The sequence below is a fragment of the Lissotriton helveticus genome, chromosome 8 (assembly GCF_964261635.1).
Source record: "Lissotriton helveticus chromosome 8, aLisHel1.1, whole genome shotgun sequence".
NCBI lineage: Eukaryota > Metazoa > Chordata > Amphibia > Caudata > Salamandridae > Lissotriton > Lissotriton helveticus.
The window spans coordinates 591,388,547-591,460,635 of NC_136069.1; positions in this window are offsets into that span (position 1 = coordinate 591,388,547).

The following is a 72,089-nucleotide window of genomic DNA, read 5'->3' on the forward strand; positions in this document are numbered from 1 at the left end:
ACCCCCACCCGCCAGCTGCGTTCGTCCAACCAAGCCCTCGCCGCTGTTCCACGCATCCACAAAGCCACCTTGGGGGGAAGATCCTTCTCCTACTTAGCAGCCAAAACCTGGAATTCCCTTCCCATCCACCTCCGCCTTACTCAAAACCACCTAGCCTTCAGAAAACAGCTTAAAACCTGGATATTCGATAAGTAAACCTCCCCCCCTTCCTCAAGCACCCTGAGACCCTCTGGGTATGTAGTGCGCTATATAAATTCTGACTTGACTTGACCTGAGTTAATTGAATAACCTATCAATCACGGAATGATTTTAAAAGCTCTAGAAAAGGGGGAAAAATAAATATGGCAGCTAGTTTTAAAATGCTCAAGCGGTGTCCATATATGCCTAGCGGAGGGGGACGGTGGCCACTAGAGTTTTTATTACATAGAAATGGCAAGGCCGGCCGGCGAGGGAATTGCTGCCTTCTCTTTCCCCAGCACTTTAGCAGCTCTGATGACAAATTTGGTGAACCGAATGTTCAGCTTTGTATTTTCTTGGTTCATAGCTGCTATTATGGCCTGACACCATGTGCGAGCTCCTAGTTTGTTTCACTCTGCTCGCAATAGAGGCCTTCTGTTTTTTAGCAGAGCTAGACATGTGCAGGCTATGTGCTCCAAGCTTTTGGAGTGGTAGCTGCATTCCCTGCATTCGATATTGAAACTGAGGTGCCACCATTGTGGCAAATACTTTAAAAAGGGCCACTTGCTTAGCCTTAGGGCCATGAGCGTAACCTTCCAAAAGAGGGAGTATGTGCTTGATAAGTAGGATGACTCAACCCCCGGTTTATAATCATAGACAACGGTCCAGGCATATTTTCTTCTGGATAATTTTGCCCTGTCAAAGTGAAAAGACCAGAGCCGAACGCTTCGCTTAATTACGGTCTTCAGTGCCTGTTGTGGTGGATTTGGTCCACAATATTCCGTGACTCTGAGTATCTGTAGGGAGAGGGCCAAGTGGTGCCGGTATTTTTGGCTAAATACGCTGGTCGATATTTCATTCCAGAGTTTAGACTCAAGACTGCCATCCCAGAAGATGCGTAGTCTGTTGCAGAACCTGATAAAAGCACCAGCCTCAACGCCATTGTGATCTAACAAGCCACGTTCTAATATGACTTTTGCCAGAGATGAAGACCTCGGCAGGCGCCATACTCGCTTAAAGATTCTGGTGGTTGATTAATCTAAATTGATGTTTGTTGAGCCCATCATAATCTCATGCCCATATGGTGATCTTGGCCTCCATCACGTAGACTGGTGTAGTTTGCAAGGCTGTGGGGCTGGGTCATGAGGTGTAATCAAAACCTATGATTTCTTAACCATTACCACTGGCCTGGGTACACAATATTTGTTAATGTTGTGCTTTATGGTAATGTGATAGTGGGAAAGTGGAATACCTATGAACAGCCTTCATATATGTTTCTGTCATTTTTGATGTGGGAGGGATCGCTTGGATCATGAATACTTTGAGTAAGTATGCATACAACGGGGCAAGTTAATTCCTATGACTGGTACATATATGTTCATGTTGTTCATTTGCTAATGGGAGAGTTTGACAATGGCAAATGTGTATGTAATACAAAGACCAATGTAGAATCTTTGTGTAGTGTAATCAGCGTGTTGCGAGGGCTGTGCTGTGCCAATACTTTACATTTTGACCCTGAGGATAAGCTTGACTGGTCTGTGCCAAGCTACCAAAAGGATGAGCACATGTTATTGGACAAGTGTTTCTTAGTTATCCTATCTAGTAACGGGGATTCAGTTGGGATTCAGTGCGTCCCAGCTAGCCAGAAACCGCTGGGTTTCACAGCCATACATAAAGGTACCATGCTGTTGCATTTTACTGAGTTAATGCTGAAGGAGAAGATAAACCAGGTGTCGTAAAGTGCAAATTGAAATTTAGAAAGAAGAAAAAATTAACTTACCTTAACCATTAAAGAGAGTCACTGTACTGTTGTACATGCTGAAATGGCTCAACGAGATGTGCCCAAGGTTAGGCTTACTAAGCCCTCCATACCTGAAGTGGCCAGCGACCAAAACTGCTGAGTGGGGCTCGGAATAACTTCACAGGCTTTTGAAGAATAAAGAGCTTAGAGCAACTTTGAATTAGTTAAATGTTTCAGATGGCAGTAAAGAAAGTCACATTTCCAACTATCATTAAAGATAATCGAAAGGTCAGCACATTGCAAGGTCTCACAGATGAGTTGCATAAACCAAGTCACTGGAAGCAGGTCCCAGACATGCTCCCATCATTGCAAGGCACCACAAGTCCCTCTGATGCTGATGCATTTCACTCCCTGCTGAGCTCTCCAGTCTGCCTGGTAGCATTGCACTGATTGCTCTTTAATACTGGCATAGTGAATTAACATTATATTTGTTTGTAGTGCTGTTAGCTTTTTTCCTGGTTTTGTGCTGATTCAATTTAATTTAATTATGTGCCATTTTACTTTATTATTCCGGAGCCAGCCCACCTCGCTGCTCACTCCTGTTTCCTGCAGATTACGCTCCCATGCTTCCTGACAATCAGAGCTCCTTCCCCCTCCCAGGACCTACATAATGGAAGCCGCAGTGCGGCGGCACAGTTGGCATGCCACCGGTGCATTAGAAGGTAGCCTGTCTGTGCTTGGACCATGCACAGCACCAGGAATACTGGCCCTCCTGTCACCCACAGGTACTCCATCACAGAAATCTGAGCCCTGGGCCCCGAGCACAGCAACAACTGCGGCCTCATATTTCCTTCTTCTTCACCTGCCATCAATGTCTCTGCAGATGCAACTGAGGACCTTCTGCCCTCACAGAACCCGCATCACTCCCATTTCCCCAACCGAGACCAGCCCCAAACCACTCTGATGCCTCCTGCTCAATGCCAAATCTCTCCACAAACATGCCAGCGAAGTCTGGGACAACATACCCACCCTCGCGCCTGATGTGATCTTCAGCACAGAGACCTGGCTCAACCCTTCCTCTGCCCCTGATAGTCCCACCATAATGCCCAGAGGCTACAAGGAACTGCTCCAGGACCACACCAAAAACACAGAGGAGGCATCACCATTATCCAGAAAGAAACCTCTGCACCACCACCGAAGACAATACCACACCTATCATGGAACACCTCAATTTCGAACTCTACACCGATAACAGAACAATTATCAAATACACCCTCACCTACAGATTGCCAGGACCAGACACTGGCCTCTGCATTGCCATCACAGACTTCATTGCCCCACTTGCCATTGAATCCAAGCACTATGTCTTCCTTGGAATCCTCAATTTCCACCTGGACTGCCTCACAGACACTAACTCTGCCAACCTCCTGGAATGCATGGACAACATTGGCCTCACACAGCTGGTTACAGATTCCACACACAGAGCTGGACACCCACTAGACCCAATATTCATATCCAGTGACAGAGTCAAATAAAGCCATGCCATGGAACTCACCTGGACCAAGCACTCCATTGTCCACTTAGCCATTGCAGGAACACTACGCACTTCCACCAACCCCCAATACCTCCTTCCACAGCTGAAACAAAGTGACACTGATGCAATGGATAGACACCTCACCACTACCCAGCCAGACTCCTCAGCCAACCTCGAACTAGTCAACCCCATCAAACTGGTCAAGACCTGCAGATCCACAAAACAAGCCAGCTACACACACCAGAACTCAGGACAGTGAAACACAGCAGCAAACTGCTGGCAACAAGATGGCACACTGGCAGAGATGCTACAGAAAGACCTCAAAAGTCTTGCTGGTGCTGGTTTAAAAGAAGTCATAAGGAACATGCTGCGAATTGACAAAAATCACATACTGTCAGATCAAAGAAATTTTGAATCTCAAGTTGAATCCAATGCCCAATGTCGATTACAAAAGATATATTGTCATTTAGGAATGACAAAAAGTTGGTGAAACCACTGTTGAATTTGTGTAGAGACTTGACACACTTATGAAATACTGTAAGTTCAGTTATTTAATGATGAAGACTTTATACATCTTAGAGTTATTGATGGATGCTTAGTCTGGTGTGAGTGATAATGGCTCCTAGAGCTGAAGAGCAGGTCGATAGATTAGCTGCTGACATGGAGGCTGGAGATGCTCAGTGAGTCATGAGTGTGAAAAGTATTGTAATGCAAAGGACTGAAGGACATAAGGTGATGTCTACACGTAAAAAGTTATGTGATAGATGTGGATTTTTGTTTCCACTCGAAGGCAAATCTTACACCATTGTCCAGATATGTAAAAGCAAAGGAACAAGCAAGTGCATTATGGCGTAAAGACAAAATAGCCACTGCAACATTCCAGAAGCAACGTTTAATGTGCATCCTCAAGGTGAAGAGGAGACATGAGTTAGGACAGATTGACACTGAACGAAGTTGATTATCATCTAAATCATTGTCAAACAGTTCTTCTATATCAGCATCAAGTGAAAATGGAGGTCATGGCTGTGCCATGTCAATGTTTACCTCAGAAAATAGTTAGGATGTCGGAATGGGCGCCTGTGAAGAAAAATGTCAGTCAAAGAAAAGTTGACATGCCAAAGCACCAACGTCATTCAAATACTGTCCTAAGATTGCACTGAGAGTCAATGTTTTTTTTAATACCTTTCATCATCAACAGTGGTGCATTGATAAACATTATACATGAAGAGAAATATAATGCATTTTCTCCATTACCGCAACTTACGCCATCGAAAAACAAAGTGTATACCTGGGCTGCATCAACACATTTAAAAAGTCAAGGTTCATTTGCAGCGATAATGAAACACAAGAACATGAAGGTGCAAGCACCCATCCATGTGCTTCAAGCTACAGCATCAAGTTCCTGTCTACACAGTTTCAGCACAGCTGCTGATATGGAACTGATTACCGTAAACTTCAACATGAATACTCATCAAAAAACAGTAAGTCAATTCCCTTCATTGTTTCAAGGTTTAGGAAAGCTTAAGACTATGAAAGTAAAACAGCATAATAATGAAGACATTTCTCCTGTTGCTCAAAGACATAGACACATTTCTTTTAATTTACAAGATGCTGTTGAAAAGGAACCTGAATTGTAATTTAAGCTTGATATCATTGAGTGTTCTACTTGTTAAATGCTATGGTTTTCTCCCATTGTGGTAGTGGCCAAAAAGGACAGTGAAAGAGTGATACACATATGTGTTGACATGCATTAGCCAAGCAAGGCAATTGAACGAGAACAACATCTTGGTAAATACATTGTTGACATGATAACGCAATGAAATGGTGCAAAGGTCTTCTTTCGCCTTGTTTTGAATAAAGGTTATCATCAGTCAGAATGTGAAGAAAAGGACAGGTACAATACAACTTTTTGTACATATGTTGATCTGTTTCAATACAAACGACTACGTTTTGGTGTGTCATTGGCTGCATTACTTTTTCAAGACATCATTTTATATATCATACAGCCTGTCATGAATGCATATTGGTTTTCGGAGCTAGACAAAAAGAGCACTATAAAGCTCTCACACAAGTATGTTGTTTACTGGCTGATGCAGGTTTGACTTTGAAAGCAGGTAAATGTGAGTTCCATAATACAAATCTAAAATTATTTGGCCATATCCTTTTTGATGGGAGTATAACAACTGATCCATCAAAAATACAAGCACTGTCAAATGCTGATCTCCCACAAGATGTTTCAATCGTGTGTTCATTTCTTGGCATGGCCAGCTACTGTTCCAGTTATATAAGAGACTTTGCCACTGTAAGTGCTCCATTGAGAGTTTTGATGAAAATGAAGGTTTCATTCTATTGGTCACATAAATGTGAGAAAAGTTATATGAAAATCTAACAAGTGATTGAAAATGCTACTGAAATGGCTCATTCTATTCCGAAACGTCATACAGGGGTTGTTGTTGGCGCTAGCCCAGTCAGGTTAGGTGCTACCCTTGCACAACACAGCAAACACCCGAATACCTGAAGCCATATTGTGGCACAGGAGTGTGTCGCAAACAGAACATGTTTGCTCACATCTGGAAATGGAAATTTGAGCCATGGTATGGGCTGTGAACATATCCATGAATTCCTGTGAGGTAAGCCTTTTATGCTAGTAACTGATTATCAAGCGTTACTGACTATATTTGGCAACCCAAAGGCAAAGATGCCTCTTCACATTGAAAGTTGGGGACTACGATTAAAAGAGTGCAAATATAACATTGTTCATCATCTAGGGAAAGATCAGAACCCTACTGACTACTTTTCCAGAGTGCGTATACAAGGCCATGGTACATCCAAGTCAACCAAAGCCTATTTAAATTTCATTGCAAAATCAAACACACCAGCTGCCATTTCATTAGCCCAGGATATCACTGCTGCAAGCCATGATAGCAACATGCTAAATTTGAATGATATATTTATACATCAGTCATGAAGTCAGCACCTTCGACCTCTAACCAATGATGGTAAATATCAAAAATAAAAATATATCAAAGATGAACTGTTCATAATTCCGATGGGAGGTATATTGCAAGGGTCAAGAATTCTGATTCCCGAGGGTCAGCTGCAAGAAATGATTGAAGTGGCCCAAAAAGGACACCATGGGATCGCTGCTGGAAAATGAGCTCTCAGACACAGAGTCTGGTTTCCGTATCTCTGTGAGTGGGTTCAAAAGGAACTAAAGGCCTGTCATCTATGCAACTGCCTTTCTACAAAAGTTACTCAACACACCTTAAACATGTCATAGCTCCCTAATCATGCCTGGGAGAGAGTAACTATTGCCTTTTTCGGTCCACCTGACAATGTACATCACCTGATGGTGATTGTGAAGGCATAGTCATAATTTCAGTTTATTGAGGATCCATAATCTACCACTGAAGACCGAATCATTGTGAGAATAGATGGCATATTTGTGACATGATTGTTGCAGCTGCATTGAAGACTGACAATGACCTGCCTTTTAACAGTTTGTAGTTTAAAGATTTCTTAGAGCATCTGAATATACAGCATCAGAAGAGCACACCTCTGTGGCCACAGGCCAGCAGACTGGATGGGCATTTTATGAGTATGCTAAAGAATGCAGTGCAGAATGCTATAGAGAAGCTTGATTCAAAAATACTCTACCTTGAGAGCTTAGCGTTCAATGCCTCACTTGACCACAGATGAAAGTCTTGCGATATTGATGTTAGGGAGAGCAATGACAACCAAGAATTCACCTTGTGGGAAGAACTTGGTTCATAAACAAAAGATGAAAGTGTATACTGACAAAGATGAAATGCGAAGAACATCGTCTTTAAAAGAGATCGAGTGCTCGCCCGCCAGATGGATGTGGAAAAGAAAATGTGATGCTCTATTTAATGCAGAACCTTTTAAAATGATGTCTACTTAAAAACACATGGTAATTGCTCAGTGACCTGGGAAGTCTAGTACCAGAGGCTCTTCTTATTTTGGGAGTTTTACTGATAGTTCATAAGCTTTACATGTTAAGTGAGAAACTGATCCTGAAGCACCAGTGACTGCGGTTGCCTCTCCAATGGCACTGCGGATCCTGGACATTGATGGTGGCAGTTCTCAATTTCCAATGACCAAGTCCTGTTTAACAATTACAGCGCCAAAGAGATTCAAGATATTTAGGTGTATGTATATAAGTGAATATCAAATGTGTATAGTTGTCAAAATTGCAACTTCTCATTTAAGAGAATGGGAGATGTAGTGTCTGAAAGTTAGAGATGACAGAACCCTTGCGGCCCCTGATGGACTCTGTACGGCTGTGACGTAAGTGTTAGAGCGGAATGCAATGAAGGGTGATTTAGAATGTTGAGTTCGTAGTTATACACAGACATATAAAAACGTGTAATACCATGCTCCGTGTGTGGCATAGTCATTGGTGCATAACCAGACTGGGGAGAAGCTACATGCTGTATTGATTATGGTCAAACATTTAGTGCTCATTTTTTTCTTTTTTTGGGCAGATCCTCATTTGTTTCACGTTAATCTGGTTGCAGGTACGAATTTCTCACAACTGGGTGTGTAATGCTGCAATGCGTCTACAATAAGGCAAACAATGGGTTTGACTTAACTACGCTGAACTGTAATATTAGTACTATTAGTACTGCACCAAGATGGTAAAAATTAAGTTATATCAGGCACATGCATCAAAGGATTTTGGGATCGCAAACGGTGCGAATCGCAAAAATCGGCCGTTTGCGATCGCAAAATCTGCTTTTAGAATGCATGAAGGGTGAAGGCCCTCGCAATTTGAGAATTCGCAAATATTTGCAAATTCTCAAATTGCGTTTGCTTTTAAGGAATCGCATTTTGCGATTCCTTAAATGCAATGCATGAAAAAATTGCGATTTCGCAATTAGGGGAAGCAAATTACCATGAGGTTGAACCTCATGGTAATTTGCGAAAACTTTGAAAAATGCACTTTTGTGCATTTTTCAAAGTTTCATGTTGTGCACACACATGCCCTTAGGGCATGTGTGTGCACAACATATGTGCACAGATTGATTTCAGGGGTGCAACAGGGTGTCCTTTGGACACCCCTGCACCCTTGAATTCGCATTCTCAATTTGCGATTCTCAAATTGCTAATCGCAAATTGAGAATGTCTTCCCATTCATTCCAATGGGCCTACTTCCTATTCATTCCTATGGGCCTTAAGGCCCATAGGAATGAATGGGGAGGTATTCCTTAATTGCGAGTCGCAATTAAGGAATAGTGGCCCACATGCATCAAAGGTTGTGATTGCGATTTCTTATTTGCGAATTTTAAGGAATCGCAAATAAGAAATCGCAATTGTCAATGCATGAATATTTTCGCTATTTCTTAGCGATTCGCAAAAAATCGCAATTTTATGCGAATCGCACATATTTCCTTAGATTGCGAATTCTCAAATTGCGAATTCGCATTTTGCGAATTCGCAAATTGCGAAAAAACCACGGTTGATGAATTGAAACACTCTGATTATAAGAAAGCCAGGAAGGCAATCAGGTACACCTGAGAACTCCTTTGAATGAAGCTCTGGCAGTTGGTCTCAGAGCCTGTTGTAGAAGGTTGCTGGTGCTGCAGTCTGTGCTCTTCACTGGGAAGGATTCAGAGATGGAAAACCAAGAGGCAGAGGGGCCCTCAAGGAAAAGGAAAGTGAAATTTTCTGAAAAAGAGCTGGAAATCCTCATTGAAGAGGTGACTGACAGGCATGATCAGCTGTTTGGCAAGTTGTCTCATAAGGTGCCTGATGCTGTGAAAAGAAATGTGTGGCTAAACATACAGTCCAAGGTAAATGCAGTTGGTGTGGCGCACCGGGAAATCCGCAATTTACAGAAGAGGTGGTATGACTTGCGTAGTCGCGCTAAGGAGAAGATTGCGTCAAGAGTGAAATCTGCAACAAAACAGGAGGTGGACCCCCCAAGGACATACCCACAACCCCTTTGGAAGACCTTGTTGAAGGGACACTTTTGACTGAGGCAGTTGTGGGTGTCATGAACATAGACACGTCTGATCTTATTACTCCTTCTGAAGGTAAGTGGACATGTATTTGGTTTTGCAAGTGTTTTGTGTAAATACATGGATTATTTTGAGAAAGGCAAGTCATGAGAAGGAAGTTTCTCACCACACCAAATAACAGGTCCATTACATTCACTGCAGTTGCCAGCCTCATTAAAGTGAACTGAACATGCTTAAAACAATGTATTATGGGTACTGTAGTTCCAACTTGTCATTTGTAGAGAAAAAGTCAAATGTTCAAAAATTGGAAACACAGACTCAAAGTATTTGAAAAGAAGCAATGTTTATTAAGAAATTAACCATCAGTTTCATTAATTTTATTTGAAATTTATAACAAAACAGTCTCCACAGTAAATATATGTTTCCACTTTTCAAACAGAATTGCTTCAAGAATTAATTGAACAAGACTTGCGAGATTTCAGTAACCTAGACATTCATGTAAATGAAGATGCCAATATTCCAAGTACTTCCACTGCAAATGTGACATTGAATGAAAGGCAAAGAGTACGCCAATTACTGCAAAGTGATTCAGAGGAGGAAAACAGTCCAACTTATCCAGTTTCAAGAACAGACCCAACACCAACAGTCACCAGTGCCAGGCCTAGTAGGCGAAGGAGGCAAAGTCAATTTTATAGACGCCGTCCTAGAACATCAAACTTGTCCATATTTGAGGAGGGATCCACCACTGGCAGTGTGGTTGAGGACAAAATATTGAAGATACAGCGCCTGCAAGGCAAAGACATTAGAATTATCAAAGGCAAAATGGTATATATGTGCAAAGAAGTTGCTGGCATTCACAGCACTATGAATAGGATCTTAGAGGCCTTTGAACAGAGCCATGAGGCAAATGCTGATAAACTTGACAGAATTGCTAAGTCTTTAGAATCAATGTGCAGAGTAATGAAAATGCAACATAAGGAAAGTGTAAATAGGCACCTTAGGCTACTGACCAGCTCACATGGCCTAAACAGACAGTTGTCAAGAATTTCAAATAGTGCCTCAAAAATATGCAAACAAAATGTTACCATGCATGAAAATGTAAAAGATGTTTTTGGTCAAATTGCAAGGGGAATGGTGAAAGGGAATGAATTAGGACATGCTTCTAACATTGCTGACCCATCTGGGATTTCTTTTTCAAAGGGAGACAGTGCTGTGGGTGGTCAAAATGTAAACCTACCAGATGTTACCACTGCTGGGTCTAGACGGAGTATTAGAAATATGAAAGAAGGTGGCAAAATGTTGTTAAAGAAAGGACAACATGGTGCAAAGGCTTTGGGTGTGCGTGGGCGAAAAAAATGAAATGTCAGCAATGTTTTCTTTAAATGCTGGACTTGCAGAAAAAAATGGAACATTTGTTTAAATTTACATTGAAAAAGTAAATCTACTTTGACACATGTCATTTATGTTTTTCAGTTATTGATTAAAAAAACATTTACAAAGCACTTCATTCTTTAAAAAATAAAATGCTTTAACATGCTTAAGGCACAAACATAAATAAAGCCTGGTACCTTTCTCAGAAATAATTCTGTGTAATCTCTGCTCTTCTAATCCTTCCTTCTGCTGCCTCTGGTCCATGTTGTCTTGCTGGGGGTTGCTGTGGATCATTGTCATTTGGTGGCAAAAGATCTTCTTCCTCCAAAGGTATGCCTCTCTCTGTTGCCATGTTGTGTAGCATTGCGCAGGCTGCTACAATTTTACAGCATACTTTGGGATTGTACTGCAAAGTACCACCAGTTTTATGCAGTATGCGGAACCTTGATTTAAGTACTCCAAAAGTCCTCTCAATGACATTACGAGTGGATTTGTGAGATTGGTTGTAATGTTGCTCCTTTCTACTGGCTGGGTTTAAGTATGGAGTCAATATGTACGACCTAACACCATAGGCGCTGTCACCTTTTAAAAAATGTAGACACAGAAATAAGATAATCACAATTTGAATGTCTGAAAAGGTGCATTACTGTGATAGAGAAAAATATAACCATATATACCTAGTAAATACCCATCTCCAAACTCTCCAGCCAGAAGTCTTCCATGTATTGCACTGTGCTTAAAGATGTAAGAATCATGGGCACTGCCAGGGTAACTAGCAACTATGTCAGTAATTATGGTCTTAGAGTTACATATCACTTGAATATTCAGTGAGTGAAAACTTTTCCTGTTACGGAATATGTACTCATTTTCTGAGGGAGGACAAATAGGTACATGTGTCCCATCCACACATCCAATCACATGTGGAAATTGTGCCATACTATAAAAGTCAACTTTTGTTTTCTGCAAATCTTGTAGTGTAGATGGAAACTTTATATAATTACCTATTCTAAACAACATCGCATCCAAAAATGAATTAAAAAATCTGGACAGTGAGCTCTGGGATACACCGCCAGCAATAGCTACTACTCCCTGGAAAGAACCAGAAGCAAGTAGGTGTAGACAACACAGGACTTGAACATGAGTAGGGATAGCATTTGTCCTGCGAGTCTCCCTTTGCAAAATGGGATCCAAATCATTAATTAAATCAATTATTAAATTACCAGTAAGCCTGTACCGATCATAAATCTGGTCATCTGTTTGTCCAAGCAAGGTGATCCTAACTCTAAAAATTCTCTCTTGTATCTGCCTTCCCCTCCAACCTGCACCTAACCTCAATCTGTGGCGGCGCGCCAAGAAGAAAAGTCCTGCCATTGTGCTAAACTCCTGGTTATTCTCTGAAAGCCAGCAACAGTGGTAAAAAAAAAACCCAGCCTTATATACCATAGCGGCCAATCAGCAAGGCCTTCACAACATCTGATGTGCCCTAAATAGCAGTGCAGGTGGGTCACTGAGTGAAAACTAACTGCAATCTCTCATTTTCAAGACAAAGAGCATTAAAAGTGTTAACAGCACAATTTTTAAACATATAAATGTTTTTAAAAGAAAAACCACTTGTAAAATTAAATGTGCACGCTTGGCAGCAACCTTCATTACAAAAATCTGTGTGTGCTACGGATGTTTTTTTTTTAAAAATACCTCCAGTTTCATATAACATTAATAAAAGGTCAGAGGTCATACATCCTCAGACCCTGACACGACATGTCACATCATTTTGAATAATTAGAAGTGAAAACGACCATTTATTATGGCTTCCACAACTTCCAAAAGGCCCACAGTGCAAGTTTCCAATGCCTGCGAAAAATTACCACCATCTCTGAGTTCTTCTTGAATTAAGAAATGCAAATTGGGAATTCCACAGATTTCGCAAGCTCAAAACAATGATGCATTGGCACTTTCCATTACAAAAAACGAATCGCACCCATTGCGACTGTTTTAAGAATTCGCACATGTCCATGCGATTTCTTAAACAAGGAAAAACCAAAGAAAAAATCATGCATCTCAAAAAGGTGGATTGCATTCGCAATCAGGCTAATTCTGCGAATCATGCCGATTGCGAATGCAATCTACTTTGATGCATGTGGGCCAGTAAGAAATCACAATTTATTTAGTGATTTCTTGATGCATTGCATTTTGCAATTCCTTAATTGCGATTCCTTATTTTTCGTAATTAAGGAATCGCAAAAAGCAATATTGATGCATGTACCTGTAAGTCCCTGAATACAAAAAACACCAACTATGTAATTGCTGCTCACTCTGACGTGGGAGAGCTTGAGTTTCCTGCATGTTATATGTTGCTTAAGACTTTAGATCGTGAAAACTATTGTTTCAATGTAACCATGGTAGGTATTAGTTTTAATGTAAAATATTAAATCACTTAGTTTAAACCTTGATTGAGTTTTCATGATAGCGAAACAATAATAAATCACACACGATATCAATGTTTGAATGCAAATAACATCTCACTAGATTTATTGCCGACATCTCACAAGTCCTCTTTAGTCAACGTTATCCTCTTACGCAGACATTCAAATCTAAGTTTTACCTTTTTAAAAATTTAGCAGATCTAAGTGCCCATAAATCAGCGATGACAATCATTGTTAGAGCGATCGATAGTGAGGAATATACATTAATTCAAACGCTATTGATAACCTCATGTAGCAGCATCGGTCTTCGGTGAAATAAGAAAAATGAGACATCCTACAAAAAATCAATGATTTCCCTTTTCATGTCATGCATTTGAAGGACATTAATAATACATTAGTTCGGGCCGCATGTGTCTGTGGTCGTACTGTTGGGCGGCTCTAATGGCCGCATGTTGAGAAAGCCGGAGGGCAGAAAACGCACAGAAAAGACGACTGTCAAATGCTCGAGTTTCATATTACACTTCACTATCATTTGATGTTAAATATGTACATTTAGTAGACACAGGGATTTGTAATATATCTTAATTCATTCCTTGATATCAGATGTACTGTTCAGCCTTATCGTGCTGGAATTACACAGGGTTACGAATTAGGCAGTGCGAACGAGACTTTATATCATTCAAATGGAAATATGTGCAGGTGTTACAGGAAAAAGTAGCGAAAAATACTAGATTCAGATTCGCCACGTCTATTCGTCAAAAAAAGATGCATTTTAATTGGTTATTGGTGGAAAAGTGTCTACTTGACAGCCTGTTTCTCACTTTTCACATAAGTGCTTTGCAGTTCGGATGCCTAATCTTGTTTAGAATAGGGAAAGTAATTTGACATTAAAGTACCTATGTGACTACCGAAAATTAATTGCCAATTAAAAAAGAAAAATGTGTGCGCTACTCTATAAACAAGCCGATATATAAAGCTTTCAGTCTTTTGGCCTTATTTATGTCTTTGCAGATTTGCTTTCAAGCTATTTGCATACAATTTCCAAATTCATATTATAATTCTTCAGTATATTTACGATTGGAAAGTTGCAGATATTTCACCCTCTATCAGAAATATTTATTTTCTGTATGCTCCTGTTGCTTATTACTTAACAAACATTGCATTAATTTTCTCGTGTTATCTTTGTTAGAATAAAATACGTTTCCTAGAAAGAGAAATGCATTCCATCAACAAAATAATGTACAAACAAATATATGCTCTGTCTCCTTCATTTCCATTGCCCATGTAATGCAGCTGGATCTTGTGTGCGGCACAGACAATTTGAAAATATGCAAATATGAAGGGGATGACAAGGACAAAATGACTCTTCTCCTAGTTGATGTTTAGCATGTACAGCAGTAAATGAAGGAGTGATTTATGTCAATATTACCTTTTTTTATTTCACAAACTAATTGTTGGTATCTGCTAATACAACATAGCCGCTGTGCAATCGACTAAGTAAAGGCACTATCATATTAAAAATCAGATTTAGATACACGTATGTTGCACATTTAGGTTGCTTCTTTTAAGTACGTGTGTGTGCATATATATATATATATATATATACAACAAATTGCCACAATTCTGCCGAACTCCTTAGGTGACGGGTGCCTCCTTCGTGCAAGTGGCATGCACGTAGTAAATGAACCAACAACAAGGTCCCTCTTTTTCTTAGGAACACATGGAGCACTCACTGGATTTGTCATCTTTCTTTAATTTCACCCAGCATGATGCGTTTCGTCTGGCACGACTTTCTCATATACTTCTCAGTGGTCAAGAACGTCTCTGGCGTTCAGATGTTTAAAAAGCCTCATTAGGCTCCTCCTGCACAGTGTTTCAGCAAGGGAGGACTATATGTGCCACACAGCCCCCCTGATTTACATAGCCGCCATCTTGGAATTTGTGACCCTTCTGTTACGTTCTGTAGTAGTATTTTTTAAAATAAGCATTCTTCGTCGTAAGCTTCCATTCAATGATGAGAAACAGGGTCCATGTATGATCTATCGCACTGTTTCACTTCCTTTGCTGAAACACTGTGCAGGAGGAGCCTAATGAAGCTTTTTCACCTCCTCAGGGCTTTAAACAGTTGGGAGGGGAGCCCTCATGGAGTCCTAGATGGCCCTGGGGACCGCCACACCCAGAGCCAGCTCCTGCAATGTCCTGGGGTGCCCACCCCCAGGACATTGCTGTTTGCTTTGACAGGGCAGAAGCACGGCTCCCGCCCTGTCATAGCGAACACTGCTTTGCTTCTTGGAAGCAAGAGCAGGAAACCTGCTCCCGCATCCAAGAAACAAAGCAGATTGCTTTTGGATAAAGGGAGCTGCATGTTAGCATCTCCCCTTGTCTAAAAGCAATGCCGGCTCCCGCGGGAGGCGGGGAGCCGACTGGGACCATGGGGGCATTGGGGCTCCCACTGCAGTCCCCAACATGAGGCCAGGCCCTGGGTGATGGGCCCAGGAGGGGGCCCCCCGCCCCCCTTCCTTTTATTAAAAAACAAAAATAAATGGCAAATCCATGCGGGATGGGGTCCCCCGGGCTGAAAATGACCCAGTAGGGGGGTAGCTTGGCCCCCTCCCTTTATTTAAAAAATAAAAGCAATGGCCAAGCCCCGAGGGATGGGGTCCCCAGGGGAGGGGGCCGAGTGGTTCTCCCCCCTTTTTTATGTAAAAATAATCAAATGGCCAGGCCCTGGGGTTGGGGTCCCTGGAGCAAAAAAGGCCCCTCCCTGCACGACTCTGCAAATGCATCTCCTGGCATGCTCTGGGTTGGGGTATCGAGTCCTCGTCGCTACTGAGGGTCCCTGGGGGCCAATAAGGCCACCAGGGACCTCTAGTAAGCCCCACTCAGTGGGATTGCCGAGAAGTGGTACGAGGACACAACATTTTTTACACCACTCTGCAAACGCGCCTCTTGGCGCACTGCTGTTGGGGTCCCCTTGTGTCCTGAGAACCTCAGGACTAAAGTCCACTTTATCCCCCAGGCAGTAGTGCACCAGGATGCGCGTTTGCAGAGTGGTGTAAAAAAGGGGCATGGCCTCTGGCCACTCTCAGCAACCCACATGTGTGGGGCTTTTTAGAGGTAACAAGAGGGTTAGTTGGCCCCAGGAACCCTCAGGAGGCAAGGGCACTTCATCCCCCCAACCAAGATTGTGCAAGGAGACACGTTTGCACATGGGTGGAGAAAAGGGATGTGGCCTGTGTCCACCTCTTCACAATCCCACTGTGTGGGGCTTACTGGAGGTAACAGGTTAGGCTAGTTGATCCCTAAGAACCCCCAGCAGCAAAGGGGAACTCCCTCCCCATCCTAGAGCATTCCAGGGAGCGTGTTTGCAGAGTGGTGGGCAAAGGGGGCGTGGGCTGCTATGATAACTTAGCAATCCTGCTTTGTGGGAGTTACTGGAGGTAATAGGAGGGGTAGATGGCTTCCAATGTTGTCCCAGGTGGCAACCACCCCTTCTGTTACCTCCAATAAGTCTCAAACAGTGGGATTGCCAAGAGGTCTCCGGAGGCTATGCTCCCCTTTGTCCACCACTCTACAAACCCCTGTCATGGTACACTACAGGTTAGGGGGTGAAGTCCACTTTACTCGTGAGAGACTGTGGGGGCCAAGAAGCCCTCCTGGTACCTCCTGTAAGTCCTACGCAGAAGAAATCTTAAGCGCTGGTCGGAGGACCAGCCCCCTTTCTCCACCACTCTGCAAATGTGACTATTAGTTAAAGAAGCACAGTAATAGATCTCGCATTTGCGAGAGTTGAGCTATTGGCGTTGTACATTTTCTACTAATGTTTTTGGTAGTGGAGTGGATGTATGGTGTATGTAGTGAAGTTATGTGGTATGTTGTGCAGTGAAATTTTGTGGATTGAAAGTATGTGATATTTAGTGTATAGGAATTATGTAGAGTGGGATTATGTGTTATGGAGAGTAATTATGTGGTATGGTAGTCTGTGTTTTGGAGTGGTAAACTCAGGTTTAGTGGCTCACGGTGAACAGTAGCATCCGCCCAGGAGGTGTTTCTTCCCCACTTCCTTTATTTGGAAGATATGAGTGCATCCTGAGGTGAGGGCTCGTCCTTGCTGGCGCGGGCTCGTGGAAAACATAGGAAACGTAGAGCTTGCCAAAGACTTTCTGTACTTAAGAAAAGTACAGCAGAAGGACGGAAGATGGCGGCGGCGCTGTGCTCGATTGATTGAGCTGCGGCGCGGACGGCAGTGCTCTAGAGGCCCGGAGGGCCAGCTCGAAGTAACTGCCAACACCCACCTCAAAGGAAAGTGAATCCGATCCAGCGGAGACCACGCCAGTAACAGGAGAGGCGGTGAGTGGAGGGCGGGAGTGCGGAGAGGGGAGATCCGGCCAGCAAGTTCAAAATCAAGCCCCTGGGGAAGCCTGAAGCGAGGCCTCACCGAGGAGTTGGCACCCCTCCCCCTTGCCCTCTCTACGAGCCCTCGACGGAAACAACAGGGCACAAATCAGGCATAAATAAGGCAGTACAGACATAATAATAAGGGCACAATAACGCAGACACAGGAGGTCCCGAGACCGTTAGAGCAGGAGATTGACAACGGGTGACTCTGTGCCCGAATTTGCCTGACCCCAAGATGGCGGCCCTCACCGCATCGTAATTAAAATCGAAAGCTTTTCGGACATAGAGTGGGGCCCCATGTACAATCCATAATTATCCTCCTTGCCTAATCCTCTCAAGCCCTTTCACCTCTCCAGCCTCAGTCCTGCCTTCAGAGGCCTGTCCTTAATATGGCGGACCTACCTGCAATTGACCACTACCAAATTTGGCCTTTACCCACCCCCTACTCCCTCCACAGGACAGCAGCAAAGAGAGAAGCCCCTCTAACCCACACCCTTCTCCCTCCACAGGACTACAGCAAAGAGAGAAGCCCTTCAACCATGCCAGACTACATGGACTGGCTCGGTGAGCTCACACCAGCGATGCTAGGGATGCTCTCCCACCATCCTCCGCCAATCGGATCACCCATCATGACAATGATTTTGTGACTCATCTATTTTCTCTAAATGTTTTATTAGTAACTGTTGTCTTTTTTTAATCAATGTTAATTTTGTAATGTTTTTGGAACCTCATGTACAGCGCTCGGATACCTTCGGGTCTAGCCAACTCTACACCAATCTCATAACCCTAACACCCACCTACCTTTCAACTAACAGCTCCTCAAGATCTGTTGTCATGTTTGTCGTGGCTAATTTGTCGTTAATTGGAAAGTGAAAGGGATATACTTTGGGCTGATTTTTCCCTTCGTCTTTCTGTTTAATCTCCCCCTACCCTGTTACCCCACCCCTTACCCCTCTACGTTTCCTCTGACCTCGTCCAAAGATCTCTATATGCTCTCCCTGCAGCCGATGTAACCTATAACTGATGTAATCTTGGAACAAGAAGGATATTATGTAAAAAGCTTTGATGTTTTCGGGTCTAAGCTATTTTAATCCTGAATGCTGAGACCTGAGCAACATGGCTGATGCCCGGTGGAGCTGCTAGACAGCTAATGGGGAGATTAGCCCTGGTTTCCCCCTTGACCATCAACTACCTAGCCGGACATTAGGCACAGTTCTTACTCATCTCCCTGCTATGGTCCCCTCCTCCCCTCTTCTCCTATAAATCCTTTCAACCTCATTGTTTGTTTATTGTACCTTACCACGTTACTACCCTATGGTAACTGTTGTAACTGGTAACACAAGGTTCCTCTGGTAAAGCGCTCTGATACCTCTGGGTCTTGTCAGCGCTTTATATAATCTTTCTAGATTTACCTTGTAATGCAACAATCCTCTGGTTACGCGCTCTGATACCACTGGGTCTAGCCAGGGCTATATAAACTTATCAGATCAAATAAACTCAAAACTGGTTCCCCTGATCGATGAGACCTGAGCAACTTGGCTGATGTCCGGTGGAGCTGCTAGACAGCTATTGAGGAGATGGACCCTGGTTTCCCCCTGACCGTCACCTACCCAGCCAGACATTGGGCACAGTTCCTCCTCTTCTGCCCGCTAATGACTCCTTCCTTCCCTTCCTCCTACAAATTCTTGCAACATCATTTTTGTGTACTTGTACCTTTCTATGCTCTTGTAACTGATGTAACTTTTATTGTAACGATCCTAAATGTAAAGCGCTCTGATACCCTCTTGGGTCAAGTTTGCGCTATATAAAACTTTATAAAAAAAATAGAAGTACAACTATAAACTCAATTAGACACAAGAAAAGGAAGGAACCACTGAGGAGCACTTCCGGACCTAGTCAGAGGTATGAGCAGGGCCACTGGATTTATGTGACTGTTTGGATGCACAGACTTGCGCATAATCGATCATCTGCTGCAAAATCTGCATAGCTGAACAAAAAACTTTTGTTTGTAGCTCAAATGGCTCACACATTACCAAAAATGCAGCAACAAGTGTTATAGCATGGTGGAAGGTCCTTTGCAGACCTAGAATGGTCACCTCTTATTTATTGCTAAATGTTGGTGTTAAATTGGTACTGAGAAAGGCTTTGCCAAAACACGTAGTTTGTGGGCACAATAAACTATTTTGTGTTGTCCTCTGGTGTGCCGCTGCCTTCTTTTTGGGATTGCCTGGAAAAGGTTCCCTTTGAACACATATATATATATATATTCACTGAAAAAAACATAGGTTATAAACCATATATAGTTAGGAATTAGCATTTACAAAACCTTGAAAATTCACTGAAAAAACCATAGGTTATAGACCATATATAGTTAGGAATTAGCATTTAAAAAACCTTATTTTACTCACACAAAACCAATGAAATTCCATATATAGTTAGTTGTACTAACTATATATCACGCACCCGCAATCCACTGCTGATGATGTCACATATTACATCATTCATGACATGGTCAGTGACATCACTGATGACATCACTGATGACATCTCAAATGACATCACTGATGACATCACTGATGACATCTCAAATGACATCACTGATGACATCACTGATGACATCTCAAATGACATCACTGATGACAACATCCAGTGACTGTATTTTTCTGTAAAGTTAAAATATGTCTTACATATTTAAGAATGAGTGGATGTATAAGTGTCTGGATGAAGGATTTAGTAGGTGCATGACTGACTGTATGAGTGAGTGGTTACATGTGTCTCACTGAGTGCATGGGTTAGTGACTAAACTGTCTTATTTTGTGCATCATTATGTCTGTTGTTCTGTAAACTGCTGCATGTGTTGATCAGTAGCTATATGAGTAACTATATGGGTTATTGATTGGTTGCCCAAGCATTTGTATGGGAGACTGAGTGTGTGTGTGGGTGGCTGGGAGGTGTATGACTCTGTGCATAGATGCATGGGTTCAAAAGTGCATGTGGAAACAGCTGTATGGGCGGTTGACTGTGTGCATGACTGTATTGGTGAGTGAATGGATATCTCAGTGCTACATGTCAAAGTAAGTACATATGTAAAACACAGTACATGTGAGAGTTGACATATATAAATAACTGTGCATAAGAGCCAGTGAATGTGTGAGTGGCTGTATGGATCATTGTGCTCTTGTATCCAGGATTGTATAAGTGAGTAAATATGTTTTAGTATATGTTTGAATAAGTAAGGTGTGTATAACTGTTTAGTTGTGAAAATGGAGCTGTGATTGATTCTTTGCATGACTGACTAGGTGTGTAAGTAACTCCATGGATGAGTGACAGTCTGTGAGTGTCTGTTTACACTGAGTGTATCTAAGGTTATATTAGAGTCTGAAGAGGTTCATCGTATTATCACATGAATGATGTCATCAGTGATGTGATCAGTAATGTCAAATGAGATGTCATCAGTGATGTCATCAGTGATGTCATTTGAGATGTCATCAGTGATGTCATCAGTGATGTCATTTGAGATGATGTCATTTGAGATGTCATCAGTGATGTCATCAGTGATGTCACTGACCATGTCATGAATGATGTAATATGTGACATCATCAGCAGTGGATTGCGGGTGCGTGATATATAGTTAGTACAACTAACTATATATGGAATTTCATTGGTTTTGTGTGAGTAAAATAAGGTTTTTTAAATGCTAATTCCTAACTATATATGGTCTATAACCTATGGTTTTTTCAGTGAATTTTCAAGGTTTTGTAAATGCTAATTCCTAACTATATATGGTTTATAACCTATGGTTTTTTCAGTGAATTTCAATGGTTTTTTAATAGCAAATATCTATAGCTGTAAAATGTATTCTTATTTAAATCCAAAAATATATTTTATATGTTTATTAATACATTTTTTTAAATATTTTTTTTGTTTCGCTCCCGGTCCGCGAACCGGGAAGCTTCCCGTTAGCTCAATTTAAAGCCGCGACCCGGTCCGCGAACCGGTAAAAAATCAACATAGTGACGGTATCGCGTTGCCGCGTAATGCGTCTTATGACGTACTGCGTTAGCGCACCTGGAAGTGCCCCGGGGCGCGGACCGAGGCGCGAAACGCAGCTCCCCGGAAGCGATCCGCGGCGCGTCGCGAAAGCGCGACGTATCGCGTTGCCGCGTAATGCGTCTTGTGACGTACCGCGTTAGCGCACCCGGAAGTGTCCCGGGGCGCGGACCGAGGCGCGAAGCTTAGCGACCCGGAAGCTAACCGGGGCGCGTTCCGCAGCGCGTAACATGAGCGTGAGAGGTCATGTGACTTGTTAATAAAACTTTTCATTGGTTCATTTCACTTTTGGTTTCATAATGATGTAAGGCTAGGTCAGGTGACCTAAAAATAACACTTTTCATTGGTTGAGAAGTATTGTTTTTCCCAAATGATGAAAACCCCTCCTTCTTTCCTCACTCTGACTTTCATCATTGTGAGAGGAAGACCTATTTTGCTTGTTGGAAAATGGCTTCATTGGTAGCTTCAGCTGGTGGACCCCCACCACCACCACCACCTCCTCATGGGAAGAGAGGACCACCTCCCCAGGTCATTACCAACACTGAGGAGGAAGATGAAGAAATGGATGAGGAGGGAGAAGAAACACAGTTCTTGGAAGAGGTGCCCCGGGTTTCCAGAAAGAAAGCCAGTTTCATCTGGCAGTTTTATTCGATCCCTCGTGGCCAAAAAAAAGTCAATGCGAGGTATGTCACCTGCCGCATATGCAAAGAACAATTGTCCAGAGGGACGGACAAGAAATATAGCTATGGAAATCACACAATGCACAGGCACATGACAAGGAAGCATCCACTAAATTACAGCCGGGCGGAAATAAGGGATATGCAGGACAATCCAAGACCAACTCCTGTGGCCAGACCAACAATACCGATTTCTCTAACACCAGAAGAGGCACGGGAAACTGTGCCAAATATTCAAGAAAATTTAGGGCACATGATTCACTTATGTATGCACTGTCGTGCATTATTAGCTTGTGGCAACATGAGCATCAATGCACTCAACCTGGCGTATGAACACCATGATTGCCCTAACCGCCCCCAGTAATTTTTTTTTGCTCCTGTTGAGCCCTTTTCAACGCCTGTTTTTTGTTGTTTCCCCCCCCCCAAAAAAAAACCCAAAAAATATAAAATCGTTCAAAAAATACAAAAAAAACAAAAAATGTTAAAAAAAATAAATATATAAAACAACAAAAATATAAAAAAAAAAGTTCTTTTCAGAACTACCTTCCCTTTCAAAAAAAATTGCTAGAATGTTTAGCACTCTGGCAAGCTCTATTTCTTTTGGTTCGCTCCCGGGTTAGCTTCCCGGTACGCGGACCGGGAGCTAACCAAAAAAAAAAAAAAAAAAAAAAGTGTAAGTATAAGGAAAGTAAACAGAGAGTGATGTTAAAAGAAAGACAGCTATAGGGAGTAAAGAAGAGATACTGTTTAATAGATCTATTTACCGAAGAAAAGACAGAAGAGGGTATAATTGTGAAAAACAAAATAGATAACGAAGTGAAAGAAAAAAAAAGAGAGTATAACATTAACAAAGAAGAGTTTCTTGGAGAATGTGAGTGAATGTTCAAAATAAGATTAAAACATGAGGAATAACAGAGAGAAAAAATAGAAAACAGAAAACAAAAAATAACAGAAAAAGATTAATTGAAACAGCAAAGAAATGTAAGTAACATAGAGCCATATCATCAACATATGCAATAAAAGTTTTGCAGCTTTTATTGGCAGAAATGTGTCGCTAAAGCTGCTTTTGTGGCAGAAAACTGCCGCTAAAACCACTTTTGCACCAGTTTTCTGCCAATAAAAAGAGCAATAATTTTATTGGCTGTGTTCATAATATTCCCCTTAGTGTGCTTCAACTACACAGAGAAAGCATTATGAACAAGTAGTGATAGAGTGATCAGTCAAAGACACTAAGAGTAATAGAGACGGAGTGAGTGAACAAGAGTGAGGAACTATGAGAAGAGAGGGACTGAGAAAAAGAGTGGAAGGAGTTGAGTAAGTAGGTAATAGAGAAAGGAATGAGGGAAGTAGCAAAGGCAGGAAACTGAGGGTTAAAGAAATGAAGCAGTGGAACTAATAGTAGTTAAATGTGATAGAAATGTAACGAAAAGAGTACAAAATATTTACCTTATAATTGTCGTTAAATTACTCACTTTTTGTTTTTATACTTTCAATCTGTGAAAGAGAGAACAAACATTTGAAAAATATTAAAACATGTATTTAAAAATTAGAAAAGATAAGGGAAAAGATTGAAGGACAAACAGTTTTTCAACAACTTTGACACTTACAGACGCTTCTGCTTCTCCAGGCCCCCTACACAGTCCTAAAGATATACATTTTAAACTAACAGTATCTTGATGCAGATGAAGTGAGGCCTATCTTAAAACATGGTGCATCTTTTGCATTGCTGTTGTTTCAGAAAAGTGTCGCAAGACACTAAAATTTTAAATAATTGCTTCAGGATGCCAATAAGATGTCTACTATCCAGAGGTTTGTTTGAGGTGAGGCCTACTCAGGGTTGCAGATGAGATTTACACTTGTTGAAGAGTACAGAGGAGATAATACATGTGAAGGTCTACCAATGAAGTGAGTCATGTCCACTGCACTCTTCAACAAAGTCCAAACCTCCTATGTTTCCCTGGACAGACCTAAACTTGATCTGCACAATGTGATTCGTAATGATAGGAAACACAGGTGATGTAATTGAAATACGTGCAATTTATTTTGCTCATTTCACAATCACATCACTTGTGTTTCCTTTGCTTAGGTATCTCATTGTGCAGATGTAGTCTAGCATATGAAAGAATACGCAGAAGTGCAGCACTGCATGCAACAACTTTGACACTTACAGAAGCCTCACCTTCTCCATGCCTCCTACACAGTTCTACATATACATCATAAATGCAAACAGTACAGAATTAATTATACATGTTAAATGGTTTATTTTTGCTGTTCTCAGAATGTATCAAAATTCACTAAAAACAGTGACTTGAAGGTATTCATCATATAACAGCGGGGAAAAAAAACACAATCAAAATGATTGTGTTTAAAAAACCCATACAACATAAGAAATCAAAATTCAGAACTCCTTAAAGTTAACTTACTTTCCATGACGTCCAAGGATGTCCTATGAACAGCTTACACTCTTTTGTGCTGTTATTACTTTCAGCCCGCCACTTTCTGAAAGAAAATCTCCATCGTTTTTAAAAACACGTTACATGCAATAAATGACTTCTTGCTCTCTACCACAAGTTTCCACAAGGCCAAATCTGGTCAGAGCCATTTATAACTCTTGGATTTCTTGTAAGCCAATCCCGTAATTTGGCATTTCCGCAACTTTCAGAATTAAAATGTTGAAGATCATTTTCACAATCCTGGAATAGTAATATCTTCCCCTTCTTGCTCAGTCATGTTCTACATTTCCTATGACACTGATACTGCTTACTATGAAGCAGACTTACACTACCTCTATGACTACTACAATTATTTAATTCTCTACATCACTTTTAATCACAAAGCAATGTAAAACAGTAGACAGCATTGCAGACTTACATTCCCTCTACTCCATGTTTTGATTGGCTGCCATAATTAGCTTATAAAAAGAAACAGTTTTTCTGAACTCATTCAAAGTGCACGTATTTCTCCATGACGTCCAGTCCTATGGTTAGAAGTTATGTCTCTGAACTACACTTATCCTCAAGGCCAAATTGTGTAGGAGCCATTAGAACTTCTTGAAATTCCACAGAGCACATCCCGAGATTATTTCCCTAAAATTTTGGTTTTAAAAACACCAGGTAAGAGTTTTTAAGGTCATACGGCAATTTTTTTTTGAAAATTAAAACAGAATCATTGCAGAATGACCAGCCATTTCTAGACTTTAAATAAGCTGTTAATGTCCTGATGTTATTGAAGGGCCGTCATGATATATAATTGCTGCAGTTACAAAAGTCCTTCCTGATATTGACAACTGCGAAGCTACAAAATTTTTAATTAAAGTTGTCAATTTTGTTCCATCAGGCCTACATCGTTGGAACATTAAAATGACATACTGGCCATATGTTCGTATAAATAATGTGGACATCATTTCAGATTTACATTGGCTACACTCCATGTTGTGATCAGCTGCTTTTACTAGCTTATTAAAGGAGACTGATTTACTGTCTGGCAAACTTAAATATATAAATCTTTCTGAGTCTACACTAGTAGTACTTGATACCATACAGTTCTCGCAGTCATGCTGCCATTGATAAGAAAGCCCAAACAGCTGATCTACATCTACACCTTCAGCATGTAATACATCAAGCATATACATTAAAAACTCCTGACAATCTTGCTGAATATTTTGAGAGAATTGTGTTTGGCCTGAACATCTGTCTAACAGATTTCGAATTTCAGACACACTTTCTATGTTTCTTCTATCAGTGCTACATTTCTCTAACACAGAATTTAACAAACTGCAAAATCTTTGATCAGAATTGACCACAATCTCTTCTTTTACATTTTCTAGAGAAAACAAAACATTAACCACTACATTAGCATAGCAGTTGACACCAGAACTGTTTTCAAATTGAAAACCAACAACATCTTCAACAGAATCCTTTTTGTTTCTGCTTGTAATTTTAGGTTCATCGACTTTTCGTCTTTTTGCTACAACCTCCCCAGTATTGGTCACATTTCTTCGTTTCCGGCCTACCACACGTTTCTCAAACAAAGGATACTGAGGCAAATGTGGCGCATACTCTCTTCTTAACCTATTGTATTCCTTAACACAATCTAGATCAGCACAAATGTTTGTGACATCACACTCAATCAAGTACAATCCCGATAAAGTTCTAACTCGTGACAATGCCACATATGCCATACCCTCCTTGAACACAGAACTGCCAATATTCACCAATGCACTGTCTACACTTAAACCTTGCGATTTATGGATTGTCACCGCATATGCCAAGCAAACAGGAAACTGCTTACGGCGAACATATAAGTCTTTTACAAGCAAAAATCTAGCAGAACAACGAGCAATTAGCTGTACTTCCTCAATGCCATCAAATTTAATTTTTAAAAATTCAATTCCATCTCTATTTCTGTATTTCACAAAATAAACAACATTACCCATTGATCCATTTACCAGACCTCTTTCAACATGTAAATTCCTTCTTAAAATTATACGGCAGTTCAAGCACACATTCAGAGTCTTTTCAAAACCTGCAGTTTTAGATATACTCTTCTCTAATGAATCCAATTTTGTTTTCAGATTCTCAGACAAAATAATTGTTGATCCCATATGCTCTACTCTGTCAATAGCTTCCAGTTTCACAATCTCTTGCTTTTCTAAATGCAACATTTTGTTGTTAAATTTGGCACATTCTGCAAGAGTTGGCATCAAACATATTCCAGATTTCTTCTCAGTAATTTTCTGAAAAATATTCTCAGGCACAACATCTTGTTCTGGATATAAATTTGACAGTAATCGTGCATGTAAAGCTTCTTTCCCATGCTCGGTCACTTTTCCAATTCTAACATCTTGTAGAATAGTCTTGTAAACTTCATCCTTCGCCTGACGCATATTTTCCTGCAGTTCAGCATAATTGAAGTTTAACCATATATTGACGTTGCCAATGCTGCCTAGGCACTTCCTGGTATCTTCATGCGTGAGCATTTTGAACACAGGTTGCCCTTTCACTGGTGTCAGCTGCAGAAGATCTCCAAAAACAATGATGTGTTTGCCACCAAATAACACATCATACTCTGTTTTGAGAACTTCTTGCATTCTCAAATGCCCAAAGGCAAGCATGACATTGGAAACCATGCTTACTTCGTCAATGATAAGAAGTTTCATTTTTCTCAAGATTCTTGAAACTTCAAAACAAGCATCTCCAGATAGCTTGTGATATTGTAATTTGTTGTCATGCTCCACTGGCAGCATCAGTAAACGATGTAAAGTAATCCCTTTAATATTATGTGCTGCCAGTCCAGTTGGAGCAGTGACAACACAAGACAGCGATGACTCTGTCCTTTCCTGCAAATAGCATGAGATTGCTTTAATGAGGAAACTTTTTCCAGTTCCCGCTTCTCCACTCACGTACAGTCGGACAGGCTTCAACGACGTACATGAGCACTCTTTCTTATCATGACTTAATCCATGATCAATTTGCATGGTAACTTCGTCATATATTTTCCTCTGCTCAACGTTGAGTTGTCTTTCCAACTCTTCTAAGTTAACCGCATCCTCCTGAGCATGTGCCATGGCTCTTTCCACTTCATTCATAGCAGTGGCAGCTTCATTTTCGATAACAGGTCCTCCTAGTGGATCCTGACTCAATGAATCAGAACTCTGACTGTCCTGAGAACTGTCTCTGGCAATCTCGGCTGCAATCGTTGCTTCCTGCTCAATTTCCGCATTCAACATTTCTACATATTTGGGAAAAGCAGGACATTCTATGGTCTCCTTGGCGGCATTGAAAGAGTCTTCGTAACAGAGAAAATCTCCAAGCAGTTCCTCTTCTGCACGCCAAGGCTTGAAAAGTTGCAAAAGTGCTAAATAGAAAAACTCCTTTTTTTCAGGAGATTCGCCACTCAATTTTTGATGGTTTACCAAGTGGCATTTTCTTTGCTTGACCAGACATCCCTCACTTCCTATTACAGCATACACTCCTTTCTCAGTATCTTCTTTGATGTTCCTCTTGAATATGTAATTTTGAAGAACCTCATACAGACAAACATTCTCAAGGTGAATGCTTCGATTTGGATAATATGTATCCAACATGTTGGTCTTCAAAATGTCGGTACTGTTTGGCTCCTTTTCCGCCAAATACTCAATTTCCCGGACAGGTTTGAGAACTCGATTACGCGTTGCAGCAAGACCAAGACTCGCCCAAACGATACTCCTGGACTTGGCATAGAGACTTGCTGAAGACAACCGGTCAGAACATTCGTACGCTCCGATTTCTCGATGCGACAACATCTTCAGACTGAAACTGTACAACTTCTTGCTGAGGCTCTTTTCATGGGAAATGTCCTCCCACATATCCTTCAATTCTGTCTTCTCTTTTTTGGTGATGTAAGACGTCACATACCGAGCCACAGCCATACAATTATCAGCCACAAACTGTATATCCATGTTAGCATTCCACATGGACAAAATCACCGGGTTGTAGTCATTGATGTACTTGGACTCTTCGTTCCTCTTCAAATTGTATGTGTTTTTAGGTGATTTCTTCATGACATTGTGTCGCAGCGAAGACATCAAACTGTTTACTCTTCCTTTAGAAATCACCGGTCGTGGAAAGCCGAAACGACATTTGGTGTAGAACTTGTCCTTGTTTCGGAATTTACGACGGCAGTACTTTCCACAACGATGGCTTTGGAAACACAGAACTTTTTCTCTTAGGCTTTTCTTCTCCTTTGCGTTTGGAACAGCACACGTAGAATACTGTTGGATGAAACTCATCACTGAGTCTTCTGGATCCGTTCCAAATTTATTTGCATCCTTGATCCACAGCAACATATGTATATGAGGAGCACCTCTTGCTTGGTACTCCTTTCTCCAGAAGAAATCCAACACCTCTCCAAGAGGTGGATTCTTCTTATTCATGATGAAAGACATCATAGCTTCAAATCTATGATTGAAGTACCTACATACATTGACTGGATCCAAAGAGCACAGTTCTCCGGGTGTCTTGAATTCGATGTTATCTACGTTAGCATTTGCCTCTCGTAGAAATTCAAGTAAGTCTTCCCAGCCATACTCGGCACAGCTCAGAGTGAGGAACCATGTGGGAGTACCTAAGTTCCTCAGCATACATTTTAAATCACCATGACGACGGTACCAGTACTCATTAGTACCACGCTGACACGCCATGAGATTAATCAGGTGAGAATCCAAAATACTGTCTTGGACATTGACTTTATCCATAAAGTCACTTGCCGAGATGTTTTGCATGTGTATACCACTTTTCAAGATGTGGTTCACTGCATATGACAGTCCAGACAGATCGCTTTCAAACAGGAGATGAAACAAATAAGGAATGCATTGTCGAAACCTAGCATCTCCTGCATACAATCGCAAAGTCCGGTATTCAGAAGCAGGAATTTGATGAGGTCGCTCATCATATCTTCCTCCCTGACCTGTTGGAAAAAGCTGTGGGAAACACCGAGCTTCCAAACTTTCCTCCCAAACACTAATGGGACTCCCTTTGGCTTGTTTCATTTGAAACAACTCAATAGCATTCCCCATGACTTCCTTGGAATGCAAAGGATGAACACTATAATGTTCATATATTTCTTCACTAGTAGAGGGTTCTACTTTCTCAATTTGACCAGCACACAAATCGCTATCCTCTTCCTCACTTACTTCCTCTTCTGCAACATATACATTCTTATAGTATTTATTATTTTTTTTCAAATACAATGTTGCCTTTTTAACTTTCCTAACATCTACTAAATCTTGCCATATTTTCTTATTCTTTGTCGGAACCCCATTAACTAAGATAACCAGAGGTTCCTCTTCCACTTTTTCTACTCCAATTGTGTTAATGTTTTTCTTCAAATCTAGAGGCAAATAAACAACTCTTCCCTTTAATCCTCTCTGTAAATCTGATGGAGGCAATTTCCCTGTCTTTGGCTCCATTCTTACAATAGCCTGAAAGGGATGGATACTTTGAATCAAAATAGATTCATATGTATTTAAATCCTTCAATTCAGAAGGAATCTCAACCAATTCCAGATTATTATGAACTGCTCTAGCAGGCATCTGGTTTTGATTTAATTTGCAACAACAATAAGTACACACACGTTGATCCAATCCCAAATCAAAACAATTTTCTACCATCAAGTATGTTGCGAAATCCTTCCATTCACTATTATTTTCCCTTTCACTTTTTGCATATAAATCCACTAACTTAGTCTGATTCTTATATTAAGTGCGTCGACAACACACACAAGTGAAATTTGGCCTCTCACTTGATTTCACCTCAAACGTGGCAATTTTCCTCTGGAAATTATCTGTACTGGAAACCTGTACACTATCTTCCACATTACCCTCTTCTTCTTGGTCAATTTCAACATTCTCCTCTTTACTTCCAAAGTAACAAAACTCAATTTCTTCACAAATATTCTTCACATCTACTTCAGAACCATGCAAAAGAGCAGCGCATAATTGTTTAAGCATAATTGCTGGACTCTTAGCATAATACAACATTCTAACTAATTTCCTCACTTTATTATGATGCACTGCTAGCATCCTGAAATGATGAAAAACACTCTGGCATACTCTCCTGGAAAGACAAGCCAGTGAATGACCATGCAAACCTGTCACTTCTCTCACTCTGCAAGGATCTAATTCTTGCAACAACCTTATTTTCTGCTTCAAACTTTTCTTATTAAATGACCGTACAAAATCACAAAGCAAATTGATGGAATCCTGTCGCACACTACAAATACTACTACACTTCCAGGTGTAGACAGGACCCTTAGCACGTCTTCCTAAAACCTCATTACCTAACACCTCTTCTGTCTCTGTTGTCACAAGTTTTTCTTTTTCAACTGGACAACCATCTTTCACTTCATAAGCACGACCACTGGTGTCAACTGCATGCACCAAATCATTATCCTGGAAATAACTCTCCTCATTAAAAAATGCCTCACAGCTTGAACTATGCATCCATTCTCCAGAAAAAACTTCACAAAAATTACTACGATTAACTATTCTCTTCCATCTACTATTTCTTTTGAAATCATAAATTGCCTTGTTTAGCTTCCTAATTCTATTGATTATCAAAATAAATAACTTACGTTTAATTTCAAATGCCTGATCAATAACTTTCTCAACTTTTTTTTTTCTCTTATAAAAACCCAGTTTCTGTTGACCTTTCTTAATATTTTTTAACAAATTGCCAATTATCCTGTTGCGGAACATTCGTTTACGAATCTCCCTAAACTGTTGTTTCCTTCTACTATCATGCACAGAGTTATCTCTTGCTCTAGCAGTAACATTTTTGATTGGCCTTTCCTTTCCATTTGAATTCCTTCTCGTTTTATGGACTGAAACATTTTCTGTAGTAATATTTTTTTTACTACACATATTTCTTATGAAATATTTTGTGCTCTTACCCGGTGCTTTCTTCGTGACTTGACAAATCTTTTTGTTAGAGGACTGCTGCTTATTTTCTTTCACCTGCTGTCCTTGACGTTTTGCAGCCTTTCTCTGTCTTTCTATTGTTGGCATGGTGAAATCTTGAAATGATCTGCAGTTGAATCTGTGGTAAAATATAATAAAAAATGTTATTAACCATTATTACCAAACAGTAAATCAATAACAGTGATCAAAAACTTAACACACTACTTGACATTTTAATTAGAAGATTTTTTAGTCGTTGGCAAATTTACAATACAGAAATAGCAGAAAAGAAATGACATTTATATTTATGTTACCTGTGCTATTTTATATGTGAATCTGATCTAATTTTATGAGCATATTTTAATATTTTATTGAAGACACTACACATAACCTGTTTTTGAAGGTGTCTTTATTTTTAAATTAAACGGTTTACATTTTTACTTTTTATTAATTATAAATTTTAAAAATAAATGTTTATATTTCCATAGGCTCAAGCAGGTCAGCTTCCCCCCCTATGTCATATAATTCGGACAAATCTGCATCCTCATCACGCTCTTCTTCATCCTCAGGATTTAAATCATCCAAAGGATCAACATCCACTGATGTTTCAATTACAAGTTCAATGATGAGGTCAAAATCAACTGATTGCAGATTGTCGCTCATGTTGATGTTGTCTTTATCTTTAAAGAAAGATAACAACAATGAGATGTTGCAGAGTAAGAGACAAATCTCAGAGATTATAATAGTAAAATTGTTTAACAAGAGTAATATTTTGCAGCTATTATTTAGCCATGTCCAGCAATGCTGAGCAGGTGAAGACTATGTCTAAATTTTCAGTGAACAGGACTCATCTCGTCTTAACCTTGGATAAGCCTCACCGACTCTGTGTGTCCTGCACATACTTAAATGTAAAGGGGCAGATTTATGTTAAATGGCACATCCCCAGGCATGCACCAGTTAACGTGCACCACTACTCTGCCACCCATGTTGTGCCGTATTTACAATTAGATAGGAGAAAGCTTCGTCAAAACCCTGCGCCTGCTTTAAGCAGGCATAGGTCTTGACGCAACATTGTGGAGATGGGGCACCCCTGAGCCTTGCTTGAGCTGCATCGCACTTGCGATACAACTCCAGCAATCACTACCTTTACAGCACAGATACGTCACGCATCTGTGCCATTTTTGCCCCATGATGCCCCGCATTGTAAATGCAGCACACCATGGGTGGCGGAACAGCGGCGCAGGATGACTGACACATCCCTGGTGATGCACCAGTCATCATAAATCTATCCCTAAGCTTCTTATCTTGTTGGAGATGAACCGCCATATGTATCATCAACGTTTTTTCCATTTCCTAAATAGCGAACTTTAAGGAATAAATAGCGATTCATTACCATTCCTAGTTTGCGATGACCTATTTGCTAATTACAAATGACCCATTCATTTCCATGCAGCAGGAGGCCCATAGGAATGAAGCTGCAATTTGCGATTAGCAATTTGCTCATCGCAAATTAGGAATTTTTCCAAGGGTGCAGGGGTGTCTCAAGAACACCCTGCTGCACCCCCTGAAAAAGAAATTTGGGGGCATATGGCGCACATACATGCCCTAAGGGCATGTATGGGCGTCATATGGGACCTTTTGTTTTTTGGAAAAAAAGCTTTTTGAAAAGAATTCACAAATTACCACCAACTAGAAGTTGGTGGTAGTTTCCAAATCCTTAATGTCATTTTTTTACATATTTTTTGTTTGATACATTGCATTTAAGTAATCACAAAATTTGCAAATCCTTCAGTGCAATTGCAAAATAAGGAATAGCACATTTTGCTACTCCTTATTTTGCATCAAACTTGTTTGATACATACCATTTGTCTAATTAACATTCGCAAAGGCCGAAATTCGTAGAATTTTGATCTTTGCGAATGCTAATTAGCTTGATACATATGGCCCCAAGTGAGGCCTGTCTTGCGACATGGTGCATCTTTTGCATCACTGCTGCATCGGTTTGATGTGGTACGTTTTTTTTACACCATGACATATCTGCCTAAATGCATCAATTTGTAATTTTGTCGCCTCATAGCAAATCTTTTGCACCGCTGCTGCATCATAAAAGTGACGCACAGTGGCACAAAAGAGGCATACACCTATCATAAATCTGTCCCTAGCATTTTAAATGATTAATCCAGGATGACGATAAGGTGTGGCCTATGCAGAGGTTTGTTTAAGGTGAGGCCTACTCAGGATTGCAGATTAAAGTTGCGCTTGATGAAGAATACAGAGGAGATAATACATGTAAAGGCCTACCAATGAAGTAAGTAATGTGCACTTTATTGCGCCAGTCATCATAAATGTATCCCTAAGCTTCTTATCTTGTTACAGATGAACCACCATATGTACCATCAAACTATTTTGCATTTCCTAAATAGCAAATTTTAAGGAATAAATAGCAATTCTTTACCATTCCTAATTTGCAATGAGCAAATTGCTAATTGCAAATTAGCACCGCCGCTGCATCATAAAAGTGACGCACAGTGGCACAAAAGAGGCATACACCTATCATAAATCTGTCCCTAGCATTTTAAATGATTAATCCAGGATGACAATAAGGTGTGGCCTATCCAAAGGTTTGTTTAAGGTGAGGCCTACTCAGGATTGCAGATTAAAGTTACGCTTGATGAAGAATACAGAGGAGATAATACATGTAAAGGCCTACCAATGAAGTAAGTAATGTCCACTTTATTGCGCCAGTCATCATAAATGTATCCCTAAGCTTCTTATCTTGTTACAGATGAACCACCATATGTACCATCAAACTATTTTGCATTTCCTAAATAGCAAATTTTAAGGAATAAATAGCAATTCTTTACCATTCCTAATTTGCAATGAGCAAATTGCTAATTGCAAATTACCCATTCATTTCCATGGGCTAGGAGGCTCATAGGAATGAAGGTTGCAATTTGCGATTAGCAATTAGCTCATCACAAAATAGGAATTTTTTCAAGCGTGCAGGGGTATCTCAAGAACACCCTGCTGCACCCCTGAAAAAGAAATTTGGGGGCATATGGCACACATACATGCCCTAAGGGCATGTATGGGCGTCATATGGGACCTTTTGTTTTTTGGAAAAAAATGCTTTTTGAAAAGAATTCGCAAATTACCACAAACTAAAAGTTGGTGGTAGTTTCCAAATCCTTAATATCATTTTTTACATATTTTTTGTTTGATACATTGCATTTAAGGAATCGCAAAATTTGCAAATCCTTCAGTGCAATCGCAAAATAAGGAATAGCAAATTTTGAATTAAGGACATTTTAAGTCATTTCCACATGTGCAGTGTTTTCAAATTATGATTTGAAAATCGTTTTTGGGGAAAAGTAATGGTTTGCAAATTTATGACAAGGACATAATGGTGTATGCTTCTCTATAAGGCATTTCAGTGTCTCTGATATCATTTTTCCCATATTACATTATAAGACCTTTCCCCATGGAGCACATTCCTTGTAAAAATGCTCCCACCTGTGCATGGCGAATTTAGATTTTGACTGTTTGAGTCACATAGCCATGTTAAAAGTGACCAAAAAAAATTGCAAACGCTTTAAAAAACACATTCATGTGTCTTAAGGACATTTTAAGTCATTTCCCCATGGACAGTGTTTTCTAAGTGGCGCAAAAGAGGCATACACCTATCATAAATCTGTCCCTAGCATTTTAAATGATTAATTCAGGATGACAATAAGATGTGGCCTATCCAGAGGTTTGTTTAAGGTGAGGCCTACTCAGGATTGCAGATTAAAGTTACGCTTGATGAAGAATACAGAGGACATAATACATGTAAAGCTCTACCAATGAAGTAAGTGATGTCCACTTCATTGCGCCAGTCATCATAAATGTATCCCTAAGCTTCTTATCTTGTTAGATATCAACCGCCATATGTATCATATAACTATTTTGCATTTCCAAAATAGCGAATTTTAAGGAATAAATAGTGATTCTTTACCATTCCAAATTTGCGATGAGCAAATTGCTAATTGCAAATTACCCATTCATTTCCATGGGCTAGGAGGCTCATATAAATGAAGGTGCAATTTGCGATTAACAATTTGCTCATCGCAAATTAGGAATTTTTCCAAAGGTGCAGGGGTGTCTCAATAACACCCTGCTGCACCCTTGAAAAAGAAATTTGGGGGCATATGGCGCACATACATTTTAACAACATTCCTTTACCTCAAAAATGATTTTCAAATCATAATTTCAAAACACTGCACATGGGAAAATTACTTAAAATGTCCTTAAGACACATAAAAGCGTTTTTTGATTGCCTTTGCAGCATGTTTGTATCACTTTTAACATGGCTATGTAACACAAACATTCAAAATCTAAATTTGCCATGCACAGGTGGGAGCATATTTACAAGCAATTTGCGCCACAGAGAAAGGTCTTACATTAAAATGGGAAAAATAACATCAGGGACAGTCAATTGCCTTATAAAGAAGCATACACCATTATGTCCTTGTCATAAATTTAAAAACAATTCCTTTTCCCCAAAAACGATTTTCAAATCATAATTTCAAAACACTGCACATGGGAAAATGACTTAAAATGTCCTTAAGACACATGAAAGCGTTTTTTGATTGCCTTTCCAGCATGGTTGGGTCACTTTTAACATGGCTATGTAACACAAACATTTAAAATCTAAATTTACCATGCACAGGTGGGAGCATATTTACAAGCAATTTGCGCCACAGAGAAAGGTCTTACATTAAAATGGGAAAAATAACATCAGGGACAGTCAATTGCCTTATAAAGAAGCATACACCATTATGTCCTTGTCATAAATTTAAAAACAATTCCTTTTCCCCAAAAACGATTTTCAAATCATAATTTCAAAACACTGCACATGGGAAAATTACTTAAAATGTCCTTAAGACACATAAAAGCGTTTTTTGATTGCCTTTGCAGCATGTTTGTATCACTTTTAACATGGCTATGTAACACAAACATTCAAAATCTAAATTTTCCATGCACAGGTGGGAGCATATTTACAAGCAATTTGCGCCACATAATTCATAATTTTCTCCTTAAAGCACACTATTCTCTATCTAAATTAAAGAAATATTTTCTCACCTTAGCAAATACTTTGAGTTTGAAAACAGTCTCAGAAACACACCAATTTGTCTTCAGCAGAGCAAAAGGTATGCACTCCAGAGTCTGCAGCTATCAAAAGCACAGAAATGCTGTAATTCTTCACACATATCTCTCATGTCACCCAATCAAAACTCTTCCCTCACTTTTTTTCAAATGAAAACCCTTCCCCCCTCTGCCCTTTCTGCCTTTTCTGCATGGCAACCACCTCTTGGAAGACCTCTGTTGTTTGCAAGTTCACACAACAATGTTGCAATTGAACTCTGAACTCTCAGTGCACCTGCATATCCAGTGCATTCTTTCATTTAATGATTTTTTATTGACCACTCAAAATACATCTTTCAAAGAACACATCCGTGCACCCTAACTTTCTGTTTTCAGCAATCAAAATCCACCAATCACTGTTACTGCTTCATGAACACAGAAACTCCACAGTTTTTTTTCATTTTACACTCTCATTTTTTCAACTGCCATTTCATTGCCACACTTCATCTGACTGCAGGAGAACCTTCTCTCACCATGTTTTCTGTCTGGATTGTTGGACATAGTTATATTCACTGGGCTCAAAGGTACGTTGAAAACAGGAATTTACCTAACCTCAATTTACAAGATGTGGAAATTAAGTGGTTTGGCCACAGAGGATTAAAATGTCACCAATTGATACCATTGGTGAAAACCTTTATGCATTTGCCCAAACCTGACCTGTTAATTGTGCACTGTGGAGGTAATGACTTGGGCACTTTGACTGGTGTAGGTCTGGAAATGCTTTTAAAGGACACCTTTGAGCAATTAATGGCACTTTTTCCTCAGACTGCCTTGGTATATTCAAATATATGCCAAAGACAGAAATGGAGGTGGTCAAACCAATTTTGTCCACAAATTGAGAAGTCGAGGAAGCATGTAAACAAATCTGTTTCAGCTTACATGAGAGACCATGGAATGGGCTCCCTGTACAACAATAACTTGCGTTACTACATGCAAGATATCTACAGAGGAGATGGAGTTCACTTCTCAGATGAGGGCAACAGAATTTTCACTATGAATTTAAGAATGTGCATTGGTACCTACTTATAAGTACCTAAATGTACCATAAACCCAAAAGCTCTTCTCAGAGCTACCCTACATCTAATCACTCACAATTATTATTTTACTCTAACATTTTTCACTAATTTTCAACAAAGTACGCTCCCTGGGGCGCTACCCGGTACGCGAACCGGGAGCTAACCTCACGAAATTTTTTTTAAAAATGTTTTTTTTTCGCACATATAAGCCTCCTCAGCCACCCTCACAAAACCTAGGGGGTCAAGATAACTCTACCGTGCCCCCTTCTACCCATTCAGAACATTATTTGCCCTCCATCTTGTATCTTAATTCGACCGAAACACAAAATGGTGGACTCCCGGAACGCTTAAGGTCCGCGAACCGAGGCGCTCAACGGTTCGCGTACCGGGTCGCTCCCTGGGAAGCGCACCATCAAAAAAGGTGGGAAAGTAGTTCACAGAAAAGCCACTGGAGACAATTTCACCAAATATAGATTAGCTCATACTACATACCAATCCCTACCATTTTCACAAATTTGATTGGAATTCCATTGAGCCATTTAGCCTGTAGACCTCTCTAAATACCCTGAGGTAAATTACTTCACAAAACACATCTGAAGTGTTGGAATTGACAACCAATGAAAATGTTACTTTCATTTTCTACTTTTTTTACCTGACATTTCATTGGTTATATACCTCAATATATATAAAGGAAGAGAAGAAAACACAGCCATTTTGACTACTACTTCTTGGTGTACATTTCAATAGTATTTTCACTAATTCCTTCAACTTCTTTCTAAAGGTAAGTTTTTATTTTTAAAACTGAAGTATATTGTACACTATAAGTTAATATGGTAAACTTTTTCTGATAGTTATATACTATCCCTCTGTAGTAGTTATAGATTTAGATAGACTTCTCTGTTATAGTTATGGATGGAGTTAGGCTTCTCTTGTATAATTATGAATTTACTTACGTTAAATCACATACACTTTTTTATATTCCTACTTCCACTCTGATACTATACACTGCCCAAATATAAATTCACTGATAAAAACTGCCTATCTAAAATTAATCCCAACAGTGCCCTATCTCTACTAATATATATTTTATTAATCTAAATTTCAGGCAAAATGGAAGGCGAACAGAAAGTTGAATTTCAAATTGTCCTGCAAGAGAGCAGCCAAGAAATCATTGATGAAAATGATATTGAATTTTTCGATGAAACTTGGGACAATGAACTACTGCAATGTGTACAAGCAGTAGATAACCTCCTTGCAAATGAGGACATTTTACACCCTCAGAGACTACAATGTATATTCCATGATAATTATGAAATTTCTGACAATGAAATGTTAGAAAGTTTAATAAATTATGAAACACAATCACAATAAAAAAAAATGCTTAAAAAATAAAGAAAATAAAAAATAATCAACAAAACCAACAATCAATTAACATACAGCATTTGAAAAGTCTATCATTCATTTTTCATTGTAGTACGCTGCCCAGAACGCTTCCCGGTTCGCGGACCGGGCGCTCCCCACGCAAAAAAAACAAACTTTTTTTTTTGTTTTTTTTGCCCCGCTGGGCCCTTTTAAAACCTCCACATTAAACCTAGGGGGTCAGGGAGGATCTAGTATGCCCCCTTATGGTTATTTCCCCCTTTGTTTTGGCCTCCTCTTGTCTCTCAATCCTACCGAGAGACAAGATGGCGGCCGCTCCGGACTGTTTAGAATGTTGACAGACACCGGAGAGCCAATCAGCTTAGCTACGCGAAGTTCCGGTACGCTTAAGGTCCGCGGACCGGAGCGCTGCCCAGAGCGCGCTTACAGATATATATCTTTTTTTAAACGTTAATTTCTCAAAATCCACTGGAGCACATATATTGAGACCTAGAAAAGGCACATCGGGCTACCAGTCCCTACAATTTTGCCAAGTTTCATGCAAATCCATTCAGCCGTTCGGGCTAAAAGTGAGGCCAACCGCCCTATGGAAAACTCAATGTTAAAAACACGTTTTTTCTCGACCCCCCCTTGACGAACCCCCCCCCAAATTTCCAAGGGCTGCTCAGAAACAAAATGTTCCATTTTCCAGAAAATTTCAGCCAATTCCGTCCACAAACGCCAAAGTTATTAGACATAGAATTTTCAAAAAACCCATAGAGAAAAAATCCTAACTATATATACCTACTGGCGGTCGCCAGTAGGTATATATAGTTAGGATTTTTTCTCTATGGGTTTTTTGAAAATTCTATGTCTAATAACTTTGGCGTTTGTGGACGGAATTGGCTGAAATTTTCTGGAAAATGGAACATTTTGTTTCTGAGCAGCCCTTGGAAATTTGGGGGGGGGTTCGTCAAGGGGGGGCCGAGAAAAAGGGGGGTCCCAAAACGCGTTTTTCCTATGTTAATTTCCATAGGGCGGTTGGCCTCACTTTTAGCCCGAACGGCTGAATGGATTTGCACGAAACTTGGCAAAATTGTAGGGACTGGTAGCCCGATGTGCCTTTTGTAGGTCTCAATATATGTGCTTCAGTGGATTTTGAGAAATTAAGGTTCAAAAAAAGATATATATCTGTAACCGCGGACTGGGCAGCGCTCCGCTACGCGTACTTTTCGCGCAACGGAGCTTTGTGAAGCGAAGCTGATTGGTTCTCCGGCGTCTGTGAACATTCCAAACAGTCCGTAGCGGCCGCCATCTTGTCTCTCGGTAGGATCGAGAGACAAGGGGAGGCGAAAGCGAAGGGGCAAATGACCATAAGGGGGAATAGTAGATCCTCGCTGACCCCCTAGGTTTGATGTGGAGGTTTTAAAAGGGCCCCGCGGGGCAAAAAAAAATAATAATAATAATAATTGAACGGCTGAATGGATTTGCACGAAACTTGGCAAAATATTAGGGACTGGTAGCCCGATGTGCCTTTGCTAGGTCTCAATATATGTGCTCCAGTGGATTTTGAGAAATTAACGTTCAAAAAAAGGTATATATCTGTAACAGCGCACCGCTTCGCGTACTTTTCGCGTTACGGAGCTTTGCGAAGCGAAGCTGATTGGCTCTCCGGTGTCTGTAAACATTCCAAACAGTCCGTAGCGGCCGCCATCTTGTCTCTCGGTAGGATCGAACAGCTGAATGGATTTGCACGAAACTTGGCAAAATTGTAGGGACTGGTAGCCCGATGTGCCTTTGCTAGGTCTCAATATATGTGGTTCAGTGCATTTTGAGAAATTAACGTTCAGAAACAAGATATATATCTGTAACAGCGCTCCGCTTCGCGGAGATAAAATTATATGTGTATTACCTAGCTGTTGCTAACACCAGTTAGCGACGGCTAGTAGAAGATAGCGACCATCTTGGGCCCCACTTTGCATGTGAGTGATATTTATCACTAATGACATGCAAAGTGGGCATGCCAAGATGTTAGCGACTGGAAACAGTCGCTAACATCGCTATCTCCTATTATCAACTTTTGGAAATATTCGAGATAAGGGCGAATATCTCTAAAAGCTACCACCTGCCCTGAGCAGTTCTTAGCCATGTTATCCAATGGGAGGTGGATAACATGGCTAAGAGCATTAGCTCGGTAATGCATGAATATCGCTGAGTTTTCAGCGATATTAATGCATTGCGGTCGTTTTTTATCGTATTTCCGATAAACCTTGATAATAGCAAGGTTTATCTGCGATAATTTCTGACGGTAAAAAAATCGTTGCTAAGCATCGTTAGGGATAAATATCGCTTAACTTTGGTAATATGCCCCAACGTCTGTTAACGTTCGATTCGAAGGAAATCAGGAAGTGTTGAAAAACATTGTCTGCGCCATCTTGTCTTTTTTCAAATGCCACACTTTTGTCGTGCACGGCAGCCATTTTAGATGCCTTGACCAGACCCACTCTGTGCACGCTGTCGATCCTTAGCATGGCTCCCCACCCTCGCAAACATCTCCCCCAGGCAGTGGTCACCCCCGCTCTCTGTCTTATGCATGGGTAATAAACCTCCCCCATCTGCGCTGCTGTTCCCTGAGAATCACACCCTGTGCCCGCCCGACACCTCCCTTTCGCCCTATTCACTACCGCACCCTCTGACACTCCTTTTCCTCTGTGTCCGATTGTCCAGGCTGGTCCTAGGGTATCAGCTAGCCCTGCAGATGTAGTTTATGGCCACAGCTGTAAAGAATCACCCCTCTTCAAAGGAGTTATAGTAGATCAAGGCCCACACTCGATGAGATTCGTCACAGCAGAAGCGTTGCTATTATCTGAAAACCATCCTGTATTGTGATTGGGGAGGGGACCGAGCCTGAAGCGGAAGATTCCAGGGATGACTGTTTGTACATCAAAGTTTTTACAATTATGTGTCACATTAAAAATATATAGCACTCCGACAAAGTAGTAAGATTATAAAACTTTAATAATTTATAAATATATACAAGAAAACAAAAATAGTAATAACATATAAACATTTTTAGGGAAAAACAACGAAGTAGCGGTCGGCTGTGCGAATAGTCCCAACGCAGCACAACGTCCAGATTTCCGGCGTGGGGCGTCGCGGGGGGTGGGTCATCAGTAGCAAACTGTTGTGCGAATAGTTCCAAGGCAGCAGAACGCGTTGAAATCTAGATGACACGAAAGTGATGTCTAGTAAGTTGCCACCCAGCAAATAACGGCATGGGGCGTCGCGGGGGGTGGGTCATCAGTAGCAAACTGTTGCGCGAATAGTTCCAAGGCAGCAGAACGATGGCACCAAGGTGATGTCCAGTAAGTTGCCGCACTGGTTTTGGTATCCTACAATGCTGCTCCGAATAACGGCGTGGAGCGCCCCGGGGGAGGCGGCGTGAACGGGCCTCTCCAGGTGGAGTGTCATCTGTTGTAGTGGGGCGCCCCTTTACCGTTTTAGTTGCCATTCCGTCCGTTTTTGGTCCACTGTGTCAAAAGCCGCAATTCAGCTGAGTTGCGCCCACTCTTGCGGTGCAGCGATAGGCGGCTGTCACAGGACTCTCAAAATGGCGGCAGGCTGTTTCCTTTTTGGGCCTGGTCCACTGAAATGGCCCTGGGACACCTTGGAAATCGGACGCTTGTCTGCTAGGTCTTGGACCTCATTCTCGAAAGCGTCCCCTCCGCCTTGAGAATTCATCAAAAGTTTTGGGGGCTCCGACTCCTGCAGGCTTCTGGTGGGGAGCGGCTGCCATGATTGCTCGCGGAATGACCACGACTGAGCTACGAGATGGTGGTGCTTTCATGCTGACGCCAGCTTCAGTCTGAAACATCCAGAAACAAGGTGGGGCTTTCATCGTTTGGGGGGAAAAAAAAAGTTTTCATCCTATGAAAAGTGTTGTTTTTAGGTCACATGATGAAGCCTTCCATCATTAGGAAACCAAAAGTAAAATGAACCAATGAAAAGTTTTATAAACAAGTCACATGACCTGTTATGCGGCATAGGGTGTAAAATTAGGAGAAAATACGTTGGCACGTGAGGCGGCGTCAGTAGCGGACCGATGTGCAAATAGGCCGAAGGCAACACAACGCGCCAAGATCTGGATGGCACCGAGGTGGTGTCATAGTTGAGAGTTCTGAGCAGCGGTTGTAACACTGTCTGAAGCTTATTTGCAGCTGCTGCAGCTTTACTACGCGCCAAGATCCGGATGGCACCGAGGTGGTGTCTAGTAAGGTGCACTGGTGTGGCCATCCTACAATGCTGAAAGTCGGCGTGGGGCGCCCCGTTGGCCTGTGAGTTTGCGTCAGTAGCGGACCGATGTGCGAATAGGCCGAAGGCAGCACAAGGCGCCAAGATCCGGATGGCACCGAGGTGGTGTCCAGCAAGTTGCAGCACTGGTGTGGCCATCCTACAATGCTGAAAGTCGGCGTGGGGCGCCCCGTTGGCCTGTGAGTTTGCGTCAGTAGCGGACCGATGTGCGAATAGGCCGAAGGCAGCACAACGCGCCAAGATCCGGATGGCACCGAGGTGGTGTCTAGTAAGTTGTCGCACTGGTGTGGCCATCCAACAATGCTGAAAGTCGGCGTGGGGCGCCCCGTTGGCCTGTGAGTTTGCGTCAGTAGCGGACCGATGTGCGAATAGGCCGAAGGCAGCACAACGCGCCAAGATCCGGATGGCACCGAGGTGGTGTCTAGTAAGTTGCCGCACTGGTGTGGCCATCCTACAATGCTGAAAGTCGGCGTGGGGCGCCCCGTTGGCCTGTGAGATGGTGTCAGTAGCGGACTGATGTGTGAATGGGGCCAAAGGAAGCGCAACAATATTTTCTACTATATTTTCGGAGTAGAAGACACCACAAGGCGCTGAGATGCCAATATCCGGATGGCACCGAGGTGATGTGTAAGTTGAGGACGGATGTGCGAATGGGGCCAAAGGCAGCTCAACAATATTTTCTGAAGAGAATACACCACAAGGCGCTGAGATGCCAAGATCCGGATGGCACCGAGGTGATGTCTAAGTTGCGGACCGATGTGTGAATGGGGCCAAAGGTAGCGTAACAAGATTTTCTGTATGGAAGATACCACTAGGCGTTGAGATGCCAAGATTCGGATGGCACCGAGGTGATGTCTAGGAAGTTGTGCCACTGGTGTGGCCATCGTACAATGGTAAAAGTCGGCGTGGGGCGCCCTATTGGCCTGTGAGATGGTGTCAGTAGCGGACTGATGTGCGAATGGGGCCAAAGGCAGCGCAACAATATTTTCTGACTGACACCACAAGGCGCTGAGATGCCAAGATCCGGATGGCATCGAGGTGATGTCTAAGTTGCGGACTGATGTGCGAATGGGGCCAAAGGCAGCGTAACAATATTTTCTGTATGGAAGATACCACTAGGCGTTGAGATGCCAAGATTCGGATGGCACCGAGGTGATGTCTAGCAAGTTGTTGTGGTCATCCTACAATGCTGAAACTCGGCGTGGGTCACCCCATTAGCCTGTGAGATGGCGTCAGTAGCGGACCGATGTGCGAATAGGCCGAAGGCAGCACAACGCGCCAAGATCCGGATGTCACCTTGGTGGTTTCATAGTTGAGAGGCACTTCATCTGCAGTGGGGCGCCGAGATCCGGATGGCACCGAGGTGATGTCTAGCAAGTTGCTGTACTTGTGTGGTCATCCTACAATGCTGAAACTCGGCGTGGGTCGCCCCATTAGCCTGTGAGATAGCTGTTCTTTGGATTTGGGCCTGGTCCACTAAAATGGCCCTGGGACACCTAAGAACTCGAACGCTCGATTTTTTTTCCCTTTCCTGTACATGCAAAAAAAGGTAAATGCCCGGTATGTTACACGCTTCATCTGCCACGATGAACTCTCCAGAGGAACCGAAAAAATATATAGTTGTGGTAACTATACCATGCATCGTCATATGGAGAGGTGGCACCAATTAATTATAGTGCTGCATAAAAGAGAGATTTGGAGGAGAACCCCTGACCTGCTAGTACATTCATCAAAGAAGTGGCACTGAGAGCTTCAGAGGCAAGGGAAACGGTCCCAAATATTTAGAAGAACTTTGGAAAGATTAAAATGACATGTTTAGATTGTGGTAAATTAATTTCATGTGGGCAGATGAGTGTTACTCTAATAAATACAGCATATGAACATCATCATAGTCGATGGTTGGTAGAGACATTTTGACTATATCCTGGACCTGCCCGTCCTCGCCCAAAATGGCGCCGGAATAAATGGGACTCGTAACTCCTTGTTGTGTACTGGTTGCAGAACCTTGAAATCACGAGATACGTATGCAGTTTTGAAGCACATGGCGGGCGGGGACGAGAATTGATTGAATATTTCGACATCCCTATTGATATTAAGTTCTGATGTGTTATTGATTACTGTACTGTTGAAAATTCGAATTAACGTCACCCATGGTACTTGCCCGCAAATGTATATCTAGATAATTTTATTGTAACTGGCCCTGTCGTATTTTAATTATAAAATGTACGTCCACCGATTCCGTAACTGTTAGACACCTTAGTTTTTGCAACCTAATGGCCCGCCCGTTACGTTCCTCTACAGTGTAAATGTCTATTCATCATATACGATTACAGTTTGCTCCGTGGCAGGCCCACGTGGTTATAGGCTCGTATTTGTATAATGAAATTTTCACAATAAAGGTTTTTAAAAGAAAACATGGTAGTAGTGTATACATTGGTAAAGTTTTTAATAATAGTCACTGTTTTAGAATCATTAAAAGGCAAGTGAAATAAAGCAGACCAATTACATGAAGGGTAAAAGGTATAATACGAAGGAACGCAGTAAAGATAAATGGTCAAGGGCTGTTGTGTTTTCTATTCCTGCAACATAAAGTGATCGATAAGAATCTCATATTCAGGCGTATCGGCGACTAAGACAGCAGGTCGACCCTCTTTTGCTCAACGGCTCCGTCATAGAACGAAGAAACGCTCTTTTTCTCGAAAAAAGAATATATTTTACTTGCAGGACTGTTGTAAAATTTCCGGGAAAGTACATTAGCCTGGAACATTATAACATATATTTAAGAGAAAATAATGTTCGGAAGTAATTAAAAGCGTAATTTTTAGGTGATATGACCAAGGCTTTCATCATTAGAATAAGAAAAGTAAAATGAACCAATGAAAAGTTTTATTAACAAGTCACATGACTTGTTATGGTTACGTTACGCGCTGCGCGCCCCGGATGACTTCCGGATGCGCTAACGCGGCGCGTCATATGACGCATTACGCGACAACGCAGGTCCAGAATATAGTCAAAATGTCTCCACCAACCAGCGGTCGAAACACAACCCCTTTCAGCAGGCTAAATAGTTCTGTTAAATGACAACAGAAAGGACAGGCAACAAGAACCATCAGTCAAAGAGGGGAGGGCTAGTTCTTCTCTACCGGGTTACATTGGGGCGCTACCGGAACTGATCGAATTGGTAGTCTACAGTGTTTCTGGATGTTTCAGACCGAAGCTGGGGTTAGCATGAGAGCAGCACCATTTCGTAGCTCCGTTGTGGCCATTCCGCAACCAATCATGGCAGCCGCTCTTTATCGTTATTTTGGGCGGGGTGGGTGGCGGAGCCGAGCTGTTTTGCAGCCATCATTGTGTGGAGTTCAGTTCATCTCACTAGTTTTGTATTTGTCATGAGGGGTTGTTCCTAATGTTTCTATTTGAGCGAGGTCAAAAAGAGATCCCATTAGTGGCCTACTGATTTTGCTCGATTCCTTTTCTTTTTTTTTACACGATTTTTCGTTATCTGCAAAGACTAAACAGAGTATTGCGACTCTGTGTTTGTTTGTAAATAGAGAATGAACCAAAGAGAACTAATTCTAAAACAGTAAATACTTGGATAACAATCAATCAAATGGAGAGAGAAGCAGGCACGACGGATTACAACGGGGGCAAAGGCCTGCGTTAACTACCTTTCACTATCTGCAAAGAGAGAGTACTCCTAATAGAAATGAGGGGGGGGGGGGCACCATTCAAAGCAGATCAGTGTGCATAAACACGAAAATGTTTTCACTTACCACGTACTTGACATTCGACAGCTTATGATATTTGCTATTAAAAAACCATTGAAATTCACTGAAAAAACCATAGGTTATAGACCATATATAGTTAGGAATTAGCATTTACAAAACCTTGAAAATTCACTGAAAAAACCATAGGTTATACACCATATATAGTTAGGAATTAGCATTTAAAAAACCTTATTTTACTCACACAAAACCATTGAAATTCCATATATAGTTAGTTGCACTAACTATATATCGCGCACCCGCAATCCACTGCTGATCATGTCACATATTACATCATTCATGACATGGTCAGTGACATCACTGATGACATCACTGATGACATCTCAAATGACATCACTGATGACATCACTGATGACATCTCATTTGACATTACTGATCACATCACTGATGACATCATTCATGTGATAATACGATGAACCTCTTCGGATTCTAATATAACCTTAGATACACTCAGTGTAAACAGACACTCACAGACTGTCACTCATCCATGGAGTTACTCACACACCTAGTCAGTCATGCAAAGAATCAATCACACCTCCATTTCCTCAACTATACAGTTATACACACCTTACTTATTCAAACATATACTAACACATATTTACTCTATTATACAATCCCTGATACAAGTTCACAGTGATCCATACAGCCACTCACACATTCACTGGCTCTTATGCACAGTTATTTATATATGTCAACTCTCACATGTACTGTGTTTTACATATGTACTTACTTTGACATGCAGCACTGAGATATCCATTCACTCACCAATACACTCATGCACACAGTCAACCGCCCATACAGCTGTTTCCACATGCACTTTTGAACCCATACATCTAGTGAATCAACTGCTCACACATCTATGCACAGAGTCATACACCTCCCAGCCACCCACACACACACTCAGTCTCCCATACAAATACTTGGGCAACCAATCAATAACCCATATAGTTACTCATATAGCTACTGATCAACACATGCAGCAGTTTACAGAACAACAGACATAATGATACACAAATTAAGACAGTTTAGTCACTAACCCATGCACTCAGTGAGACACATTTAATCACTCACTCATACAGTCAGGCATGCACCTACTAAATCATTCATCCAGACACTTATACATCCACTCATTCTTCAATATGTAAGACATATTTTAACTTTACAGAAACATAGTCACTGGATGTTGTCATCAGTGATGTCATCAGTGATGTCATTTGAGATGTCATCAGTGATGTCATCAGTGATGTCACTGACCATGTCATGAATGATGTAATATGTGACATGATCAGCAGTGGATTGCGGGTGCGCGATATATAGTTAGTGCAACTAACTATATATGGAATTTCAATGGTTTTGTGTGAGTAAAATAAGGTTTTTTAAATGCTAATTCCTAACTATATATGGTGTATAACCTATGGTTTTTTCAGTGAATATATATATATATATATATATATATATATATATATATATATTTTTTTTTTTTTTTATTATTTCTGTTTTTTTGGGGACTGTCAAACTTTATGAATAGCCTGAATTTCACCATTTGCTATTTGCTACATGTGCCTATTTTTGCCTATTTTTTTCGGTTTTCTTCACTTACTTTTAAAGCTGGAATTCTGTGCAAGGAATGGTAAAAGGTTTTCATAATTTTCAGCTGTTTTTGGATGGCGCTAGGTAATCCAATGCTTAAAAATGGTGCTATAAAAATGGCAAACGACTTTGCCACTTTGACGAAGGCTTAAAATTGCTAGAACAAGACAGACATTTGAAGTGCGCAGATATAGAGTATCATTGATGTTGAAAATGCTCCTGATAAATGAGCTGCTCTTCATCCAAAAATTGGGGGAACAGCAAAGTATTCCTTACTTCATTTTCCGTACAATTTTTGCGACACTCTAATCTTAAGAGGACATTCTTGACTAAAGTGTTTTAAAATTAAAAAATATAATATCTAATATTACAGTGCAAAATAATATAATTATTTTGTGTTTAACATATTGAAAAAAATGTCACTTGTTATGAATATATATCACCGTTAAAAACATATTTTTAAGAAATAGGAAAGTAAAAAAAGTGTTAAAAAGATTAAGGTATATCTTGATAAAATGTTACAAAACACTATCTACATTTTCGTAGTGTAAAAACATGCATGTGGAATGAATATATTTGAATGTAATATATATCTCATTAATGCACTGTTTTTTAAATAAAAAATAGCCTATCATCTATCACTATTATTTCACTATTTCAATGAATAAAAGTACAAATAATAAAAAATTGCTTTACCATAAAGATATTTTTTTAAAATATGATCTAAATATTGTATTTGACTCTTAATAAATGCATATAAGAAGAACTTCTATTTAAATTGTCTATGCTACTACAAGTATCACATATAAAAACTGTTTATAATACTGTGGGGTCGTATATGATGCAACCCATTAAGGCTCCACCTAACGCATCGTAATCGATCCCTCTGTTTACTTTCCGAACGCCGCATTACAATGCTGGCGGTTGGAAATAAAACCAGCTGGTCATTCCCTCTAGCTACTGACTGGCTAAAGGGGCCCGTCGTCCAGACTGAACCAACTTGTAATGCCAAAGGGCGGGCCTTTCCGCCCTTGGGATTACGATGCACGGTTTCCTGCATGGTTTCCATGCCAACCTGTCTGACATGGAAACCGTGTTTGGGGGCCCCCAACAGTACCCCCTTGATTGCATGGCCTTCAGTTGTGGGCATGATCCCTGCACCTTGGTGTTCCTGCCACGGGTTGCAGGGATGAACAGCACCTCCTCTTTCCCTATGGGAGCATGTTTTATGGCCGGTTTATGGTCATAATGCATGCTCCCATATGGAAATGAACTATGCGACCAAATAGTGTTTGGTTGCATTGTAATTAGGCAGTCGGTACCGCCAACCAGAGGTCGGTTAGTCCCAGGACTGAGACGGTGTCGGACAGACTTCAGTCTGCCCGACATCGCAATTAGCCTCATAATGTGCATTTTATTACACTATTATTGTTGTAAAAAAATATCCTGATAAATTATTCCTACTTCAAAGTAAACAACTTTGAGAAAATAAAAAGAGGGTGGGAACACACTGCCACACATCCAAGCACTCAGTTTGCCCTAATGGACCATGGTGAAATAAGTGAATGATAACACTTACTTCTGGGGCAGTCTTTAGTTGTTGGCGCAGCTTGGACATGTGTTTCAGGACAGTTGTTTTTCTTCATTAGAAGCAACACGTTCTTTTGGGGGTTCTGGAAATTCTGCCCAAAGTCTTCTCAGGTTTCTGTACCACTCAATGGGTACATGTGCATCAGCCAGAGCTCATCACCTCATTAGCCCAAGGGAGACTTTTCAATCAAAAATTAGGGGGGGGCACACTGCCACGCATCCCAGAACTCAGTTTGCCCAAATGCATCTTGATAAATGCAGTGCATGATAACACTGACTTCAGTGACAGTCTTTAGTTGTTTACCCTTGTTGGTGCAGCAGTACTGTGTATCGCTAGGCACGTGTTTCAGGATTGTTGTCCTTCTTCAGTAGAGAGCAACACATTCTTTTGGGGTTCTTTAAATGCTGCCCAAAGTCTCCACAGGTCTCTCTACCACTCACTGGGTGCAGGTGCATCAACCAGATCTTGTCAGCTCATTAACTCAAGAGAGCCTTTTTAAACAAAAAAAGACACATCCCAGCACTCAGTTTGCCCCAGTGCATCATGGTAAATGCAGTGCATGATAACCTTATTCATTGATAGTCTTTAGTTTTTCACCCTTGTTGGTGCAGCCTGTGCTGTGTATCACTAGACACGTGTTTCAGGACAATTGTCCTTCTCCAGTAGAGAGCAACACATTATTTTGGAGTTCTGGAAATGCTGCCCAGAGTCTTCACAGGTCTCTCTATCACTCCCTGGGTGCATGTGTGTCAACCAGTGGTTTTAAACTTATTAGCTTAAGGTAGCCTTTTTAGACAAAAAGTGGGTGGAATCATACTTTCACACATCCCAGTACTCAATACATCCCAATGCATCATGGTAAATGCAGTGCATGATAACCTTATTTCAGGGAAAATCTAAAGATTTTCACCCTTGTTGGTGCAGCTCATGCTGTGTGCAATTCTTTGGTAGAGAGCCATCACCCCCGAATTTCACTTGTTACTCTCCACTGAAGAAGGACAACATTCCTGAAACACGTTTCTAGCGATACACATCACTGGCTGCACCAAGAATGATGAATACTAAAGACTTTCAACTAAAGTGAGTGTTATGCACTGCAATTTTCCACAATGCATATGGGCTAACTTTTTGTTGGTATGCCAGGAATTGTGCTCCCTCCTCCTTTTTTACATTAGGAAAATATTGCACTGTGCAGGTTTGTCCTTACTATTCCAACGCCAAAGCTGAATTGGCTAACCTGTCAGACTCTGGATGATTCAGACTCTCTATTCTCACTTGGGAACTGTTGGTCTTTGGGGCAAGGGGAGGTTTAACTTACTATTCCCTCTTCAAACTTAGCCACACAGCCTAAAGTGTTGGAGTCTGGAGGGATCTGAATTACTACTGTCACTCCAAAATAAGAACACTGGGAAAAGTGTTGAAATCAGGTTAGGGTATAGCTTACTACTCCCACTCCAGTTTTGGCCGCACAAGGAAAGAGTTGTACCCTGAAAGAGTCAGAGGTAAAAATAACACTCCAAACTTAGCCTTGTTGAATAAGGACTCTGGAGGGGTTAGGTTTACTTTTCCCACTACAAATAAGCAGCACTGGGTTAAAGCAATGGATTTTGGATGTGGGGGGGGGGGGTGTTTCACTTGCTATTCCCAGTCCAAGCTTTGCCACTGTGGGGACATTGTTGGACTCTTATTTACTATTCCTACTCTAAACTCATCATTCTTGGCTATCAACAAAGCCCTTGAAACTCAACCCACTGACGAGGGAGTTCCTCCTTATTTCAATACCCCTCTCAATCCAGCAGTAGCTCAACAATTGCTTTGCTCTTAACTTCACCCCCAAATTACTGACTGCACCAAATCACTAGACAAACACCAGAACAAGATCAATCACATTAATGCTACTACTAAGTTCTTACAGACACACCAAACTCCCATGATGAATGCGGCAGCCAGACTACTTTTGGAAATTAGTCACTTAGATCATATCTCCCCTTTTCTGATCACACTCAAGTGGCGACCCTTTGAAGCATGCTGCATACAAAAGTTAGCCTGTATTACACACAAAGGGGTTCACAGTGAGACCCCAAAATACCTAACCACAGAAAGTCACCATCTCAGGCTGCCATGCACTGAAAACCACAAATTTGCTTCCACTAGAGCTGTCTAGGTTCAAGAAAGAGCAATCCAAGCCGCTGTCCTTTACTGGTAGTGCACCCATGATCTTGGGCTCTCTACCATCAGAGATCTGCACAACTACCTCCATTAGGGCTTTCAAGAAGCATGTGGAATTTCTCCTCACTGAAAGATACTTAATGCACTGGCTGGATGTGACCACACATGTATAACAGCCTAGACTTTGCTCCCACAGCAATGTTATGATCTGACATACTCAGTAACTGTGCCAGATCCTTAAAGATGATTTGTGATTTCCTTTGTGGGATGTTGCACCATCCCCAACTATCCTTGTGTTGACTATGCTTTCTTTGTGTACTTGCATTCACATCTTCTCCTCTACAGCGCTCTGATACCCTCAGGTCATGTTGACACTATATACAACTCTCCATAAATAATAAATAAATCCATAAAAAAGCAACACTTGGGAATATGTTCAACTCTGCAGGTACCAGCTTTACTATTCTCATTCCAAATGCAGTCACATTGAGGAAAGTGTTGGACTCTGAAAGGGTCAGATTTACTATAACCACTCCAAACTCTACAACACATATTGATGAATTTAGTATTCCCCCTTAAAACTTAGCTACCCCTAGCCACCTTCTTCCACCGCAGACATCCACGACAGCTTCAACAACAAAGCACTCCCGACAGACACAGACCCCTCAGACTCACCGCCCCCAGCAACATCGACATCGAACCCCTGCTTTCCTGGACCCACGGCAACGACGAAGACATCATCAAAACCATGAACACTATCCACTTCGGTTCACCATCCGACCCCTGCCCGCACAACATCTTCAACAAAGCAAGCTCCACCATCGCACCCCATCTCCGCAAAATCATCAACAGCTCCTTCGAGACCGTCACCTTCCCGGAGAGCTGGAAGCATGCCGATATCAACGCCCTACTCAAGAAACCCAAAGCTGACCCCAAGGACCTCAAGAACTTCGGCCCATCTCCTTCCTCCCATTCCCGGCGAAAGTCATCGAGAAGATCGTCAACAGGCAGCTGACCTCCTTCCTCAAAAAGAACAACATCTTGGACCCATCCCAATCCGGATTCAGCAGCAACCACAGCACCGAAACAGTCCTCATTGCCGAAACCGACGACATCAGGGCCATGATGGACAATGGAGAAACTGCAGCTCTCATCCTCCTGGACCTCTCAGCCGCCTTCGACACCGTCTGCCAACACACCGTCTGCACACGCCTCCACAAAGCACTTGACTGGACCACCTCCTTCCTCACCGGCAGAACCCAGAGTGTCCGCCTCCCCCCATTCCGCCCTAAAGACAACAAGATCATCTGCGGCGTACCCCAAGGATCGCCCCTCAGCCCGACACTTTTCATGTCTACATGGCACCGCTCGCCAATATCGCCAGATTGCACAACCTCAACATCATCTCATATGCAGACAACACCCAGCTGATCCTCTCCATCACCAAGGCCCCCGCCACTGCCAAATCCAACCTCCACAAAGGAATGAAGGCCATCGCCGAATTGATGAAAATCAGCTGCTTGAAACTGAACTCAGACAAGACGGAGGTCCTCATCATCGGATCCACCCCCTCCACCTGGGACGACCCATGGTGGCCAGCCACACTGAAAGCTGCAGCGACGCCCACTAACCACACATGCAACCTGGGAGTCATCCTGGACTCCGCTTTATCAATGACCCAGCAAGTGAACGCAGTCTCCTCCTCCAGCTTTAACACCCTCTGCATGCTCCGCAAGATCTATAGATGGATTCTCACCGGTACCAGAAGGACAGTCACCCACCCCCTCGTCACCAGCAGACTGGACTACGGCAATGCTCTCTACGCAGGAACATCAGCCAAACTTCAGAAACAACTACAACGCATACATAACGCATGCCTCGTCCTCGACATACCCTGCCACCGCCACATCACAGCCCACCTGAAAGACCTACACTGGCTCATATCATACCCACATCAGTCAGATCCTGACAGACTGAACGAAGCGAGTGCGCTAACCATCTTCAGGCATGGTCCTGCTTGGCCATTATCCGACAAAAACGCATCATCAAAGGCCTTGATTGCCCCACCACACCTCAATCCCTGTGGGCATGGATTCTGCACCTGACCATCGAGCGGGGCAGACTGTCACCGATCGTGACAACACTACCCACAGTGTACCCGGCCGGGTCCACTGTAAGTAATCTATCCATTATTTCCACGCATGGTTGGCATCCACCACCTAGCAATTGAGCTTGCACAACCCAGATGTCCCACATCCCCCTGGTCCTGATGAGACCCGCCATCCACTTCCGGGTCGAAACGCTGTCGACGCCCTATGGAAATGAACCATACAATCAGTGTCTATGATTTAAGATAGTCATTGTACCATCTGTAAAATCTTTGCTTTCATGGTCGTTTTCACTTTTTCTTTGTAAATACCCCCTGCAGAAACCCTGTATATAATTCACTCTTTGTCACTGAACTGCTGCTTAGGTTCACACAATACACTTGGGACACTCTGCACTTTTCTCAATACTATGTGCACAATGTATACATCTGATTAATCTCTTTTTTGGAATAGTACAAAGTCATTATTGATTAAACAATTTTGGTGTTTTGCGCCGTGTTTTTCCCTCCTACATCCCTCCTAAATCCCTCTAATTTGTGATTGCTATTATGCTGTGTACTGATTTATGACCGTATATTCAATACACCACTGGAACCATTGTTTCCTATATAAACTACACTGGCTCCCCGTCAGCATGAGGATCACCTTCAAGCTCCTCACCCAGGCTCACAAAGCTCTCCACAACCTCGACCAGCATACCTCAATGAACGACTCACCTTTTACAGCCTGAACTGCCAGCTTCACTCCACTGACGTCACCCTCGCCACCGCCCCCCGCATCAGTCAAGCGCCTGCCGGCCGCAGATCATTCTCTCACCTGGCAGACCCAGGACCAGCTGGCCTTCAGGAGACTCCTCAAGACCTGGCTGTTTGCACAGTAGCAGCAGCCCCGCCCCCCAGCGCCTTGAGACCCTCATGGGTGAGTTGTGCAGTATACAAATGTACGGATTGATTGATTGAGCTACTTTAGTGAAAGTATTCAGCTCCGGTGAGAATCAAATGTATTATTCCTAGTCTTATTTGAGCAACAATGAAGAAAATGCAGGATTCCGGAGGGTCAGACCTACTATTCCCACCACAAATACCCAGAATTCAGAAAATGTTGGATTCTATGGGTGGGATCAGGGATATAACTTACTATTCCAATTTTACATTCTGCTGCACACATAAAAAGAGGAAAAGTCTCTTCCTGCACAAAAACAGTCCTGCTGGGAACACAGTCACCCTTGGCCTATAGTACAAGGGTGCGTGTATTGGCGTTGGGCAGCACTCAGCAACCAGAGCAGGAAGAGAGCAGGCATGTATCATATCTTAGTAGATATGACACATCCCTCCCTTCTCCTTGTCACACAGTGCAGCAGGTTGTCTTGCTACATTGTCTTGCATGACTTTTTCATAAATGTGGGACTAAGTAACATTAGTGAAAGTGGTGAATTATTGAGGAGAGGGGAAAGGGAACACAATAGCCACATTGGAGTCTGAAATGTTCAGATTTACAATTCCAACTCCAAATGTAGCCACATTGAGGAAAGTGTTGGACTTTGGAGGGGTCAGCATTAGTGACCCCACTTTAAACTAAGCAATATTGGAGAACTAACCTTTCCCACATTGGGGAACGTTTTGCATTTGGTGGGTCAAATTTACTATTCCTACTCCAGATTTATCCACACTGGGGAAAGAGCTCAATTCTGAGGATGGAGTGCAGGATATAACTTACTGTTTCTCTACAAACATAGCCATAAAGGAAAACAAATGTGGATTGTAAAGCAGTGAAATGTACCATTTCCACTCCAAACTTCACCACACTGAGGATAGTGTTGGACTCTGTGAATAAACATTTTTATAATCATAAACAACACCGAAATGAAACATTTTAAATCAAACATTCACATGAAATAAACTAAAAAGAAAACAATTATAAAATGCTTACATTTAAAAAATGTACCTGCTTTTGTAAAATACCGCCCACCTATAAAATCCACCCCTATAAAATCCAACAGGCCAAGATATAAATACCATAATTAATTTGTTGTTATTTTAAAACTAATAATAAATCAAAAATCTATTAAAAAAATACAATTAACGCTGACATTATGCCCCTACTAAACTAATTCTCCCTGAACAAAGAATCACAAATATAAAACTAAAATGTAATCAAAAATATAAAAATAAATAATTAAATAAAAACAATATTTTAAATCTGCCCACCAAAAAACACTATTAAATCCAACCTGAAGCAAAAACAAAACATATTATTTTTGAAAAAGAAACATTTAATCAGCATTAAAAAAAGCGAAACATGTGAACACATATTGCATTAAACTACCACTCCACAAATATGAAATAATCAATACACCCAAATAATGTTAGACAATACAAAAATGATATTGTAAGATAATCTCTAAATCATATAAAATATAACTAATAAATGTAAATGAAATTTAAAAAATGAAACAAGAACTGAAAAACAGCACCCACCTCAAATCACAATAAAACCCTGCAACATGAAATAATTTATTTGTATACGTATTAAAATAAACATATAAAATATAAAAAGGTAAAAAAAAACTCAAAATTTAACACTAGTATTTTCCTACTTTTTGAAACAAATCAAATTTCAACATTATCAACAACAAAAAAAATTAAACTAAAGACAACAATATTACAGTTATAGATATTCTTATCTGTAATACTATTTATTATATTAAAAACTGATATACTTACTGGCGAATTTCTATTGGTCAATATGCTTGCACCCACAATATTATGACGTATGACTTTAATAAGAAGTACTCTGTTGATATTTTGCCATCAATATTAGGGATGCACATTACATAGAGGACAGAATGAGTCATATAAACTTCTCAGGATGTCTTTGAGTTGTGCTAAAGATTTACTAGAAAGATGGTTGTTGCAAACTTCAAAGAATCAGTTTAAAAAGGATTAGTCACATTTTGTTAGGTTGCTCAGATGTGAATTGTTATTTTGCTTAATATTTAATTACCATAGTGGGTAGAAGAAATTAAATAAATGGTACTCGAGTAAGGTTATACAAATAAATGTTACTTCTCTTGCTTTAAAATAAAATAAATGCCTTTTGAAGCTATGTTAAAGTGAATATTCATTTTGCAATTACCAAGTTATTAAATGGAGATGATTTTTTTCGAAGATTCTGATGTGATGTCGTTTTTACTGCTGTAAGAGACAAACATAGTTTTTTAGTTGTGCAATGAATTTTCTTTTAGAAAATATGTGCTGAGGGGAGGTGCTGTGCTCCAGTTTGAATTATTTTTGCGCTCCTGATTATCACGCTATTTGAGCCCATCTGACATCATCTGCATCCGGACTGCCCTAGAGACCAGAACCATGGTTCTCTGGGACTCAAAGATAGAAATTATTCAGGACAAGCAATAATATGGACATAACCAAGGGAGAGGCAGGTTGCAAACATTGTGATTTCTCGGTTACACAGGAGAACCTTAATTTTTTTAATGCAAGCTCAACAAAAATCGAAGGTTCATTAATAAGATTCTACCAGTTACAAGGCAGATGTTTTATTTTTAAATGGGACCTGGCGAAAGGAATCAGCCCTGACATTATTCTAGCTGTCCCTCCAGAATGTGTCTAGGGCCTTATTTAAATGTTGGCCGATAGGTTACTCCAGCACAACAGTGATGGATATCCTGTCCACTGAAATAAAAATACCATAGGAAATAATGGTATTTATATTTCACCAGACAGCGTATCCATCACTGTTGTGACGGAGAAAGATGTCTGCCAAAATCTAAATCAGGACCATAGTCTTGCAGAATTGGGCAGATCAAAGAAGAGATGGGCTTGCTATTATTTTTAGGGTAACGGTAAACTGCTCTGCTGCAAATTTAAATATCCCTTGATGCAAAGCATTATTTTTCTACTTAAACCAGATCAAGAGTTCTCCATTTAAGATGCATTAATTTAAAGACCACATTGGATAATTTCCTAATTCTATAAATTAATTGGATGACAGTATTACTCCATTAGTATTAAGCTACTCATAGTTTACTTTAATAGTGAACCTTAATTTGCACTTTGATAACCCTAACCCTACAACTATGAAAACTCTAATTGGAGACTTGGAAAGTTTACAACTTTCACAACAAGTGCTCTGCTCCATTCGTGATGCGGGCCATACCCTAGATCTCTTTTTTTTAGAATATGGATAATGTGAAGATTATGAATTCAATTCATTTGATTTGGTTAGATAATTGAGCTATTCCCATGCCAGTTGTGAGGTGTGAGGAGGACCTGCCCCCCTAGTGTCGTCCTAGACCGCTTTTGTCAATTTTTGGATAATAACAAACCTAATTTGGTTAAAAATGTAGGAAAGTCCAATGAAGAATTAGACAGCTGGATTGTAGGGGTTTTTGATAATTGTTTTCATTAACCAAGCGGTCGTCACCTACACAGAAGCCTCCAGCTGGTTGGTTTAATAATGAATTAACCACCATAATGAAAAAGTGTAAACTCTTAGAACAAGTATGGTGGAAAGCCAATAGTTCTGCATATAAATTGAAGTATCCTGTAGCCTTAAAAGCTTATCATCAATCAATTAGGCAAACCTGCAAAGAGAAATATGCAGATAAAACACAGAATTCTGCCAACTCTTCAAGCGAGATTTACTCTATGATTAAATTGCTAACTACGCTCTCATCAATTTCCCCTGTTGTTACACCCTCATTTGAGAAGTGAAATGAGTTTGCTACTTACCTTCTTTGAAAAAGTCAGTAAGATGTATGTTTCTTTTCCTACTAAGGTAAGAAACTGTCCCCAGAATAGCATCTGATCAATTAAATTGGACCACTTGCGTTTTGAAATGTGATCCTAATCAATAGAAGGAAATGTCAGTTATTTGTAAGTGTACTAAAACAGGGTCACCATTGGACCCTGCTTCACCAAGCATTCTGGACCATGGGACTGCAGTCATATATCCGGTTTTGTGTTAACTTATGAATTTATCTATTACTACTGGTTGTGTTACTCAGATCTGGAAACATGTGATCGTCACCATTGTCAAAAAATCTATGTTAGATCCTTTGAAACTTGAGAATTACTGTCCAGGTTGCTTAATACTGTTTTCAACTGGGTTCCAGGTATTCCATAATCGAACCCCAATATTGGAAGAGTTCTGGGAATCTTTAAACCATGTGTAAAATAAACTGCATCAGATTCCATGCATCTGGGACAAGTCAAATGTTTTGTATCTGAAACTGTATGTAGTTTTTCTGGGGGTAATATTAGTACTCTGTTTGCAATTACAGTGTCTACATTTTAGAGTTTATTGACACCTTCTAGGGATATCTCAAAATATGTTATCCTTTAGTATTGTACAATCCGACCCTTATGTCTGGTGCTAATTTCAGCTTTAACTCTTTTAAGTTGGATTTGATCATTTGTGTGATAGCCATGTAAAACCATGTTTTGAGTCTCCTTCCTTGTCACACTGTATATAGCAATTCTAATATTTAATGTGTTTTTCTGTGTGTCTCTACTTCCTCCCATTCTTTCTGGATGTGTTTTTCTGAGAAAGTGTCCTTATCGGAGACCATTGTTATCAACAAGGACTTGCAGGGGTCTAACAATATCAGATTCATAGCAGTCCCAAACTATTGTTAATTAAATGTTTGCCCAAGATGGCATTTGTACTGCTGTATAACAACCCGCTGTGCTTGGGATTCGAGCCACGGGCAGGGCAAAAATTCTCATTATTCATGTTTCATGAGTGTTCTTTTCTAGCCTTTTAAAGCCATGTCCATTAGTTTAGGCATTTTCTTATCTGTCATTTTGTGGAAAAGTAAATTTTGCCATGTTCTGTGTCCCTACGCCCCATCCATCATATGTTATGTATGCATGACCAATATGCATATGTTATTCCCCATTTCTGATTAATGACGCAATTACAGTTGTGTCCACCTCTAATATGTTAGTTTCCAGTCCTCGTGAATACTACGAATATCAGGCCTATGTAAAATAATGTTGCCACGTTTCTCAGTGTGCACGTTATTCCATTATAAAGTCCCCGTTTCTAGGCCTCAAAAGGGCCCGGACCCTGGATTCAGCTCCTGTCTCCTGAAAGCCTCGCTGAGGAGCGATACAGCCCCCACCTGTATCCTCGACCTTTCACTTACTTCCTGCCTCGCACTGCCCGGTGCAGCCCGGCCCTGCCTCTAAGTCTGCCAAAAGTATGTTATAGTTCCAGCTATCAGTTCAGTCCTCCTCCTTTGCATTCCTAAGCTACTGAACTGCATCAATAGTTTCCGTCGTTGTCTAGCCTTCTCGTCTCCCTGTTAGAGAAATACTGTATTTAATGGTCATTTAGTATTCTTCATCACGCATTTCATGTAGAATAATGCATGGTCCAGTCTTAGAATCAAGTTAGCCTCTCCCCTCATGACTTCTAGTTTATATCAACATGTTCCCTAAACATTAGATACCAGATAGGGTTTAGGTACATGTCGCTCCGACCCTCCAGACTCTAGTCTCTGCTCCTAGCACAGAGTTCGTAGCCCCCAGCTTCTCCTAGTAACACGTCATTGCCAGTTTTCGCGCACCATTAGGTTAGAGGTCCCGGCTCCTTAGGTAGCCCCCTCCTATGTGTCCGCCCATTCATGACATATTCTGTTACGTTTTACTTCACATGTCTAAGTAAACTCCCAGTTACACCTCTTTTTACTGTTATCTCTCGCGACTGCTACACGTCATGCCTTCTGCTCCACCCACTGCTACGCCTACTGCAATGTAATGCTATGTGTTTGCGTTATGTATATAAATGAATGTCTTGTTATTGAATGTTAGCGCGCTCATCCCAGACCAAGCCCCGGCAGCTGCCGGGCCTCTTTTCCCCTGTCATCCTGTTCCTATGCAGGTTGTCCTGATCCTGTCCTTATGCTGTAATAAACCTGCAGAAACTCCTACTACCTCGAATCTTGACTCTTATTTATTGAGCTATCTGTTATTCATTTATTCATCCAAAAATAGGGTATTATTTATTTATTTACCACATAATGGCGCCCGAACAGGGACTTGCCCTTTCCCCACGCGTCGGTGAAGCCACGCCGACCCCCTGACCCTCTGCAGTCGTGACGGAACCATACCGTGCACCTGGCAGATATTTCTGCTTCAAGTATCCCTCAGGCCCACGGAGGAGACGGAGGAGGCGGTCCAGCATCCGAACGAGACGGTGGAGGAACGCGGCGAGTCCCGACCAGAGCCCAAGCCGAGAGTCCAAGGTCCGAGGTATCCGGAGGTCCACCCGTAACTGAAGTCCGAAGTCCGAAGTTCGTCGTCGTAGTCCAGTCCCGTCCGAGGCCTTCCGTTCCGTGCTGCCCGGTGAGTACCATTGCTGGGGTAGTGTCTAGACAGGGTCAGTCTAAATTGACTCTGGTCCGTGGGTTGGTGGTACCCAAGCTCACAAACGAAGTGTTCACCTAGGTGGATACGGGTCTTGATGTGTTCCTTTATGGGACCGGTATGTTCCGTACTGTTTCAGCAGTGCATCCAGTAACTCTAGTCTGTTCCGTTCTCGAGAATTCTGTTCTGTTTTCAGTATTTTCAGGTAGTATTCTGTTCGAACTGTTATTTATAATGTTGTTTAATGTATTTCCAATGTCGTGGTATGCCTGAATTGTTTCCCCAATTGTTATTGTTTTTCGTGTATTTGTATTGTGTTCCGATTCAAGTTTAGAATGCCGCTCTTTTCCAAGTTACGTCAGTTAAAAACTAGAAAGGGTCTGCTGGAAGCAGCAGTTCCTGTTCCGCCTAGGGACAGTCCAGGTCACTTTATGTATCAGAAACATGGCATAAGCGCCATATTGTATCTAGATTTATGGGTAGAGTATACCAAACAGAAGAAAAGTATAGATGGCCCGTATCGGGTACATGGGATGCCGAATGTATCATGCGAGTAGAAGAAGCATTATGGAAAAAGAAAGCCAGACAGTCACAGAAAGATGCCATCGAGTTATGGCGTAAGGAAGCTCATAAAAGAACGGAAAAGGAAGTCAGAAAGTCAGAGTTAAGTAGAGAATCCCAAGAACGAACCCAAGAAAGAGAATTAATCGAGATAGGTGAACAAGTTAAAGCCGAACAGTCAGACAGACAGAGGCATGCCCTTATTAAGGGTATGTATCCTCTCCTTGCCGAAGGCTCGCCAAAAGCGACCCCAGAGGCACCCAGTAATTTCCCGCCACCATTAGTTCCGACCAAGCTACGTCACAAACCGACCGCTGCTGATATTTTTATTTCGTCCTATTTGGACGACACAGTCCCAGAATATGCAAATCCTGTTCGCGCTCCGCTAGTCCCTGTAAATCAGGCACTTCCCGTTCCTCCAGACACCGGAGTACCTGTTACGGTACCCCCGGGTCAGCCTGCCATACAAGTTCAGCCCACGTTACAATTACCGACCCTGCAAGCACGAAGAATGTCAGTCGACGATTCTAGTCTAGGGGCCGCAGGAGGAGGTCCTCCTCAAACCCCGCCGCCACACAAACGTTTATCAGCACTCGAATTACATGCTCAAGCATCACAGCGTACTCCTAAAAGTAATAAGTCTGTTACAGAAATCAGACAAGCCCTTGCCGAATGTGTTTATGATCCAGTTCCAGGCGAATATAATATGGTTTTATATTCCGTACGCGTAAGAAGGGTGACCGAGTATCTAGTCACCTTACCAAATATGAAAGAAGATCTAGACAGAATATATCGTTTCATCCGTACAGGGGATGATCCAGAAAGTATTGGCGAGATCATGTCTCAAAGGAAAGCCGAGATTCAGCTCATGATATTAAAGTTCCTGATCAATTGTCTAATAAGAGAACAAGATTACCCGTCTAAAGATCCCGCCGAAATGAGAATCCTGACAAGGTGGAGTGATAATATAGCCGAGGGTAAGCACAAGACCATTAGTGCCATGGAAAGTATGTACAAGAAAATTCGTAAAGAAATAGTAAGGTTACACGAACAGCGTAAAGCAGCACAAGTAAGTGAGAAAGAAAGTATCTCTGATCCTGAAGAGGAAGACGAGAATCCCGCCAGAATAGCGTATGTAGGGAAATCCAGATTTCCAGATCGCCATTTACGTCTAGAACCCAAGTCTATTTTTCATCATCCAGCACCAGAACGAGAGCCTTGTTCTCTAGAACAAGTATTTCAAGCTACCGATCACATTCTGAAATCACGAGTCGGTTATAGCGAGTTAAGCACCATGCATGAACAAGAATTAGCCCGATCAGCAGTCCGATGGATTACTGATTCTACCACTTTTCCAGACGAAATAGTGGCACAAATGTTTCTGAAACTGCCCCCAGCCGAGCAACGACTGGTGGGTATGTATATGATCCAGCACCTCATTACTCAGTATGAGGGTCAACACTCTGATCCAGGCCCGTTACACGATATCCTGAACGAGTTACTCCAGTACAGATGGAGAGGTCTAGGTACCGATTTAATTAGTGTTATTCTAGAACAGCGTCACAAGTATAGAACGTTCCTGAACCCGCATTTTGTTCACGTCTCACCCCCAGAAAGTAAACCATTCTACATAGACAGACAGAATCCGTTACGAGAAGTCCACCCAGTCCAAGGGACGGGTGGCGAAATGCAACGAGTGTTTGTATACACTCCGATTTCAAAGATGGAACTCCTCGAAATGAAAAAGCTAATTCCCTGTCATGACAAAGATCCAGCAGGGTTCCATAGAGAATTAAAAGACATGCTCCGTATGGGAGAATACACGTACCCAGATGTCATTAAAATGTTAAAGGTTCTGCTACCCGCAGGGGTGTATGAAAAGTTAAAGGAAAAAGAATGGGAGGTGGGAGAGAAAAAGATCGATTGGACAGCTCTAGAAGCTGAAGACAAGGCACGAGTACCAGGTACCGGTCTTGGAGATAAATGTAAAGAATTACCAGAATTATTGATTCAAGTTTTACCCAGATTATTGACAACTAGAAAAGAAGACTGGGATGCCATCTCAGCCTGTAAACAGAAACAAGATGAAGACATTAGTGATTTTTATTCTAGATTTGAGAAATGTTTCAGTATTAATAGTGGTCTCAAGACAAGTAGTGAGTCATACCCTCATCTTTTCGTTACCAAATTAGTCGAGAATTCAAGTCCACAAATTAAAAACCGAGTTTTGAAAGTCGAAAGCACCTGGCAAGCAAATACTCCGTCCCAGATGCTCCAGATGCTTCAGTATCACCAGAATAGAATCAGAGAAGAGCAAGAACACGAAAGAAAACGTATGAAAGACACGAAAATGAAAGTGCTAGTTGCACAATCTATTCCTCAAGACAGTCAGAAGAGGGGTCCGATTCAAGCCAGTCATCCTGCGGCTCCCGTTAAAGGGAACTGCAATTATTGTAAACAGCCAGGTCATTTTATAAACGAGTGTGCAGTTCTGAAACATAACATAGCTACTGGTAAGACTAAAGAAAGACCACGTCCGCCGAGACAAGAACAAGTTTCACAGATTCCTCAGTCACAGAATGCACCACAGACAGTTACAGTACCGCAGCCTATTGCTGCAACACAGCACGTTACATCGCAGATGTACCAGTATGCACAGTCTGAGTATCCAGAGTACCAGTCATATTCATGAAACAGCCTAGAGAGGGAGGTAGGCTTGCCTCTCATCGAGATACCTGTAGACCAAGAAGGTCCCTATGTACACAGTCAAGTATTAGGGAAAGACAGAAAGTTTCTGATCGATACAGGGGCAAGTAGGACCACAATTAGTCACGCCGAAGTTCCAGGGGCTCCGCTCTCAGGCTCAAGAAATGTTTCCCTTGGATTTTCAGGAAAACCCATAGTTAATGAAATATCTCAGCCAGTTACTCTAGAAGTAGGTCCATTGTCCCGTACTACTGATCTGTTACTTACTAAGGCATGTCCAGAAAATCTGTTAGGTATTAAGACACTGAAAGAGTTAGGTGCAGTTATTTGCTGTTCCCCAGAGGGAATACGTCTGTTCCTACGTGACTTTAAGGGTCACTATGTATTACGAGATTTTGATTCCAGATTGTCTAATGTTCCGCAGCATTTATGGGCGCAAGGTCCAACTGATGTAGGTTACATGCAAATCACACCCTATCGTGTGACTCTCAAACCAGGTGTAGTGTTACCCCGAATCAGACAGTACAGATTGCCACCTGAGGCTGTAGCAGCCTTATCCAAAATTATTGACGAGCTCATGGCTCAAGGAGTAGTTGTAGAAACTGACTCCAATGTATGCAATTCTCCGATCATTCCAGTCATGAAACGTACTGATCCAAATGCACCCCCAGTATATCGATTAGTGATTGATTTACGAGAGCTTAATAAATGTATTATTCCTCAGTATCCAGTTGTTCCAGACATTTCTTCCCTGTTAACTGCCATTGATTCCGAAGCCATGTTTTTCACTGTTATTGACCTCAAGAATGCATTTTTTAGTGTTCCAATTCATCCAGACAGCCAGTTTCTTTTCGGATTTTGTTTAAATGGAAGGAGCTATATGTTTACACGCGCTCCTCAAGGTTTCACAGAAAGCCCTAGTATTTACAGTCAAGCACTCAAGAGACAACTAGACAATATTCACATGCCAACTGACACTGCCCTGCTCCAGTATGTCGATGATCTACTGATCACAGCCCGTTCTGAACGTGCTTGCGAGCGAGCATCACTTACAGTTCTGTATTTTCTAGCCGAGATGGGGCACAAGGTGTCACCTTCAAAGCTTCAATTCTGTGTCCAGCAAGTGGTATACTTAGGACACTTGCTGTCCAAGAGGGGTAGGCAGTTGACACCCGACCGTATCCAGTTAATAGCGAATCTTCTCCAGCCCAGAACCCAGAAGGAGGTACGTGCTTTTATCGGCCTTACTTCTTATTGTAGACAATGGATTCCCCAGTATGCATTTCTAGCCAAGCCACTGATACAGTTAACGACACAGGAGGCAGCCGTATCGACTGTCCTCCCTTGGACATCTGAACATACACTTAGTTTCAACGAGTTAAAGAAAGCCCTATGCCAAGCTCCAGTTCTAGCTACACCGAACTACAGTAAGCCTTTTACACTTTTCGTTACAGAACGCGAAGGTACAGCATTATCTGTTCTTACACAAGATCAAGCAGGTCAATACAAGCCCTGTGCTTATTTTTCAAGCACATTAGATCCAGTCGCCCAGGCGTTGCCTGCGTGCCTCAAGTCAGTTGCAGCCACAGCACTAGCTATCAGACAAAGTGATTCCATAGTTTTAGGACATTCCCTGACGGTACAAGTTCCACATTCAGTAGAAGTTCTTTTAAACCGAACACAAACTCAGCACTTGACAATTGCACGTTTAACAGGTTATGAATTGACACTGTTCCAGCCACACATAGAAATTAGACGCTGCAATGTCCTGAATCCTGCTACACTGTTACCATCAGTTAATTCAAATCCAGACACACATGACTGTGTGGAAGTAGTTAACGTTACGACAAAGCCAAGACAAGACCTGACAGACATTCCGTTACCAGATCCTGACCTGACACTTTATGTGGATGGTTCATGTATGAGAACTAGTACAGGAGAACTAGTCGCCGCATATGCAGTGACTACTGACACTGAAGTTATTGAAACACACCGTATTGATACCCTGTCCGCTCAAGCAGCAGAGCTAGTTGCTCTGACACAAGCCTGTATACACGCCAAGAACCTGAAGGTTAATGTTTACACAGATTCACGTTACGCATTCGGAGTTGTACACGACTTCGGAGTGCTCTGGCAGGAGAGAGGTTTTATGACTTCTCATGGAACCAAGATTCAGCATGGTCTCCTTATTCAAGCTCTGTTAGACGCCATACATTTACCGACATCTATTGCTATCATGAAGTGCAAAGCACATACGAAAGTTACTGACATTATTTCCCAAGGTAATGATCTAGCAGACCGCACAGCCAAGCTTACAGCACAGACACCAGACATTCCAGTAAACATGACACATACTCCAGATCTGATTACATGCATGACAGTTAAGGACCCTACACAAGATGTCATAGATATTCAGTTACATGCTACTCCCGATGAAATCAAGAAATGGTTTGTACAAGGAGGGGTCCAGACAGATCAAGGATGGTTAACGAAGGGTAGAGCCACATGGTTTCTCCCCAATTCTATGGTTCAAGTTATTATCAATACCGCACATAGTCCAGCACATTTAGGAGAAAAAGCTATGTTAGACAGTATCCAGAACATTTGGTTCAACAAGCATTTACGAGCTGCAGCCAAGCAGAAAGTCCGTACCTGTATGATATGTTGTCAGTTTAATCCAGGTAAAAGTGTCCCGGTGGAACAAGGTGGTTTCCAGCCCCCTGACCACCCTTTTGAGGTCCTCCAGATGGATTATATTCAGATGGAGCGATGTCGAGGTTTCAAGTATGTCCTTGTAGTAGTATGCGCTTTGTCCAGGTGGACAGAAGCATATCCAGTCCCAGATTACACAGCCGCGACCACTGCCAAACAGTTGGTTCGTGAATTTTTCCCTAGATACGGACTCCCTAGAGTCGTATATTCTGACAACGGCCAGCCATTCTCATCCGAACTCATGAAACACGTTTCCCTGTTGTTAGGGTACCAGTGGAAGTTCCATTGTGTACGCCATCCAGAAGCAGCTGGACTAGTCGAAAGACATAATCAGACTCTGAAAATCCGTATAGCAAAAATCTGTAAAGACAAGGGTGTGGACTGGTTAGTAGCTTTGCCAGTCGCTCTATTTTACATGCGTATGGTCGCACATTCCAGATCAGGTCTGTCCCCGTATGAGGTCGTATTCGGCCGCCCCCCTAACATGTGGGGTACTCCTAGACCCCGAAGTATTACCGATGTTTCATGTAATATGCTGACAGATTACCTAGCTTCCTTGATGTCTGCCCTCAACTCATGTCGTTCACAGGTTGCCGCCGCATTTCCAGACAATACCGAGGTGGCACCGCACGAGATCGTTCCAGGGTCGTTGGTGATGATCCGCAACTTTGACAGATCAAGTCCGCTGGAACCACGTTGGAAAGAGCCACGTCAAGTCCTCTTGACCACCCGAACTGCCGTCAAGTTAGAAGGCAGGAAGGGGTGGGTCCACCTCTCTCATGTAAAACTTTTCAAAGGACCAAAGCCAGACTTCAAAGACATTGCCAAGAACATTTCCCCGGATTCGAAGGATTGCCAGAACATTGTTTTAAAGGACTGTCCCGCACCAGACTTTATTACAACCCCTCCCTTGGTAGAGAAAACTCCGCAACAGGAGTATAAGTTAAAGCTCAGGTCTAATAAGTCAGCCAGTTTGATTGTATAAGTCCTCCCCTAGGTGAAACGGTTAGACTGTTTCTGACATGTATAAAATAGACCCCCATAGTGAGAGAGTCAGTCGAAGTTCACTGCAATGCATCGTTTTTCTAAGTTTCATATTATTTCTTAGCATAATGATTTCCTGCACCAGTTATGCTTTCTATCTGTGTTTTCCAGTTCCTCATGTAAATATGTCTGCTCATGCTACAGTAGAGCACACGTTTAGTGATCTGCCTCCTCACGAATATTCATACCGCCTCGCCATGCGTAATAACACATTCATCCGTATGTTACATTATTCACACCAGACCAGCAATGCCACTAATTGTTGGGTGTGTGGTCGACTCCCCCCTTTCCAGACATCGAAGGGAGTTCTGCCACTGTTTCCTTATCCATTTTCACACAATGGTTCGTGTGGAGCATGGTCCACGTTAACGTCATCCTCAACAGATATGTCTTTTCTTAACAGTACATGTTTCCCAGACAAGCAAGGTTTCCCCCATAGAACAGGTTTAGATCTAGAAAATGAAGTATATAATTTAGGAAATTATTCGTCGAATTTCATGGTTCTGAATATTCAGTCTGATACTACTCCAGATTCACCCGCTATTTCAGTACTACCAGTCAAAGGCGAATTATGTGTCCGTAGTTATGGTTCTGTACATATAGGTCATAGTGAATGTACTACTGTTATCCAGTATAGTGACAGTGGGAAATCTATTTTTATAGCTTCACGTCATTCTTATTTTGTTTGTGGTCAAACTGCATATGTCCGTCTGCCCCTCGATTGGGAGGGAACCTGTTACATTGCTTTCCTACTGCCACCTGTTTTTCTAGCCCCACCTGATTATCATAGGAATTCTTTCTTAGTACACACTAGACACAAGAGAAATCTCCCGATTGTCGATTATACTGAAACCGCCGCAGAGCAATTCATTGATATAGATAAAGGTGTTTTCCCTTATTTAGGTACAGTTGTAAATAGTAAGTTAATTCGTAGGTTAACAAGAACCCTTGAAGCTGTAGTAGATGAGACTGCCTCTGCTCTAGGTAACTTAACTGAAGAACAATCCTTTATGAGAATTGTCGTTTTACAGAATCGTCTCGTCCTTGACGTCATACTGGCCGATAGGGGCGGGGCCTGTAGAATTCTCGGATCCAGTTGTTGCATTTTCATTCCAAATAACGCGCCGTCTGTTTATTCAGCTATAACCAGACTCCATAAAATTGCCCATCTGTTACATCAAGATCCAGGCACCTGGACATGGTCCGGTTGGTTCTGGAATGTAATTTCCGCATGGGGATGGAAAGTCCTGTCCTTTCTAGGTATTGCAGTAGCGATCATATTTAGCTGCTGCCTCTGTATACAATGTGGCCCTGCGATTTGCAGCATGTGTGCTACCTCTTGTATTCCTAGTCCCAAGCCCCGTTCTAAATCCCGTTCTAAGACAATTCGAGACGAGCAAATGGTACTGTATGAAATGATAGACGGTATCATGAATATTGATGTTTCCTGATGGAAACGTAGTGACAAGGAGGGAATGTGGAAAAGTAAATTTTGCCATGTTCTGTGTCCCTACGCCCCATCCATCATATGTTATGTATGCATGACCAATATGCATATGTTATTCCCCATTTCTGATTAATGACGCAATTACAGTTGTGTCCACCTCTAATATGTTAGTTTCCAGTCCTCGTGAATACTACGAATATCAGGCCTATGTAAAATAATGTTGCCACGTTTCTCAGTGTGCACGTTATTCCATTATAAAGTCCCCGTTTCTAGGCCTCAAAAGGGCCCGGACCCTGGATTCAGCTCCTGTCTCCTGAAAGCCTCGCTGAGGAGCGATACAGCCCCCACCTGTATCCTCGACCTTTCACTTACTTCCTGCCTCGCACTGCCCGGTGCAGCCCGGCCCTGCCTCTAAGTCTGCCAAAAGTATGTTATAGTTCCAGCTATCAGTTCAGTCCTCCTCCTTTGCATTCCTAAGCTACTGAACTGCATCAATAGTTTCCGTCGTTGTCTAGCCTTCTCGTCTCCCTGTTAGAGAAATACTGTATTTAATGGTCATTTAGTATTCTTCATCACGCATTTCATGTAGAATAATGCATGGTCCAGTCTTAGAATCAAGTTAGCCTCTCCCCTCATGACTTCTAGTTTATATCAACATGTTCCCTAAACATTAGATACCAGATAGGGTTTAGGTACATGTCGCTCCGACCCTCCAGACTCTAGTCTCTGCTCCTAGCACAGAGTTCGTAGCCCCCAGCTTCTCCTAGTAACACGTCATTGCCAGTTTTCGCGCACCATTAGGTTAGAGGTCCCGGCTCCTTAGGTAGCCCCCTCCTATGTGTCCGCCCATTCATGACATATTCTGTTACGTTTTACTTCACATGTCTAAGTAAACTCCCAGTTACACCTCTTTTTACTGTTATCTCTCGCGACTGCTACACGTCATGCCTTCTGCTCCACCCACTGCTACGCCTACTGCAATGTAATGCTATGTGTTTGCGTTATGTATATAAATGAATGTCTTGTTATTGAATGTTAGCGCGCTCATCCCAGACCAAGCCCCGGCAGCTGCCGGGCCTCTTTTCCCCTGTCATCCTGTTCCTATGCAGGTTGTCCTGATCCTGTCCTTATGCTGTAATAAACCTGCAGAAACTCCTACTACCTCGAATCTTGACTCTTATTTATTGAGCTATCTGTTATTCATTTATTCATCCAAAAATAGGGTATTATTTATTTATTTACCACAATTTGCTTGCTCATTTAGCCAGCTTTCTTGCATTTGTGCTTGTGTAAGATCAGCTTTGTCCTCTTGCTGTGTTTCTATCCTCCTG